The sequence below is a fragment of the Bacillus rossius genome, chromosome 15 (assembly GCF_032445375.1).
Source record: "Bacillus rossius redtenbacheri isolate Brsri chromosome 15, Brsri_v3, whole genome shotgun sequence".
Classification (NCBI taxonomy): domain Eukaryota; kingdom Metazoa; phylum Arthropoda; class Insecta; order Phasmatodea; family Bacillidae; genus Bacillus; species Bacillus rossius.
This window is the reverse complement of record NC_086342.1, coordinates 1790579-1862667: the sequence shown is the minus strand read 5'-3', so window position 1 is coordinate 1862667 and position 72089 is coordinate 1790579. Positions and strand designations below refer to the sequence as shown.

The following is a 72089-nucleotide window of genomic DNA, read 5'->3' as shown; positions in this document are numbered from 1 at the left end:
ATGTTATGCGAGAAAAAAAATTGCCGTGAATCAATACAATTTTGCACTGTTTGTCATGGAAAAATATAAATGAAAACGAACCATCAAAGAACAAGTTTAAATCAGCTGATGTCAAACTGTAATCAGACAGCGGAGATATTAATATTTTGAATAGAATAAAATCGTAGTATTTACTTTGTTCGTAAGAAGTTTGGCCCAGGGGGGAGGGGGAGTTATTTGAAGACACTTAACATTTCAAAATGAAATTTCGATCCAAAGGTAAAAATATAAAATATTCTGGAAAATCAGGGAAGTTGGAATAGGTCAGGAAAAACCAAACTTGAAATTAAATCCTGGTATATTCATGGAACTTCCTTAGTGATAGTAATTGGGGGAAATTTGACAATCTGCCACCACCATGGTAGGAAAGGCTTTTTTTTTTTTTTTTTTTTTTTTAATGGTATATACATTATAATAGTTCGTGTGCGAAGTTTTATTCAACTGTTTAATTTTTTACCATATCGTATTTATTATGACAGGTGGTGGAAGGTGGCTTATCTTAATTTATTTAAATACGTAAGACATATACATTTGAAATTTTAGTCAGGAAAATTTTAATACAGAATCGCGTGGAGACACTGATAATGTTTGTGTATAAAATAAAATTACACATGTAAGCATATTTTTGAACTTAAATGTTGTCTATCCTGTGCTCTACGGTATATGTGCTCGTGAAACATCCAGTGGTAAATTTAAGACTCGTATATTATTTTTTATTGAATTTATTCTTCTTTAGGCGCGTTATAAAAAAATGAGAGGGAATTTTTACGATGCGCGCGCACCATGCAACGAAATTTTCACAGGATGAAAAAAAAAAAGTGTACATAGCCTTCAAATAAAATTTTTAAATATTCTTTTAAATCTTGAACTCATTGATTGATATTCAATACTGGTACATATAATAAAAAAAACATTTATTTATTGTGAATATTAGTGATGGAAATTCTGTTAAAAATTATTTCAAATTCAGTTATATAAGTGAGGTTGTGTTACCGTATGTATAATTTGTTTGCATTAAAAATTATTACATTATTTTTTTACTAAATAGTTAAAATTAATATAAACGTTCAGAATATTTAGTGATTTTCACTATTAATTAAAATGTATCTCTATTTTACTAAATTAAATAATCACTTTAATACACACGTTAATATTATTACTGAATACTTAGTATTTTTTTTTAATTTGATTGAAATTATACTTTTCAAATCGTATTTATATCACTCCAGGTCTTTTACTATTTTATATATGAATTATTTCATGCGCAATGAAAGTTAGTTTCTTATTACGCCAAGGAAGTATAACTTTTAATGCGTGTAATGAAGTACAAGCACCCAGTTTTTGACGTGACAACGTCTAATAAATCGATGAACGCCGGCTGCACGCACAAAAAAGTGTCCCATAACGCACATTGTCCCGTTACGTTGTGTCCCGTTACGCTTATTGTACGCTTGCGCCGCATCTCTCTCTCTTCCACTCGATTAGAACAACCATCGATTTGACTTTTTCGAGGCACATTAAACTTGAAACACTCCCATTCGTTTCCTACTTTTCCTATCATCTTCCTATCCTTAACAGAATAACACAGATTGGAAGAAGTTAAATAGCAAACATGTATAAAAGTCATAGTTGAAATAATCTCTTCGTTAAAGTAATAAACATATTTGAATTAATGAGTGCAAATACATAAAAGTAAATTTATCAATTAAATTGTAGATTTCATTTCATTGTTCACTCCTTCTTTGTATCTATACAAAATAGTGATAATTCAATAAAAATGATTTAATTTTTATTCATAAAAGTATGAAATCATTTCATCAATTTTTTTATGACCTTGTCACGTTAAACTATCGTCCGTAAACCGACTTTACTGACAACCAATTTTTTTTTAATTTTAAGTTTATTAAGGTAAGGTAGTGAAATACAGCGTGGTCCTTGGTCAACGGTGCTAAGAGTTTCCGAACGGTGCGGTGACGTCACGGCTGGCTGGCTGTTGTCACGTGACACGTGGCCCGCACACGGGAGAGGGGGGTGACTCATCGCCCGGCCGCAGAGGTGACGCAACCTTCCTCCCCCCCTCCTCTTTTACCTTTTACCTTTACCGGCTCGTGCTAGAATATCAATAGAGGGTAGCGGCGCGGCCGCCATCTTGTCTAGCCGTGACGTCGCGGTGCCACCGTGTCCCTCCTCCCCCGACACTCATTCCCACCAGCAAATGGAAAGGATTTGAAAGCAATCATCGGACAAAGTGGTTCTTCCCCCTCCCCCATTTTCCCCCAAAAGGTCGTAGCCAGGATTTTTTGAAGGAGGGTGTCCAGTACAACCATCATACATGTAAGTAGTGATTTTGCTTGAAGAAACTGAACATTTCATAATTTTGTTTTTATTTAATTAAATCTTAATACTTTGTTCCTAAAATAATTATTTGATGGTTTCTTTAAAACAAGTCAAATGCACGTGTGATAATGTTATAAATACATGAAACGCACATGTGAATGTAACAAAGACATGCCAACAGCAACGGGAAAAATAATTCCTTTTGCTTTTGTGTACGAGGCATGCTGGGCTGTAATTGGGAGGAAATCATTATTGTGGCCCATTTAGTATTACAAAAATCCTTATGAAATAATATTTAAGTAGCTAATTTGCTATGATTTTTTTTTATTCTGTCTTCCCTTTTTATTTAAACGCTTGAACCGCATGAAATCCCCCCCCCCACAATTATTTGTGAAATTCCTGAATATTTCTACGTAGTATTCTGTAAGTAAAGATAAAGACATTGCATAATCATCTTTTTTAATATTCTTATGCTGTGATAGATGTTTATAAAATGATTTGTTTACTATGGATTACTTTCTGTGTACATATATGTTTTTTTTTATTAACACATTTTAAGTGAAGATACATCCTTTTTACACTGACTGTGCTGAGGTTGCTGGCACGTCAGTTCTCAGCAACTCTCTCCTCCGCCAGCAACACTCAGCTCAGTTGCTAGGAACTTGAAAAAGCACTCGCAAGCAGTGGCGGTCCCATGTGTGGGGCAACACCCATAACCTTCCTCCCCCCTTATAATTTATTTTTATTTAAAATAATCTGTAGAGAGAAAAATATTCTCCATAGTTTTAGTAAACACTTTTTAAGACATCAGGAATGCATTAAAAAAACTTTTTGAAGGTTAGTGTTTTTTTTTAATTTCATTATTTGGGACTCACACATTTAACTGGAAGGATTTCAATGCACCTAAAACCAGCGCCATAAAAAAAAAAAACTAAGAACCAGGGGGCCAATAATTTTATCGGACTTCTTCCCTTCTATTTAATGTGAGACATTTAAAACCCACAATAAGGAAAACAAAAATTCTAAAGAAGGAATCGTTACTTTAGCCATAACTGTGAACGTGATGTGCTCGGACCCTGGAACATACCCCCTTCTCCCCTCTCCCAACCTTGTCGAACCCTCTTGTACTACCGCAGCTGCAAACATGCGCTCTCGCGCAGCACGGCGGACGTATTTGCGCGCGGGCCAGACTCGTGTTCGGGAGAAGGTCGCGAGGCGAGAGTAGCCATGACGCATCGCGAGTCCCGCTGTTGACACATCACGTCACGTAGACTGGGTGGATCTTGCAAGAGCGATGCTCGCTGGTGCTTCTAGCGCGGTGTCGCCTCTATGCGCGGGGCGCGCAGTCTTCTCGTCGTGCGTACCACAACTGTGAGATCTGAGCGGTAACGGTAACGACTATATTATATGACGGAGAAATAAACACAAATGTGTAATGCAAGTCCCCTAAGTGCTTATAAGAATCTGTACAGGATGTTTCATTAAAAAAAAAAAAAAAAAAAAAATCTGAAAACGAGCGTTTTAGTCATTTGAACTCTAAAATATATTAAAAAAAGGTTTAAAAATGAAATACTAGAACAGAACTACTCATCCATCCTCAGTGTATACTTAAATGGTATTCGTAAAGAGACGTCACTCAGCTATCTCGAGCAGTTTTTTGTGAGGCTCTGCACGCCGTGTCTGTGTGTGTGTGGAGAAGCCTAAGATGTCCATCAAGTTCTGCCATTCCCGATTACACCCGAACAATTCACCTTCGGTCAACTTCGGGATTTGTTTTATTTTTGCGCAGGAAAAATGAATTCAAATATTATAAGTAGTCGGTTAGGTTAGCTACATTAAAACACTTTAAAACACTATGGACGGTTAGTTAGGTTAGTATAGCTACATTGAAATAAACAGAGAAATATAAATATATATATATAAATAAACCCGAGGCTGGCCGAAGGTGAATTGTTCGGGTGTAATCGGGCAAGGAACAGAACTTGATGTACAATTTAGGCTTCCCGTGTGTGTGTCCGGGCAGGCGGTGGCCTCGGTGGTTGATCGGTTTAGCCATGACAGCGATCCACGCCGAGACGTGACGCCCCTATCTCGGCTAAGTGGAGGCGCGGCCTGGCGCGCGGTGACGTGTGGAAGGCCACGCCCCGCGCTGTCACGTGACTGAGGTCGAGTCGCGGCGCCGTGTGAGCTCACAGGCCCGTCTGCGATTGCAGTGTTCTGAACGAAAAAATCTAAGATGTACATCAAGCTCTGTCCCTGCCCGAATATTCACCTTCGGCCAACCTCGCGATTTGTTTTATTTTTGCGCAGGAAAAATGAATTCAAATATTAAAAGTGGTCGGTTAGGTTACGGTTAGTTAGGTTAGTATATATAGCTACATTAAAATAAACAGAGAAGTATAAATATATAAATGAACCCGAGGTAGGCCGAAGGTGGTTATTCGGGCGTGTTCGGGCAGGGACAGAACTTGATGTACATCTTAGGCTTCCCGTTCTGAACTGTGTCCCACGGACACTGAGCTCTGATTGGCCCACGCGATCCTCTCACGTCATGCGTGGTGTGGATGATGGTCCGACTGGATTGGTGAACTTGAACTTTTTGTCACAATCTGTGTCCGTTGTTAGCACAGAAGAATGAACACTCGTGATATTTGCCGTTTCCCGTTTCCGTTTCAAAAGGTAAACAGAAAATAACGGACATTTATTAGTTTACTTCTGCCTTACAGAATAAATAAATACTATCGAACCTACCACAAATTTTACATGTTAACTAAATATTCAAAACTTAGCTGCGCCCACATTTACAAAGCATGAAAATAGTAAGCAAAAACAACTGGGAAACAATTATTTTGCCGCTCTATATTTACTGCGCTCTGGTGACTACTTTATAAATCAGTGGATCCGGACATCGGGACATCGCAATTGTAGACAGGGCAGTTTCCCGAGCGACATTACGATAAGGACTCTGACTGCCTACAGGTTAGGACTGCTGTAGACGGGCCCCAAGAGACACAGCGCAGTGGCGAACCATTGTTGACGAACTTACAATAAACTACACGCGACCAACGCCCGGTTCACTCTTGGGCGCGGGGGATAACAGAAATGTGAACATTAGTTTCAATCACAGCTAGACAACACACACCGTAAAAGTTTCGGCGGGGTTCCCATTTTTCCTTCTAGCATTTAATTTATACGTGTGTATAAAATATTCACGGTATATTTTTTTAACCCTGCTACGAATAATTTTAACGTTATAAGATAACAATCAATATCTGCTGACATTTAAGAAAAAAACGCAGATTGAAAGAGAACTATCGCGATAAATTTACATTATCAACCATTAAAAAAAAAAAATAGTAATGACTAGAAAACCAAATAATCCGCTCGGCGAGGTATTCAGGATTCTGCAATAAGACGCACAAACAGCAGAACGGTTGGCTTCCACTTGCAAAACAAAACCAAGGGTAACTTTGAAACGCAGAAATTGCCACCCAAATCTTTAACCATATGCGTGAGGGTAAGTCACACAGTGGCCTAGCCAGGATTTGTGTATGGGGGGTGTTAAGAAACATGCCCCCCCCCCCCGTATTAAAGCGGGGGGTCCGGGGGTCCTGCTTGGGAAAATTTGGATTTTAAGGTGTAAAATAGTGATATTTTAGCAGTTTTCGGTGCTTAAATTTAAATATTGTAATGGTAAAATTGTTATTAATTTTAATATGAAATTTGTTTAAGTGATGAATAAGAAATTAATTAAAGATTTGGTGCTAAAAAGGGGGGGGGGGGGGTGTTCGAACCCCTAACCTCCCCCCCCCCTGGCTACGCCCCTGAAGTCACATTTCCGAATTTCCTAATTTGTAACGTAGTTGCCAGGAAGAAGGTCTCGGCGAGAGTCGAGACACGGTACCTCAGACACGCTCCCGTCAGGGTCCGAGGACTAGTGTAACCATGACCACGTCGCCGGCGTGAAGCAATTAGCTCCTTCCTGCCGGCAACTGCCATGCAGAAGTGCGACTCTTACAGTGGAAGCTGAAACCACGGTTTGCGCTATCTGTTGGGTGGGTCCACAACTACTAGCAAATATAAACTCGAACGGGAGGGTCACATCCAGTGTTAGCTCTATAAAGTTAATTTAACGGTGCCAGAAACTGATAATGGTGTTTTGTGATAAAAAAATAATTTTCTATATAAATGAGTAGGAGTTACTGTATTTCTGTCCGGTATGACACCTGACACCACAAAATAAGGAGAATTAATTTTCACAGGTTTGTTAGCCCGATAATAGCTTATGTATTACTTCTCACAATCAATATGGCTGTGTCAGTAATATGTTATGAAAGCTACTATCTAGCGGGTGGACCCGAAACTACTTCAGAAAACCAGGTTTTAGTCTCGGCAATCAGAGTTTCTCCCCCGTGGTAGCTGCAGTCATGCCGCAACATTCACACGAGCCGTTAGGGAGGTTTAGATTTATTTCTATTTTTTTTCTTCTGGCCACGCCACGCGAAGTCTCCACAGTTCCGTGGTTCCGGCATGCATGCAGTAGCTAAGCCCGGCTGTAGTATGGATGCGTTTCAGGGCCAGCCCTATACGCTCATGCATCGCGGCTGTAGCAGGGTTGCCCGGTGTCATGGCTGCACTTACGGCCGTGGGCACACCCCGAAGTGAGAACAGTCGGATTGGAGGGCACAGGAAAACCAACAGAAACAGAGAGAGTGGTGGGGAAACGTGTGCGAGAGTCGCGAGGGAAATATTACCATTGTTGGAGCAGGGTTTGGAAACGGAGTTTTCGTTTATGCCCTGTTGGACCAAGGACAGCGCGAACGCGCGCAGTCATCAGGGTCAACGTTAAAATAAAACATTTTTTTTTTGCGCAGTCCTACTTCAAGTTAAAACAAACACTGAAAATACCAGAACCCAACAGAAAAGAATTCTGCCCACATGTTTAACGAAATTTACGTGTACTTTCTTTTATTTTAACTAAATAACTAATTTAGTCTATGAACGAGCATCAAATTATTGAATCTGGTAGTTCCTACTGTAGCAGATGCAGGTGTATAGGTTCCTCTGAGACTATGACCTTTACAGCAGACAATCAGGGAGTCGTGTTCATGCGAATCCTCGGACACACTGGTTCCGATCGTCCTTATATTGTGTCATAACAAACGGCTAATTTAATCAAACCTGAAATCACTGCAAAATAAAAAAATGGGTAAGTGGCCGCCATGCGCGATGGAAGTGAAACTTCACAGACAAACTGCGAGTGTGATATAATACAAACATGCCATTGAGTGCCCCACTCCTGAGTCGTCCCAATGGGGCCGTTGGGAGGTAGGTTTTGAATACTTCCCAATAGAATTGGGGGAGTCAGAAATTTCTAAAAGCAATGGCCTTTAAGGCTATTTGAACGTATTTCTGACGTCTTTAATAGTATTTGTATATCTGAAGTTATTTTCAGTCACGGGGTTACGGAGAGGACATCGACGCCCCACTCCTGTCGCCCCGCCGGCTGCGATGGGCGAGGGGAACCGGGCGTGTGTTGGGACTTGCCGCACGACCCTGCGAGTGACGTCACCCGTGCGCCGATAGCCGCGACGTGCTGGCATCCAGGGTCCGCATGAAGGGACTGTCGCAAGGCTTCCTTCATCCGCCATTTTGGGGAGTTCGGAGTGTCACGTTGTCATTCCTGTTGGGTTGCGATCGCACGGGTGTTTCACCACGGCCATCAACAATGCCCATTACTTCTGACTGCGTCTATTCGTCCAGAATTTTTTTTTTTTTTTTTTTTTAAGTAATTTCCATGTACAGTTAGTTCATTATATAATGTCCCAGTTTTAAATTTTAATAGTATCAACTGTAAGTGTTGTAAAGAGTTGGTTAAACGTCACAATTGAAGAGTAATTCAAACAGTTTTATATAAGCGCATTCGCGAGTACTGCTTTGTTTAGGCGGCAATGCTCTTTCTCGCTGGCTTCTCAGTTCATTTGATATAACGCCATGGAAATTTTTACTCCTCGGGGCTTTATACGTTCTGCCTCTATCAAATATATTTGGAAAGATTACCTCACATATGTTTTAAATCATGTCACAATATCAAAGTTCTTTTTTGGTCTGAGCTATCTCAAAAATTTTAATATTAATGTCAATTTTGAAATTAAACAATGCTGGAGAGAATTCATTAACTTATTATATTTGTACATTTTTTAAATTTTTGTACGTGTATAAATTTAAATCACAGTAATATTCGTTACATAATGAAATAAATGATCAGTGGTTTTTTTAAAGATATAAACATAATTTCATTTTTACTTGTAAATTGGTTTTGCATACGACATTCATATTAGTTATTTAACTTTTATAACCTCTTTAATTGTCCATGTGTTCTTCGCCATTTTAAAGAATCGTTCGCTAGGCATGATTTTGATTGTCCGATTCAACATATTTTAGAAAAAGTCCTATATGCCAAATGTTTGATGGAAAATTAAATCATCCAACTTGTCGAATTAACATGGTTGTGCTTGTGACGTCATGACCATTCAACTTTATTTGACACAAGGTATTGGGAGGCGTTGGAAGCGAACATTTGACACTGTGCCAGGGCCTCAAGTATATTCCTCGGGCCACCAGTAGCAACTCTTGCTGCGTGCGCTGTGTGTTCACGCGAGACGGCGAAAAGCTGTCATGCGACGTGAACGCGCGCAGGCAGCGCTGCGTGCTGGCTGCGGCAGACACGCTAACCATCTGCCCCCTCCACCTCCCGCGCGCGTATTGACCGGGCTGCCTACCCGCCAGGCGCCATAGCCTTATATGGGCAACTGTGCGCGCGGGCAGCTACAGGGCGCCCCGCAACGATGTATCCTCAACAGCTGCACAGGCAGCTCTGGACTCTCGTTGAAGCGAACATCCGTAGTTAAGTGTAACTTCTTTTGCCATCTGCAGTCGCTTACGTGACATAAAACCGGTATTAGGCCTACTATAGCAATATACATCATACAGCCCGTTGGCTACGGTATGCAACACCGTTAACGACTGGAAAATATTACTTTGTGCCACTTGAAGTGATAGGCTACATATTGAAAAATAGAAATCTCAATAAAAATAATTAAATATCAGATAGGTGGATATATTCCCCCTTAACTCTGTTTCGCATGATGAAATCAATTGTTGTAATTATTACATTGGACGTTTAAGTACACGAAAGCAATAACTTAATCACATATTTCTTTGTCAACTACTGCAGTCTAGTGGCCCGAGGCCAGCGGCGCACGAATGGGAGGGGGGGGGGGGGGTATACGAGGAATGCGCGCTCCGTCCTGAAGCTTCGTGGGATCTATTGAAGGTAGTATGTCATTTTGGTTCGTGCGAGATGAGTTGTTACAACTACTGTGATCACAAATCACAAAGGCAGTGACGCATGTCGAGAATGATAATGCAACTGTCCAAACAAACCCCTCATTGCTGACGTAAGATTTTTGAATACAACATTTTTTATTATTTTTTCTCTCAAGTTCCCTCCCTAAATAAATTGCTGTATCCGCCACTGGTCCGTCAGTGTAGACGGCTCGAAGTGATGCCGTAAATATAAATAAACACTCAGGATGAGTAAGACTTCGACGCACAGACTTCATCAATAAAAAATAAGTTGCAAACATACGCACGACTAAAGTCTAAAGTCCTTCCCAAGGCTTTGAAGTTTCAGCTGACACTTTGTTTATTGTATATAATACAGAAAGCATTTAAGATGGAATGCTAAGAGTCTGGATGACATTTAATTGAACATACTGTTACGAACGTGAGCAAGGCCGCGACACGTGCAGGTGCGCAGCTGGATGACATCATGCGGCCGCCGCAACATGAGACCTTTGAATATATATACTGTATAGAAGTCGCGAGTGGATAGGATTTACTCTACGTTTTTCATAAGCTTATGATGAGCAGCTTGGGAACTTCACCGCTGCAGTGCGCTGCCGTAACGCCCTGTATCGTCTTAGTTGTTATTTACACGTTAGAGCGCAGTGCTGTCGCCCGCTGTCATTCCCCGCTCCCCTCATCCATCATTCACTGCAGCTCAACGTCGTTCAACGGGAGGGGGAAGGGGTGTTTGAAGAGTTCGACACTTGTCCGCTAGGGACCACCACAAGTCGATGCCCTAGAGATGGTGGCGATTGCGGCGGTGAATTAACCAACTACCTCAAAACCGTATTAGAAATTTTAACCTGGGCTGGCGACTTCTATACAGTATATATATTCAAAGATGAGACGTTCCGCGCGCACCTGGGTCGCTGCTTCCCCTCCCTCCAGCCCTCAAATTCCCGCGCGGCGCTGTTAGTTTGACATCCGAAACCTGACAGCTGCGGAGTTGCGCGAGCCGCCGACACGTGTTTCGAGAGATTTCTGCCGTCGGGTCGGCGCGGAATGACGCGACTGGCCCCAGCTGCTCTGGGGAGTTCTGGAAGGTGTCTGGGCCTATATATGTGGCCGGGACGCCGGCCTTAGAGTCGGGCAGAGTCCATGCCAAAGTGCGAGGTGAAGAACTAAACTCACAACTAACTGTAGATTGCGTGCCATGACTGGAGGCGCCTGCCTGGGCAATCAGTGCAAATAAACACCGATCGAGTTGGGGATACCGATACGAGTGGAATGCTATATGCTAATGGGCGACGTCCTTCGAAAGTGGCACGCATATATATCCTCAATTAATAAAAATAAAATACGAATGCTCTTTCAACATTCGCCTTAAACCCATACGCCGACAGTTCTTCCACTATATCTAGTGAATAGACGTTAGTATAATAATATTAGCCTATATTATGTTATATAATATATATTTATAAAAAAATAAAAAAAATATAAATAAATAAAAAAACAAACAAAAAAAAACTAAAAACCAAAAACATAGTTTTAGTTATGATTAATTAAAGTACTATTAAGGCATGTTCGCCCGCGCAACATGCATTTACTAAATTAGTCTAGTCTGTAGGATGTTTAATTTTCTTTCTTTTAGTTATAGGTGCTGCTGTCTGGAGCGGATGTGAGTGGTTCGTGTTACCCTCACCGCCAGGGGCGCCTCCGTCCCTGGCCAGAGAATTCCAGTCCTGGACAAAATCAAACATCAAGGCGGACCTCGAGTCCAAGTACCCAACCCCCGCATGGTAGACTCTTTCTACTCTGGCCAACTCTTCATCCAGACCATCCTCTGTCTCCTGTACTCTCCTACACTAATGCATGCAAACTTGCATCCCGCATGAAAGTGCCCAGGGTTTTCCCTGTGTCTATGCAGGTTTTACCTGGGCCCAACTTAACTAGTAGTTTAGACTAGAGATAAGAGTGAGGGGAGTTAGTAATGGCAACAATCGCTGCCATGGCTGGCCAATCCCCTCCTAGCACACGATGCATGTGACCTTCTCCCTGCATGGCTAATCCCAGCATGACTAAGGCGTGATAGGCTTCGGCCTGAGACGCACTTAGGTCCCTCCCTAACCCGGACCCCTCCAAAATACACTTAGTTTTAGTTAGGTTTGGAAAAAAAAATCGCCTTATAGTCAGTTCAGTGTTCAGTCGGGAGTTCTCCCGCGGCGGAGTTTGCGGGGCGATAGTGCCGCGGGTGCGGCAGAGTGGCAAAGTCCCTGGACGAAGGTTCCAGGACATAGAGTTCAGTTCCGGGCGATAGTGTCGCGGGCGCGGCGGAGTCCCGAGCGAAGTTCCGAGCAAGGCGTCGAGCGGATCCTCGGCGAAGGGGAAGTGCGACGGCGACGGCGTAGTTCGGCGACGGAGGTCCACGAGGGGTGCTGCGGCGAGAGTTGCGCCAGAGGTGCGGCCCAGCGAGGTGTGCGGTGTGTGAGAACGAGTGACTGGGGAAGCAACATTATGTTTAAGTGCAATTGATTATTTGCCATTTTAGAAGATTATTTGTAAGTGACATAAGTAGTGGCAATCAATAAAACTGTGTGTGCAGTAAAATCTATTAATTGGGCTATCCTGTACGAACCCGCGGTAAATAGTAACAATACATATTTACATAGCAGCTGCAAAACTTGTTCACTGTCGTAATTTCATCGAACACAAATATTATAACTTTAATTATTTCAATTAAATAATTTTACGACATCGAATACTTTTGGGGCTGTTGAATGAATATGTATGTTCAATTAAATATTATTCACACACACATATAGGTACTTTGTTTATTATTTGCAGTACGAAAGTTGTTCAGCCCCAACCTCAAATGAGGATACCAGCTTTGAGAAGTATGTACTTTAGACCATCAGTCGTAATATATACGTTTACAACGTGTATCACACTTATCGTGATGAAGCTCCTGTCGAGGTTTATCGGCCTAGTTCCGGCCCAGCCTGTACCCTGCATCTCGTTCGTGTAAGTCCGGAAACTGCCCACAGCGCAGCGCTGGTAGCAGCGGACCCCGGTTCATTCACCGGCCACCTGCCGGAACTAACAAGCCTGTGGACCAGTGTTGCCAGCCTTAGCAGATTAGCACACACTGTGGGTGCACTCGCCTCCACACTCGGGTATTTCTGGAGACCAGAAATCTCAATTGGTGTGTCGTTCAGGTATATATACAAAAAAAAAGAAAAACGAAAACAAAATATTGCTGTATTTTTAAATACAAATATCATATACACAGTTCTGTTAAATCTCATAATAGTGTGGCAACATAAATTTTATAGTTTAAATTCAATATTGGCTCTACTGCTAAGACCCGTGCGTAAAATGTTGAAATACGTCGTTTGGTGGTTGTGAGAAAAAGTGGTTGGGGGGGGGGGGGGATATTAACATTAACATATTTTCTAGCTACATGTAATTATTATTTTTTTCAGTGTAAAATTATTGTAAATATTACCTGTAGCATAAATATGGCGTTTTAAATTTATAATTTGTTTTAATTAGCACATACTATTTTCAGTGAGAGATATTCCTAATTATGTCGCCGCCGCCATACTTGATCCTGTTGTGTTCCAGAGATCCTTAGGAATATAGCGTAGACGAGGCTGTTTTCAAAAAAGGCAGGGATGTTTAATGTCAGTACGTTAACACCAGGGCAAATATTGTTTTCCATTCCAAGTGACTATTAATTATCTCTTTTTCTCTGAACTCGTGTGCATTGGCGTGGCGGGTGCCGGGTACGTCTGGCAACACTGCCGTGGACTAGGGTCTCGCCGTGTGACGACCCCGCAGCGAGCCCTAGTTGGCCAGCTGCCAGCGAGGGGTCGCACACGGCCCGGTTGCAGGGTGGAGGGTGTGTGTGTGTGTGTGTGGGGGGGGGGGGGGCACTATAAATAACCTTTCCCGAAGCTTTCTCCGACGGGGTTTTCCTGAAAATAAGTCTTCAAGGGTGCATCCAAGGGGGTCAGCTGCACCCCTTCCTTTTCTGAGTTAAAAAAAAAAAATTAAATTAAAAACCACGATCAATAAGTTGCCCCCTCCCCCTTCTGAAGTAACAAAAACAAAAACAAAAAAAAATTAAAATTAAAACCACAAACAATAAACTGTATTTAGGTATTTAGAGAACATTTCTAAATAAACCTGACAAACTATTGTTGAAAATTAAGTTTTAATAATTGATGTTATATTGTTATTGTTTATTATTGAATGGCACCATATACCCTCCTCCCCACAAAAGAGATATAATTGTGAAAAATGCCCCCTTCAGTGGGAGGGGTGGTTGGGGTGGTCACACCCCCCCTCCCCTTAGCCCCCTGAAACTAGATTAAAAAAAACCTTGGGGATAAAAACAAGAAATCCACATACTTCAGTTCACACATCACCTTGACTGTCAGATACATAAACATTTTTTTCAAAAGCAATATTTCACAATTTTTGTGCTAATGTGCATGTATAATTTTTTAAAACTTTGAAAACGCTAATAAAAAAATCAGATGAAACCACTGATTTGAGTGAGAAATTTGAATGAGTCAGAAACATGTTGAATTAGCCTATTAAGGGGTTAACATTTATTTCCAAATATCGGACTCATTCTGGTGGGAGGTACTCCGCACCCTCCCGCTACAGTGCGCTACTGGGTCTAGGGAGAGCCCCTGTCGCAACATATGTACTTGACGGCCGGAAGGCTGCAGCGAGGAGGCCAATAGTCCCCCCCCCCCCAACCCGCCACTCAAACCCTCTGAAATTACAAGTGGTACTCTGATGTTTACGTATAGTGCTTAAATTTGTATTATAGTTTATTGAATGTAACTGGGTGTGTACTACTGCTTGTTGATAATGATAGATGTGAAGGACACTTGAGCTCGAAGAATTGTGAAACTGTATTGAGAACGATATGTACAGTACTAAGAGTTGTACTGATGTTGGTGTGTTGAGCACAGTGTATTTAAAGGTATTTGTTTTGTTTGTTGAAGGGAGATGTAAGGGAAACTACAAGATGTAAGGTACAGTACATGTGGTATATATTAACATAACACACTTTAGTACTCCGTTTACTCACAGAATTTTTAAGTAATAATTTTGCTTAAGAAAAGAAAACTGGACACTTTATATTTTGTGTATTTTTATCTAATTGTTTTAACACTTTTTTCGTAAGTTCGTTGTTTGATTCTGTTAAGACAAGTCATAAATACATGAATATAAATGTTAATAAATACATATGTCAAGTTAGTGTGAAAGACATGCTTATTATGTGAAAACACATTTACTGCTGTTTCTGTGGACGAGAGCTGTAATATGGAGGAAATACACACACTAATGTTAGACCAACAAGAATTACAATAATATTCCCGAAATGATATCTTTGTAACGTTGTGTAGCTAAATTACTGTTATTTTCTAATTCTGTTTGCACATTTGTTAAATCCTGGACCTTCCCCCTTGCTACGGACTTGCGTTAGACGGCTGGAGGTGATGAAGTGAGAATGAAGCTCGGACAGAATGGACATGTGGGATTTAATGGGACCGCCCCTGTTGAAACCCACACAGATTCGCTGCAAAGTCCGCCACGCTTTACGCTTGCGAAAAACACGGGCGGGAGGTAGAGTCATACATGGGCGTCGCAACCGGGGGGGGGACGGATGAACACCCCCCCCCCCCTCCCAATAATAAAAGTCTTAAATTTCGTCCCCTCCAATAATGTTTTTAGTTTCGTAGTTTCGTAGTTTCTCCTGATGTTTAAATTAATGATTTTGTGTGGATATATTACCAGCAGATATGTTAACTGTGTTTTTACAAATTTGTTCTCTGAAAATATTTTTTATAAAAAATAAATTATATATTGCAACCAACTATAATTAGAATATTTAGGAAAGAAAAATGCCTAAAATCCACTTTTTTGCACCTTCAAACCCCAAATTTTCCCGAGGGGGGGGGGGGGACCCCCGGACCCCCGCCTTTTTTTTTCTTTTCCAGGGGATGGATATTCCTCAAACAACTAAATCAATTGAAGTCCCCCCCAAAAAATATATCCTTGCGACGCCCATGGAGTCAAATGATCTAACCTCCCAACCATATTGGCCCCGCCCCGGGTTTTTGAGAACCACTTATCCAGTGTAGGTTGCAATTGGAACAGGAAGGCGGTGAGGTTCCGGCCCTTAAAGGTGGATTCACAATTGTTAAAAATAACAGTAACATACAACACGAGTAGTGTGCGCAAGATCTGACCGCCAAGTTTTCGAATCCTGATTCACGACCACTCACAGCGTGGTCGTGTGTAAGGGAGAGAGATTGTGCACGTCGGAGGCAAAGAAATAAATTTTTATTCCTCACACACACACACACACATACACAGCCAGTGAGAGTAGAGTAGCGAGGCATCTTTCGTATGGTTGCAAGAAATGGTCAAAATATTAAGTTGCTCAGATAATTTCTGCTTTTTAAAAAATAAATACTATAATATGTTTGGAGGTATTTACATAACCTTTCACATCCTAAATTAATTTATATGTTGAAACACTGTTTTCTTGTGCTGCTGGTCAGTTGTTGTGGAATAGTTACATACCATACACAAAAAAACATTTATTTACTAACATTACCAATATTTATGTTGGATAAATCATGAATTTTCATATATGCATAATGCATAATAATTCAGCAGTGAACAAAATTTGCACAGGTGTGCATGCCTGCTATGCTTCACTTTATGTTTTTTTAATTGGCTTTACAGGTTTCTCTTTCCCCTGATAGCACTAGGCAGTATACGAACATCAGCAGATGCTACTGCCACACTCGTAGTGACGTAGGAATAGGAATGGGGGGTATAGGGGTACAATGTACCCTCATAAATGTTCAATGAGTACAGCACATCATTTGCACCATCCCAAAATTGGACCTTTCATTAATAAATACTACATTAATTTCTGCTCCCGTGAGCCTGTTGATCTTCTGAGCAGGTGTATAATGATGGTGCTGATGGAAAAAGCTTAACAATGTTAACTTTGACTAGGAAACCCATGGAGTTAGGTATTGTCAGGAGACAGCATGCTTCGACGTGGTTGAAGTCACTTTTTTTACCTGAGCGAACACAGAATTTCAATTCAGGGGCGGGTGTTACATATCTCCCCATATTTTTTTTGGTGTACTTCTCTAGTGTTAAAGATTCTTGACTACATATGATGATAGTTCGTGAGTATGAATTAGAATTATAGAATTAAAAACAGTCATGTCCACAAAATGCATCAATTTAAAACTGTTTACACAATGAAGCCAATTTTTTTCGGGTGTCTAACCAACATGGCATAGACCAGCATTTTCAAATTTTTTTTTGACCAGGGAACCCTATGGTCTACTTTCTTTCAGGTTCTGCGCACGCTCACACTTGCACAATGGACTCAAGGAAGCCCTGTGACACTGCCATGGAAACCCAGAATTCCGTGAAAAAAACACATTTCAGAAACCGCTGGCATAGACCAAGGGCTGAAAAAATAAAAGGCTTCACACAGTTACCATGTGAATATGCAGACATGGAAAACAGCTGTTTAAAACTAATAATAAAGGGTTTTTATTGGTGCAAATTGAGGATACTAAAGAAACGAAAAGAAGAAAAAACAAAAAAAAAAAAGTTGTGTGAACTTATGTCCGCATGTTAGAAGTCATACTTCTTTTTGATTTAAGACATTGAATTTTGAACCACGTTTCTTTAACTTAGTAACAGTGCTCTATAACCACTGCAGTACGAATCCTGACAGAGAATTATAAGGAGAAATTGTATTATAATTGTTGTAATACCTGTATCCTTAGTTTTTTTTTTTAAAAACTCTAGATTACTCTTTATTATGACTGTTTTAGTTTACCATATATATTCCAGGGGAGGTTCACTATCGTAAATTTTTTTTTGGCACCCCTATACGTTTGGTATTTCCCCTAATTTTTGTGAAAGTGACTGTATATGGATTAATGTTCATACATGTGGGTCCGCCATCTTTTTGAGAAATAATTGTTGCATGGTGTGTGCGCTTCGTAAAAATTCACCGCCATCATTTTTCCATAAAGCACCTCAAGAAGTATAACTGTAAAATGTCTTCAACCTGAACTTGTACTGTCCCAGCACCCCAGCGGGGCAGAGAAGTCAGTTAGTTACTGTATGTGATCCAAACATGTCATGTGTGAGGGAAACAATTCACCATCAGCAACTGTAATTACAACAATAAAGTCTCTTGCAAAAACACTTTTATTGTGATGAATAACCAAGTCACACAGATCTATCACAGAGTTGACAAGTACAACGCTACGCAGCAGCTAACTTAGTAGCAACTACCGTGCGTTCTTCGTAAACCCACATCTTACTCTTACTTCACACAACACGTGAAACAACATAAAGGTATCAAAGTAGTAATACTGTAACGTGATAACAAACAATACAATATGCACAACCAACAGTACGGTAGATAATCTCTCAACATCTCAACGTGGTAACAATAGTTTTGTACACGTACACAGCCCTTTCTTGAAACATCACCTGAGAATAAACACTCCTGGAAACTTACAATTGCACGGTGAATATTGATAAAACTGAAATAATGCCAAAAAGCAAGTTAATACACCATAAAGAAATGAAATCCAACTAAATTCATGAAATTAATGAGCATTTATAACACAAAAATTAACTCAAATCACAAAAACCTGATTTTTAAATACATTAAATTCAATAAATATAATTTATTTTGCAGGAAATTTGTACCAAAATGTGTGTACTAAAACGATTGAAAATTTTTTTTTTTTACTCTTTTTATCTTGCAACTGTTTTATTAGTAAGTCAGTTTTACATTATGATGGTACATTTTCCAAACAAAAATACTTACTAATTTATTTTTATTGTATAAGTTCAATATATTAGACAAAATAATTTAAGTGTCATATTATTTTAACAATATGCTATAGTCATGAATAAACAGAATTCATAAAAATTAAAAAAAAAAAAATCAGAAATATCTTGTTTTTAAAAACGAAATTAGCCTAAAAACAAAACCATATAATCTTGTTCCTAATTATTTGATACAATTGTAAATAAAGTACCTGACTTACTTTTTAATTGTTCAGGGAAAGGCCATTAATGCAACACCTTCAATATAATATCCATGCCGGATTAGTGATTCTGCAGGATTATTGAAACTCTTTATAGTTTCAATAGGAACTAACTTTTAATTGTGAATGTCAAAAATCTAAACAAAAAATAGAAAAAAATTTAAATTTTGTATTGATTTGTATTGAAAATATAACAAAAAAAAAAGTGTTGATCCGATCACTACCAAACTTCACAGAATCACCCGTTGAACTAATCTGAAGATTGCCTGAAAATTTCATCAAAATAGTACCAGCCGTTTTGGAGTCCATAGGGAACATACATACACACGTCGATTTTTATATATATTGATACAGGTGAAAATAGTAGATGTGAAATGTAAGCTGCTGGAAAACTGGCAGTAGTGATAAACTCAGAGTGAACTGAAACGGAGTCAGCGCAGTAATGCCAAGATCAACAGTCAGCATCCAGCCAAAAGTGGTACCTGAACACGAGTGGCAGAACTGGGGTTGGACCACAGAATGTGCCGAGCCACGGATGCCGGATTAAAGACCTTCCACTGTACTGTTCAACTGATACCTGGATTCCAGTGCCCACCCATGTCGTGAAGAATGTATCAACAGATATAGAACTATCTACTGCTCATTTACTTCCAACAGGAACATCAAAATTGGTTTACCGATAGTTAAGGCCACTCCGAATTCAGTTAGCAGATGGTAAATGCCTTTCCAGATTCAATGTTAGAAACTTTAAATTGCTAAAATAATATTCACCAGTGTAAGTACGTATAGTTTCATTACCTATTAATATTGGTGAATTAGCTGCTGAAACTTTCGAACATATTGTTTTCATGTACAATGATTATTAGCTGCCAAATATTAGCAACCTCACAAATTAGGGACACACTTTGTACAGAACAGGTAAAGCTTTTTTGTGACGTTACTTGCCTTGAAATTCATAGTTGAATCCTAACTTTAAGAAGTCACATTTTAAATTATGACGGATAGTCAAAATGTTAATCTTTTTAATGAAAGTGATAACGTATGATACTTTTGCTCAGCTATAATTGTTTGCATGACACACACTGAGATACTCCTTTAAGTATGTTACTTTACTGACCCTGTTCTTACCAAGCACGGCTCCAACAGAATGTATGTTTATCTTTACTTAAATAGTTAAATACTTAAAATCACGTGTTAGATTTGTCTTCCATCAAAAATTGTATGAAAGTACCTGCTATAAAGTTCAGTATTTGAGACCATAAATTTTGTTAATTTTCCAAAGCAAATCTCTGGCTCATTTAGAGTTGTGCCTTGCAACTTCATCCTTCTTTATGCGACAGCCCCCCCCTCCCCCTCCCGGGAAGTCTTCACGGAGCCGTCTCTGGTTCAGACGATCTGTTACTTCACACACATCTTCCTTCTCTGCTCTGTCGTTACTGACGAGCTAGTCTAGTTCCCGAGCTTCAAATGCCATACAAATACCAGCAGTCACCAGGGGCATACGCAGGTGGGGAGGGTATGGGGGATATACCCCCTCCCCTCACCAATCCTAACCAACCTAACATTCCCACCAACAAAACAAAATAAACTGAAAGCAAACAGCAGGCCACGTGTAGCGCTGCAGGTTCTGCTGTCAGAAATTATTTAATGACAGATATTTGAGGTATTTTCAGTTGATAGTTCCTTCGCCATCCGTTTCGTAGCGCTAACGCGCTAGTGAGTTTTGTTTCATCTCGTGCGTTATGGTTGCTGAATTACCTATGGTTGAAACTACGACTGTGCAGGTATTACGATCTTGAAATCCAAAACGTTCTCCAGGGACGACCTCCCGAATGAAATCCTGCATACACCCCTGGCAGTCACTTGCTTATTTTACTACTTAAGTGTAAGGATGACTTTACCAGACAGTTGTACGTGCTTTCACATTGTTTAGTTCACCAGTTAATTGACTCTCGTTGAGTCTAGCCCTTCGTCCGAGAAGGAAGAGGCGGGGGGGATCACCGGACGGCAGAAACCGCGAGCATGCAGCACCAATCAGTAGCTGGGAAGACCCACTGCACGATGTTTACTGGACCACGAAAGTCATTTTGGTTCCAAGTCATGGAAGAGGGCTATAAAAATTCCCCTCTAAAAAAAAAGTTGCAAATTTTAAATGTTAGTATAAGTCATAGAAAAGTTTTCATTCATTTGAAATTTCTTGCTTATGTTTTAATCCTTTTCTGTTTTTATGAAATGAAAATGGGGGTATTTCTCCCGTCATATCTTGTGGGTGCCACAAAAACATGTACTGAATGTAAAAAATTAAGAAATGGGCATCCATCAATACACTGAGAAGTTTTCCTCGCATAGGTAACGAGTTAAATGATTGCAAGGCTTACAAAAGCATTTTAGGAGTTTCTGATCTCATTCAGATAACAAAAGTCACTAAACAAATAATTAAAAATTTTCAAATTCCTCAATCTTTGCTTTTGTGTTCTCTCCTTTTTGCTACCAGTTATTGACATGAAGTTTAATCCCACAGGAAAACTTAACAAAAATGAGTAAATATAAGAAGTAACATCAAGTATTGTTACTAACAAATAATTTCAAATAAGCCTCTTTTAAATTATTTTTGTAACTACATAAGCATTAGTGGAATATTTGCCTTGGAGCATAGTACTTTAATATATTTCCCTTAAGGCAATAATTTCAACCTTACGTTTGCTTGCTAATTGTATTACTTTAAATTCATTATATTTTGAAAATATTCTTAAGTGCATCATGATTTAAACATTATTGTACATTTCCAAAATAAATGTTTAGTTTGCAGCACCCAACCAATAAAACAATTGTGAAATCATTAAAAATATTTTTCAAAGTTAAATATTTTAGACAAAATTTGTTTTTCAGACAGACTGCACATGTTCTTGTACATGCATGATCACTTTTCATTTCAGAGTGAAAATTTAATATCCGAATGTGAGATGAACTAAAATGTGAAACCAGGCACACTCAAAATACAATGTCGTCATCTTGTCTGGACAAGTGTCTGCAGCGTCAAGGACGAGGTATCGGAGAACAGGGCATGTCACGGCCTGTGTCACAATCGGTAAGGGCGTGACCACTCACGAGCAATCACTACTGTCACAATCTGCCACTTCAGCCGCCAGCCTGTGATTCAGCAGTACAAAAAAAGAAAGAAAATACAGTTGTTTATTAATTTTTCACAAAGATAAGACAAAAAAATGAAACTAGAACAAATTCTATCAAATCAACATAAATCTGGCGGAATTTAATTTTAAATTTTCGTGCTAAGCATGGAATAAAAGCGTGTGCTACTTACACGTAAATGAAATCATGATTTTTTTTGTACTTGCAGTGGAAGCCCTTAAATTTTAAAGCGCACTTTTTTTAACACGGATCATGCTAAAGCTGAATTTCATAAAGTTCACATTAGCACATAAAGTGATTGCTTGAAATAACCATTCACCTTCAGAAGACACACAAAAAAATGTATGGAGACAAATACCTCAAGTCATGCAATGCCTGTCCGGTAAGAACGTGGGCGGACGTATTCCTTATTGCTACGTTATGCCATTGCTATAAAAAATAGGAATGATGCTCTGAACCACCTTCAAAGCCAAAAATGCGCTCAATTTTTTTCGTTGCAAACCTGTCCGCGCGGGACTTTCGCTCCGTGCGGGGGCCAAGTACAAACGAACGCAAAACTCTCTTTTATTCGTGTCCGGTCCACAGAGTCGACTACGGAGCGGACAGAGACAACGAGCAGCAAGCGGAGCGGACTAGCAGCTAGCCCGGTGCGCGCCATGCAAGCGTGCCGTCGGCGCCAGCGTGCGTGCAGGCGGGGTGAGGTGAGGGGGGCGGGGACGGCGAGGCCTAGAGCCTCATGCTGTTTGCGCACCCGTGGGACATCCGGAACTCGACGTACATGATGCCCGTGTTGTGCCAGTAGTAGAGGGCCAGCACCACGAACAGGTGCCACCACTGGTGCGACGAGCCTATGTAGTCCACGCGGCCTGCGCAACACACACGCACACGCTCGCTCACGCACACTCAGGGGGGGAACCCTCAAGAACCCTCAAGAAAACATAAAATTGCAAAGATGGTCAAAATTATTAAAATGAAATAAAAATAAAAATATTCGGGTTAGTTTCTGAGCATTTGTGATTTATTTTGTGTCCAGCAACTATCTTAGCACAAAAAATAAAATGATCTACAGCTCAAGTCTCTGCTCCGTTGGCGACCGTGGGCACGTAGTGAGCATTGTACATCACCAGTTTGCATTTTGATGGCACCTCCCTCGTTCCATGCAAAAATCTCACACACACACACCCGTAGAAGCGTGACGGCCAAATAGTGAAATCCAGCGTAATTGGTCCAGATGTATTAAAAGGATGCCACAGTAGTTGTCGTTGGATCACTCACCTCCAGTGCCATGGGTTCCTTCAATGTGTTCTTTCAATGCCCTGATCTTATCTCTTTACCCTCGTAACTCCGAATGAACCTGATGTGACGAGACGTCCAGCCCAACGTTCATTCATCCAACCATCAAGGCAGGGTCCACTTAAAAGAACCTTTTCAACTAAATAATTACGAGAACCGAGCCAGTCCCTGCCGGAGGCCTGGCTTCATTATGACCTTTCTGTAAAACGTAACAGCAGTTTACTTATTCACAGATTACATCACCCAACAAGTGTTACTTCGCTATCCTTACAGATCTGAGAATTCCAATATCATGCCATTTTTTTTCCGAGCGTAGAGCTCTTCAGTGCGGAGGTAGTAGTACAATCAGCCAAACTTGATTCTCTCTTCATTAAAATTTGTCATAACTCTAAAATAGATTGTAAATATATTCTCGACAACACTGTATTCAGAGTTCCACAAATTCTCCGTCGCCTAAAGTCTACCTTTTGTACTCTTTACAAACAAAATGTTGTTATCTATAAAATAATTTCTGATTATAACAAGCTTGATAACTCTGTTTAACTAACCAGTTATGACCACACTTCACATATAATTTCTTTGTTAACTATTAACTTCTAAATTTCTAACTTAACATTCCAGTGGTATGTTTGTGTTGTTTTAGTATTGTGTCTAATTATGTTATGTGAAATGTTTTTAGATTGTCTGTTTTGTTCTTTGTGATTTGCATTCCTTATTGTAATTATGATTTATGTATTATTGTTTGTTTTATTTTTATATTATATTTTTTGTTTATTTTTGGTTGTGCATATCCTTGCAGCTCTTTACTGAGTGCTGGTCTACATGTGACATTCTGTAAATAAATAAATAAATAAATAAATAAATTAATGACACCAAAAATGTACTGAGCACTTGTAAGCACTGTCAACTCTTATACTGAATTATGTACATACTGAAGGCATACATAATTGCAACTATTGAAGTGGACTGCGGCAACTTCGGAGAAGCAAAATCACAAATAGAATAAGAAAATCGTAGTGGTTTTTAATTGGCCCAGTGGTATTTTTTTTCAGGGTGATGTTTTGTCAGCTTCTTACCTATAGATTCTTTCACGTTACTCCATGTTGCCCAACCAGTAAATGGTAATTTTGAGATTAGAATCTACAGGATTTAAACAACAGTTAAATCATTTTCTAAGTCTTCAAGAAAATGTTTCAACAGTCTCTACTGGTAATGACACTTTAGTTCGGCTTGGATAATACGGAAACTCAGTGAGAGAAGGGAAGGACTGCGACTCAAACTGCGAGTGTAACAAATCAATCAGTCAATCAAAGACTTTGCTGTATGTAAATGTGTTTCAGTTATCAAATTTCATGAATGTAGTTTGATTTTTTCCCACAAAGAGATTGTTTTTTTTTGTTACTTGCTACAGTACAGTAAGTCCTCGATTAATGGACAGGTTACGTTCCCGGAAGTTGTAAGCTGAGCAAAATGTCGATTAATTAAATCACGCTTCCCCATAAAGAACATTGTTAAATGTCCTGAGTTATGTTCCTAGATCTTCCAAAAAATGCCTAACACGCAATGTATAAAACTTTACGGGCAGTGCGGCGCGGAATGATGTGTCCTAGCTCAGCCAAAATATCAAAACCTTGTCAGCTCGGATAAAGCAAGAGGGCAGGTTGTTGTGACTTCGTCAAGAGTGAGGGCGAGAGAAAGGAGAACTCTTGGAAAGGCCAGTTTTCACACACCAGAGATGTGACAGTGCCATGTGGCCTGTCCGTAACTTCACAGACTGTGGTCTCATATTGATTTATATTCACAATGGCTCAATGGACCCTGTTTCATCTGTCTTTCTGGCAACTACGCTCATGGATATGCACTAGATGTACGGCCTAGAAATGAGAACATATCTTCTGCAGTCATTCGGCGGTCACTGTACGGTGATGGCGACAGTACGGCTTGCAGCAGCACGCATACACTCCGGGTGAGTGGAAACAAACCCTTCAAATTCCTAGAAGAATATTTACAACCTCATTGGTTGATTCACGGGCCGGCCATCGCATGTGGGGAAACTCTAATTGCTGAGCCTGAGACCTAGTTTATAGAAGTTGTTTTGGGCCTGTCAGCGAGATAGTAGCTTTCATAGTACAGTAAAAGTCCGTTATAACGTAAATTTATAACGGCGCCAAAAGTTTATGTTATAGCGAATTTTCATTATAGCCGAAATTTAAAATTTTTAATTTATTTTTGTAGCATTTTAAAAATATATTATTTTCTCGCTTGTTTTTACTATGGAAATTCACAACAAAAGTAAAGGAAATATACATAAAACTAACTAAAATAACATTTTTAATCTATATCAGCACTTTCCGACTGCGAAATATGAGACCGCGTGGCCGTGATAAGGCCGTCACGCACATCGTGGCTAAGCGCACAGCTGTTTGTTTACATGGATGGGCGGGCGGGTCACGCAAGGTCATGCCGGCCGCTTCCTGTCACTTTGACCGCAGCTGGTTTTCTGGAGACGTGCGCTAAGCTGATGATATCGGGTGCATATTTACGGAGTTTTGAATACAAAAAAAATTAAAAAATCTCTAATTACGTTGGACAACCATACAAATTATATAAAATAATTTTTCTGACAATTGGTCAGTAACACAAAAATAATCACTCGTACAGACCCTTGAAAAATAACACACAATTAAAAATCACTTTTTAAAAAACGAATAAATTTTTGTTTGCCTTGATTTCACTAGACTTTCGGACAAAATAAATGACTGGACCTCTTGGAAGTTCATCAAATCTTTCGTCGTAGCATTTGTATGCTGATAAAAACGAGTGATTGTCTCATCATTGACGTTTTCAACGGAACAGATACGTCACTTGGTTCGTCGTCATTATTGTTATCATCTTCAGATGCCGCTTCGTTTTGTTTAGAAAAGACGAGCTCGACAAGTTCCGTGTTCGTCAACTCCCCGCACGCTTACGATGCAAGTGTGAGACGAGTTATGCTCATTTACAGGCTACAATCGGCGTGATTCTAAATAAGTAATGCTCGCAGCGGGCCCTGTCTTGCTTTCGTTGCCGCGAGGCAAGCTATGCTCGCTGTGGGGCCCCACCTTGTGCGGTGTTGCCAAGACGGCCACGTCATGCGCGTTTCATTTGCCAGACGCGTGGAATTGTGCGAAGCTGTTTTTCATTTATTAAGGAAATTGTAGATGTTTTCTCATTGTTTTTGACCAAAATTACAGGTGTGTAATCTATCGCTATAGAGAGCCCACGCTGCATTCGTTATTTCCGAAATTTTTATCCTACGCAGCATATAGAAAACTGACGGTGCCGATGGCAATTATCGTTATAGCGGACTTTACGTTATAGACCGTATTCGCTACAACGGACTTTCACTGTATATTGGTAACATAGCCACATTGATTGTGAGAAGTAATAAATAAGCTATTATCAGACTAACAAACCAGTGAAAATTATTTCACTTTATTTTGGTAGCCACAAATCTTGTGGTGTGGAAAACCAGAAATTTTTGCATGTCCTACTCATTTATATATAACATGACTTTTTTTTATTACAAAACAGCATTAAGTGTTTTTTACACATTTGAGATTTACTAAACAATTAGCTGCCAAGTAAATAAATCAACACTATTAACCTAAAACTTTGTACTAGAACCTCTATTCCGAGATTTTTTTTTGCTAGTAGTTAAGGGCCCATCCAACAGATAGCGTCACATGTCGCGTGAAACAAGGTTTCAGTTTCCACTGAAAGAGTTGCACTTCTGTATCTCCCTCCTTGTTCTGGGGCCACAGTACTGTCACGACACTGGTGTGCGTACATCGGCTTGGCTTGAAGTGAGAAAGCACTCGCGACAAGTGGTTGATCCCCTTCCGTCGTTTTGTTGGGAGGGTTGGTTAAACAATGGAGGGGGGAAAGCTCACAGCAAAACTTTCCTCTTCCCGTAACTAGAGGCAGATTTATTATGTTAGTTTTTCATCCATATGGCTACGTAGAATTAAACATGTACATAATAAGATTTCATTTCGGGTAAACACACCGCGAATGCACAGTGCCTGTACGACAAAGGACTAACTGTTTGGAATAGAATGGCTTGAGTACGTCACTTCTGGCAAGTTGGTGAACGACCTGTACAGATATCCTGGTTCATAACGGGACGCACAGGCCAGTGGAAAGGATGAGTTTGGCCATTGTTTTCTTTGCCAAGCGCACCGTAAGTATTAGCGCGGTGTCTTACCATCCATTTTATATAGGCACAGGAGAGAAGATACGCAGACATTCTTTTAAAACAGTAGCGTCATTACTCGATAATCACTATGTATACGTGCAAGAATTATTTATGTGTATAAGAAGTGTACATACTATACAGGTTATTCAAGAAGTACCAACCTCGCCCGTTGTAATTTGCGACGCGGAAATCTCAGCAGTAACTAGTTTGACGCCCATTTACTAAATTTAAGGCAAAAATATAAAGCATACGTTATGAGAAATGTCTGTTAAACAAGTATCCATTAATCAAGGCCAGGACTTACTGTACCTACTTGGTATCTCTGACAGATAACAATTTTAAATTTATAAAAATACCAAATATCTATTAATAAAATCAGCACTACGTTAATTGTACACAATGTAGGCCTACCTAACTTCATCTTCAGATGTTGAAATTTAAGTGATACCAATTAATTTTTTTTTTTCCAAACATTATTTTTGCCATAATTAAATTTTTTCGATACACTTCAATAGAACTAGGGGATGTTTAAGATATAATTATTTATAAATAGAGACCAGAAAAAAATTCGCGAATTCATTTCGCGATAGGCTAAAATACAAATAGTTATACCTCAGTGCTGCCTCTGCTATTGGCTCACAACTCACCTGGATGACTCTGGGCCAGTGAGATACACCCCAACCAACAACGCTTTATCGAATCACAGGCTGCTACGTTGGGGCGTCTCACAAGACAGCAGCCAATGGGTGGGTGACATTTGACCGAGAGTACGTATGTCTATGGAGTTCATCCTACACAGTGGCGTAGCCAGGATTTGTGTATGGGGGATGTTAAGATGCATGCCCCCCCCCCCCCCCCACCGTATTAAAGCGGGGGGTCCGGGGGTCTTCCCCCGGGAAAAATTGGATTTTAAGGTGGAAAATAGTGGTATTTTAGCAGTTTTCGGTTCTTAAATTTAAATATTGTAATGGTAAAATTTTTATTAATTTTAATATGAAATTTGTTTGAGTGATGAATAATAAATTAATTAAAGATTTGGTGCTAAGGGGGAGGGGGGGGATTTGAACCCCTAAAACCCCCCCCTGGCTACATCCCTGGTCCTACAGGTCATTGAACCCGCCAATTTTTCCGGTCCCTATTTGTAAAACGTAGAGTGAATGTGTGTAGTATGTTGAGCAAGGCTTGTTACCTGAGAAAAACCTCTCAGGGAACTTGGAGATGTAGATGAGGAACGCGAGGCCGCTGATGGCGTACATGCCCAGCACCCTCGGCAACAGGAGCTGCAACACACACGGCACGGCGCGCTACAGGCACAGCACACGGCAACAGCTCCGACGGTCCACTGCATGCTTCACCGTCTGTCGCAGTTTGAAACAGATGGCACGTTAAATTATAGCCCGGCAAAGTTCACAGCTTGTATGTATCATCTGGTGGTATGGAGTTTTCCCAAAGATCTAGTAACGTTTATCTATCTGACTCTTCTGTAATCATTTCTGACCACTTCTCTCAAATTAAAATTGAGTTTTTGAATTTTACTGTAATTATATATTAAAGTTTCCTCCGACCCCCTCACCCCACTTCCACCACACTATGCAGCCAGGGCCATCGAGGACAAGTGGAAATTGCAGGGAGGCCGGGGAAAATCCCTGAGGCCCAGGTACCAGGGGCGGTCCGATTGTATTTAAAGATTTTTTTTATGCTTGGGTTTACCCTGACATTCGGACAAAAATTACAAGTCTATTGCTAACAGAATTAATGGGAAACCTTACAAGTTATGTGATATGCATAGATCACATTTACAGTGATATATAGTAGGGCCTTAACTGCACGTCGATGTTTTATGCATGGGCTCCACCGTATGTTCATGGGGCACACGGACCCAGGGGAGACTAACAGGACTACGATGTCGCCCTCGAGTGGAACAACACTTGAGTTATCTGCCGTGAACCTCAACCCCCCCCCCCCCCCCCTCCCAGACCTGGTCCGCTCCGGGCTTCGGACACACTTGCACGAGGATCCTAGGCTCTTAGAGGCGTCCCACACGCCTGGTACCAGGGGTGAAGAATGATACACGCCTCACGTTTATCAAAATTTATTCGACATAGTCTATGCGCTCCTTACACATCTGGCTAAATCACTACAAAAAGCCTCAAGGCACGAATGTGTATAAGTAGCAGTCTGTCACCTCGTGACCGTCAAGTTTCTCACGCGTTATTTTCAAACTACCATAAAAGGGTTAAAATGTATCAACTATGTCAAGTGCTTATTCTCTGTCCTTTCCGTGTTGGAAAAGTTTCACAACTGTGTTTCACGAAAACGTTGCATTAAAATTCTGCTTTGAAATTTCACTCTCATCACGCCCAAAGAAGTATCGCTTCAACAACCGACATCATTTCAAAGGTAAGCACCAACAAATAAATATTAATGTGGTAAACCGTTCATGACACTCATCACAGCGGAACTTCACGCGAGAAGGACTCTTCGCATGTTTACTCCTCTCATGTCTCCGTACATCATGAGCAAAAGTCATATCGCAGTAGCTGCATGGGCGTCGCAAGGATATATTTTTTGGGGGGGACTGCAATTGATTTAGTTGTTGAGGAATATCCATCCCCTGGGAAAAAAAAGCGGGGTGTCCGGGGGTCCTCCCCCGGGAAAATTTGGGGTTTCAAGGTGCAAAAAGGTGGGTTTTAGGCATTTTTCTTTCCTAAATATTCTAATTATAGTTGGTTACAATGTATAATTTATTTTTTCTAAAAAAATATTTTCAGTGCACAAATTTGTAAAAACACAGTTAACATATCTGCACATTCGGTATTGGACCTGATTTTGATTTTACACAAAGATTGAATTAAAAAAGTGCTCACGTTACCACGATTGGACTAAATGCACCATGCACAAAATATGGGTTGTATCACGGAAATCATATTTTTAACATGACTACGAAACTAAATATATGTATATTATTGGAGGGGACGAAATTGAAGACTTTTATTATTGGGGGGGGACGTGTCCCCCCCGGTTGCGAAGCCCATGGTAGCTAGCTGCGAGGTCACGTTGCAGTGAGAGGCGGGGAGGGTACCTGCACGACGGGGTTGGCGAGCCCGCCCATCACGACGGTCCAGTGCAGGGTGGGCACCACGCCGTAGGCCGCCCACGCCACGAACACCAGCAGCTTGCTGCTGGCGTCCACCTGCAGGCGGGGGATCTGCAGCACCATGGCCAGCGAGAAGATGAGGCCCACCGTCACCAGGTAGAACGTCTGCCAGTGCTGCAACACGAGCCGGCTCGCGTCAGCGCATCGGGCCGTGTCGGTCCCTGCCTCGCCGGCGCTGCCAGCGGCTTGCAGGAGTGACGGTCCGTGTCCAGGGGCGCAACAACAGAGGGAGGGGGGCAAGGGTATTTTGCCCCTCCCCTCTGAAACCTTGAAGTGGGGGCAAACGAGGGCAAAGAAAGTGCTGTGTAATCAATTTTTAGATAATAAAACTGCTCAAATAGCACCATTTTCCACCAAGAAATACAAAATTTTCCCGGGGGAGGACCCCCCGGACCTGCCGCTTCAATAGGGGGGGATAGATGATTCTTTATAAAAAGGTATATTTCCCCCCCCCCCCCCCCCTTCCTTTGGAAATTTAGTTGTTGCACCCCTGTCCGTGTCGCAGCGAGAAACCACCCGCCCTCGCCGTGCTTCACAGGAGCGAGTGTCGGATGTCGACTCCGAGATGCTCCCGCTACCCGGACTGCATTGTGCTCATGCAGCGACAGCACACGAGAGAGAGAGAGAGAGGGGGGGACAAGTAGAGAGTAAGAGAAAAAACAATGGAGGAAATAAAATTATCGAAAGAGAGTTAGATGGGAAGAGGAAGAGAAAGTAAATTGTGAAAGAAAGAGAGAGAGAGAGACAGAAAAAAAAAAGAGTCAGGGAAGAACATAATGAGAATCTCCATTGCTTTAATTTCAAAAACATTTTTTTATATATAGGTAGACAAGATTTTATGGTTTTATTTTTAGTCCAATTTCGTTTTCAAACCAAAGAATTTCAGTGTGATTGATTTTGTTTTTATATAAGCTGTTTTGTAATGAATGCTTACTCCACCAAAATAGTGGTAAAATTTATATGCCACATTTTTACGATAAACTAATTCGTAATAATTGGATCTAAAACAGATACATTCAGAAAAATAAAAATAAATTACTGAGTTTTAGTGGTTTGGAAGTGATTCAATAAGAGATGCACAATAAAACAGATTAAATTAATGTTTCTTATCCATGCACTTTTGTACAATTTTTTTTTCTGGAAATAACTAAATTTCCTTGAATTTCAAACATTAAATAATTTTATTTTTATGATTTGAATTAAGTTTTCGTTAACAACTGTACTTTCGGTGCTTTGGTGCAATTTGGTGTTATTTCGGTTCCATCGCAATTCATCTTATAACATTGTCTCTATTTCTAAAGTCTGATGTCAGTGACAGAGTTATGTATCATTCCGGGACTCCAACATGACAGCACGCATCATACAGGGACCACAAACCAGATGATGATGACCACAGAATAAACAGGAGAAACAGATTGACCACTACGAAAAAAATCAAATAAATATATTTGGATTAAAACTCTGTTTCTTGTTGGTTTTTTACAAGTAAATGTTTTATGATTAAATCTAAAAAAAAAAAAGGGGGGGAAGGGGAAATTGTGTCAGAATTAATAGTGTGAAAATTGATTTACTTAATTAGGGCTAATGTTATATGGAAAATAATATACAATAAATTAAAAATATTAACTGTGGTGTTTAACATTTAACCCCTTCAAAAGTTTATTTCACTAACTAAGTCTCCAGAATCAATACATATTGTAATTTCATCCATATAAATACATGTTAAAAGTACAATATTTTGGGGAATAGTAACAGGATAGGTATGAAGAAAAAAATTTACCTAGTAAAATTTATCAGTGTTTAATTGTTTCTTCGAATATTTTTCCTTTGAATATTGAATCCTTCGAATACCGGTACTAAGGATTTGATGGTATTTGAGGATTTGATTAGCCCATTCCTAAAAATAATCTATAAACCTAATTTTTTGCAAAACCACTTTTGTCACTGAGATGGAAACGGTTTTGGGCAGAGGGCACACACATCAGTGTCAGTCAGAACTTACACATGAAGCCATAATTGGAAACTACACTCATGGCTTCAATAAGTCGTTAAGTAGTGTAACTGCTTTTTCTACAGTTCTGCCAACATGACAAGTGTGTAGGCCATCTTAAGAAGTGTTATTGAACTGCTATCTGGAATTTTCCAAATATACCGCCTCAGTTTGAAGTACACACTTTCACACTTCAATTCAGGGTTTGTGGTCTGGTGTAGTTATTATGACACTCATAGTTGTCCACGTGAACAAACCAGGCATTTATTACCAGCAATTACAAAATGGCAAAGCTAGGGATGTTATTATTTAAAAAAATAATTTGCAAAAATATTTCAGAACTGGGGGTAAATAAAATAATAATTCAAAATAGTAGGAAACCAAGCAACAAGCAGGGGTTGTAGTTAGAGGCTCTGGGTGTTTAGAACCAGAGGGTGCAGGGGTGTCTCCATGAAGTAAAAAAAAATTGGCTGTCTGTAAAGTCGGTTTACGGACGATAGTTTAACGTGAAAACGTCACAAAACATTGATGAAATGATTGCATACTTTTAGGAATAAAAATTGAATCATTTTTATTCAATTACTATCACTATTTTGTATGGATACGAAGAAGGAGTGAAATGAAATCTACAATTTAATTGATAAATTTACTTTTATTTGCACTCATTAATTCAAATATGTTTATTACTTTAACAAACAGATTATTTTAACTATAACTTTTATACATGTTTGCTATTTAACTACTTCCAATCTGTGTCATTCTGTTAAGGATAGGACGATGATAGGAAAAGTAGGAAACGAATGGGAGTGTTTCAGATTTAATGTGCCTCGAAAAAGTCAAATCGATGGTTGTTCCAATCGAGTGGAAGAGAGATAGATGCGGCGCAATCATACAATGAGCGTAACGGGACACAGCATAACGGGACAATGTGCGCAACAGGACGCTTTTTCGTGCGTGCAGCCGGCATTCATCGATTTATTAGACGTTGTCACGTCATTAAAAATAAATGATGCTGGAAGAAACAAGAATTTAATTACCAGCTATCTTTTGCTGACTTGCATTTGGTTTTTGATAATTCACTTCAGTTTCCAGTCGAACATTAAATATAAATAGTTGGAGACAGCTTGCTTGAATCATGTAGGAAATATCTTTGAAAATGTTTCAACTTTACAGAGTAAAAAAAATCAGCATGCTACTGTGAATAGTAGATATATTTCGCATTGTATTTATTTTTGCTTAATTTATTATAAAAATGATTCTGTGATATAAAAAAAAAGCTGTAAGAATATCTTTAACTACTCGAATGCACAAAATATTGCTCACATGCAGCATGCGACTTTTGTGGAATGGGGTGTAGGTATTCCCGTGCTGCGATGCCCTGATGGTGCTGCCATTTTTAAAATGGATAACTGGAAGTGGCGTGTGTTTTTTTTATTTCCTCCATAGAAACAACACTCATTTACAGGTTGTGTGCTGTTTCTCTGTGTTGATATTTTTTTCCAACAACTCTTGACTGACTTGATGTAAGTTTTTGGACATATGCCATTGCTAAGAACTTTTTCTGTTGAAGAAAAACTAAAAATTAAATAAATAAATAAATAAATAAATAAAAATACCCAAAAAAAAAGACAAAAAAACACACAAAATTAAGCAAACAATTGCTGTTGTCAACAAGGATATGAACACCACCAAATATTCCATAACAGGAATACGGTATGGTTATTTTTAGTTTTTCTTCAACAGAAAAAGTTCTCAGCAATGGCGTATGTCCAAAAACTTACATCAAGTCATGCACTCCCATTGCACAAATCTTTTAAAGATAACAACCCTTGACTGCTACACTTTCCGGGCAAAAATATTGCAATTCCTTTTTTCCTGCAGAGAAGAAAGAGTTGAGGTTTGGTTCGCCAGGCACCTGTAGACCTCACCTTGTGGCACCAGAAGGCATAGTAGACGCCCGACATGTAGATGGCCAGCAGGCTGAGCGCGATGCCGAACAGGTCGAAGGACAGGAAGCAGACGTAGTCCCTCTCGGAGCGGCACGAGAACGTGTGGTACAGCGACGACAGGATCATGCATATCTGCACGGGCACACACACACACACACACGTCGTTCGTCACCTGCACGCAGTACAGAGCTCACAGCGAGGTCTCATTCATCTAGTGGCCAAGGGCGTCGCAAGGATATATTTTTTTGGGGGGGACTTCAATTGATTTAGTTGTTGAGGAATATCCATCCCCTGGGAAAAAAAAAGGGGGGGGGGGGGGGTCCGGGGGTCCTCCCCCGGGAAAATTTGGGGTTTGAGATGTAGAAAGGTGGTTTTTAGGCATTTTTCTTTCCTAAATATTCTTATTATAGTTGGTTGCAATATATAATTTATTTTTTCTAAAAAATATTTTCAGTAAACAAATTTGTAAAAACACAGTTAACATACCTGTATTCGGTATCGAACCTATTTTGATTTTACACGAAGACCGAATTAAAAAGTGCTCACATTGCCACGATTGGACTAAATGCACCATGCGCAACTTATGGGTTATATCACAGAAATCATTTTTTTAATATAACTATGAAACTAAATATATTATTGGAGGGAACAAAATAGAAGACTTGTATTATTGGGGGGGACGTGTCCCCCCCGTCCCCCCCGGTTGCGACGCCCATGTAGTGGCAGACACAAGGAGGAGGGGCACAACCCAAACCCAGAGAGGAAGTAAATTTTGTTCTACATTTATATAATATACTTATCAAGGCTGGATGTATAACTATTAATAACTAAGCCTGGATCTAATATCTAGACTAAGTTATTAGTATCTAAAATTTAAGTCTCATTTCCCTGATTTTATTGGGGAGGAGGTATTCAGATGTCTGGTTCCTCCCCCCCTCCCCCCCACCCAAAGAAGTCAATCCTGTATCCGACCCTGCATTTATTAATCTCTTATTAACATTATTGAAGTTCTGTCCAGACGGTTTAAAGTGTCCAATCCCGGCATGTATTAACACAACAAATAGTAAAACACATGCAGTACATATACAAACATAAGAAGAACCCACAAAACTATATATACAATGTATTACAAACCTACAAGAAATTCAAAATAATAAGGCTGTTGGTAGTTTCTGTGTATTAATTATTGGTAAATAATATATTTTTGATTGTTAATTAGATTATTATATAATTATTTATATTAAAAACATATTTATCCCTTTATCACCTGTTAGACGTTGAATTTTACAAAATGGTACTAATTTAGTTGGTAGTTTTCGTATGTTACTTATTAGTACAAAATATATATTATTATGCTTGATTAGATTCAGAGATATAATATTTTATATAAAATCCTACTTTCCCCTTTTTTTTTTAACTTTTAGGGGTTGAAATTTATAAAATTGTAAAATAGAACTGCCAATAGAACATCTTGTATCACTTCACGTTTTTGTCATCTGTGTTTCTAAATCACCGGCCTAACAACAATAACCTAACAGAGCAGCACTAACGACAATCAGTTCACCAAAAGGCTAGCGTAATAGCAGAAACAAGAATGCGAAGTACAATCACGATAGGTCTGCTTGGAATCATTATAAGACCGGAAAATGTACATCTGAGCTTGGAAAATTATTAAGTGATTTAATTACAGATAATAGTTTGAGAATATATATTTTTTATTTATATATCAATAATAAAAATTAAAATAAATTTTCCTTTTCAGTATTAGTGAAACAGTGCAGTGAGTTAAGACATATATTTTTGTGTGAGTAGGAAATGTTTTAGATGTGTTCAAAGGAATGATGCGGTGTTACAGCGTCCTTCACAGCGGCCCTGGATGAGCCACATCTCAGGTCAGGCGGAGAGGGGGTGGGGGAGGGAGGAAGTACGTCACCTGAAAGCAGACGAGCAGGATGGCGACGATGAACTTGTCGGTGAACGAGGCGTGGATGTTCAGGAGCACCAGGTCGTACAGCGTCAGCCCCATGAACAGCATCCAGCCAAAGATGTGGCTCCAGATGTTCACCGTCTCGTTCGTCCACCAGAACACGCTGCGCACACACGCACACGTCCCGCTCTGTCTCCGGAGATGCTCGCCGCACAGCGCGGAGGGGACCAGAGGGGCAGCAACTGGCCTTCGAGGTCGGTTTGGTTCTTGTTTTGTTTTAGTGCTACTGTACTGAGTGTGAAATTTTTACAGAATGTTAATTACTTTCAAAAAATCTGATAAAACTAAAGTTTTGATAAAGCTTTTCAAATCATAATTAACCTTTAAAGTATGTGTGTGTGTATATATATAGGGAGAGAAAGAGAGACATCTTGGAAACAGCTCAAATGATTTAAATGAAAAAGGTGCTACATATTATTGAAAACTATTCTTGTAAATTCATCACGGTAGTGCTTTTACATTATATTTATATAATAATTACTAAACACATATACATATAATTACTAAACATTATCCAACAACAGTAAAATGTCATGCAAATGTTCATTATTACGTATGATTTCATGCAAGACCTATTTCACTCTGAAGCAAAGTTTATAAAACACCTGCTCAGAAACCTTTTGACCAAACGATAAATGCAAGTGAGCTATTGAAGTAAATTCAAAGGAGAAACGCCACAATTAACAGTAATGACAAGAAAATGCAGTAACCAACTCGGCGGGCGAGACTGGGCCTTAAGAGCAAAACCTACTCCTGAACCGTCTTGCAACATTCTCGCAAGAGTAGCTGCCGAGTCACTGTCACTACATTCTTTAAACCATCGTTGAGGAGTACAGGCCACGGTGTGAAGGAGAACAAGAGGACAAATTGCCCAACCAACGTGCGCTGTGAAGAGGAGGGACAAAGCAGTCAAGTTTCTTGTTAACTGCAACACTGCGCCCATGTTGTGATGGAATGTATCTTTATATGCACAGCCTTACTCAGTTGGTAAAAATATGGCTTTTTCATTGTGTCCGAGTTAAATATTAATTCCAATATTTACCATAAAATAGGTAGGTACACATATAACTTTAATTTTTTTTTTTATGATTAGTCAGGAATGATCTGTGTGCAATAACATAGTCCTAACTGAAGTTTGTCTTCCTAAATACCAACCAAAAAAAAAAAGGCCAATTTAAAAGCTGCAAGTTACCTAAACATTAAAAATGATAATAAATACGAAAAAATTATTCAAAAATTTTTATTGGTAGCTTCACCCCCCCCCCCCCCCCCCCGGCGCAAATTACTTAATGTACAACTTTTCAAACCCAATTTAAAAACTCTAAAGACAGTAAATGTTACAGTAGCCATTACTGTGTGACCTGCACATACTGCTTTAACTTGTAAGGTTTCCTTCCAAATAAATTCTATAAGCAATAGACTAGTATTTTCATCCCACTCTCAGGGTAGAATAATTATGCATTGAAATAATCTCTGAACTTAAACTGGCCCCCCTGGTTGCCCTCTCTCCAAACCCTGGTTGAGAAACAAAAAAAAAAATTTTGTAGTCAAAAACATACAAACTTCCTTTTTTGACACAGTCGATCTTAGAACAGCATTTTTACTGGGGGAAGAAGAAGAAGAAGAAGAAGAAGAAGAAGAAGAAGAAGAAGAAGAAGAAGAAGAACCCTCTTTTGTGTGAAATACCTGACTTTTCATAAAGCTCCCAGCTCTCACAGTTTTCCAAACTCCTGACAGAGGGTGGTCGCACGGGCTCCGAGCGTCGTGAGACGTACCCTGAGGTGCGGGCAGGGCTACCACCCCCGCACGGCGCACTCCCATTCCTCACTTTTGTACTAAGAAATGTAAACCAAAAATAAAACTGCAGTCTCTCTGGGATTGGTCAAAATGATCAAATTGGTTACTACATTTCCTTGTCGTTACTGTTATTGATGCACTGATGATGTAAATTTAGCAAGATAGCTTTTTTCACATCACCAGACATTTCATTAAACATTATTTGCAAAGATGCAAAATGCCACGCAAATAATCCTAGCTATGGAAACTTGGTGACTTAACACAGCTCTGTGGTAACTCTTGGTAAAAATCTAGTTTTCAAAATTTGTAATGGAGATAAATTTACAGGTACATAGCCCGTAAGTAATAGAAATGTTTGAAGGAGGGGGAACCTTCGCGTGAAGGATGGAGCATTAAAAAACAGGTTTCCCACACCATGTCGGTTAGTTCTTGTTATTGCTATTTATGTTTTGTATACTTTTCTTGTAAATTTATCAAAATAGCTCTCTCGCATGTATTTTGATTAAAATTTTCTTTAAACATATTATTAACTAATCTAAGAGCAGGTTAATCTAAGAGCTGTAAAACATCACACAACTATTTGTGTCACCATCAATTGCAAGACAGTTTACAACTTGAAAATAAAGTTAAGTAAATATCTAACGAGCAAAACTGGCCAACAATAAATGCAAGAGAGGATTGATAGAAAAATATAGTAATAAATAGTAAAGATGGGTGAAATACCGATTTTATCGAAATCAAAAACTCAAATTTGAATTCCTGGGAGTACCACAAATATACACCTTGAATTTGAATATGGGTGTCAAGTGTTAAAAATAAAATTATGTACAGTAAATAGAGACAAGAATTTATGGTTTTGTTTAAAGCCCGATTTTGTTTCTTAAACAGAAGAATTTGGTGCTATTGATTTTATATTTTATAAAAGCTGTTTTGTAATACTTACGTCACCAAAATAATGATAAAAATTATATACTGCATTTTTACGATAAAATAATTTGTAATAAATTGGTCTAAAACATATACATTCAGAACAATAAAAATAAATTATCGAACATTTGTGGTTTAAAAGTAATCCAATAAAATATGCACAATAAAACAAATTGAATAAATTTTTCACATCCATGCACTTTGGTACAATTGTGTGTCCGAAAAAAAAAAATGACATTCCTTGAATTTCAAAAATTAAAATGTTTAAATGACACTTGATTCCTTGCTATAACTTGCATTTTGGTGCTACATGTGTGTTGACTTGCAATTCGGTGTTATGCTTTAATTGACATGTATTTCAATGTTATTTCGGTTTTATCGCAATTCACCATATAATCTTATTCCTTAACAATAAATGAAAAATTATAACTATGGCGTTAAAACATTCTACCCTTTAAATGGTTGTAACAAAACCTAAGTTTCCAGAATCAATACATACTGTAATTTTCATATAATTACATGTTAAAATAACAATATCTTGGGGAATAATAACAGGATATGCATGAAGTAAAAAACTGTAGTTGAAATATTTCGGAAGGATGAGGATCTCGCTAGTGACATAGCCAAGATTATGTGGAGGGCGGGGGGTCCATATATCCATTAGGCCCAAAAATTTTTTTTTATGAGTGGGTTTTATTTTAGATTGAATTTCAAAATAAAATTTATTGTACCACTACAATCTCGAGGAATAAGAGTTTTCGAACTCCAACGTTAACACACGGATATATAAGTAATGATTAGGCTTGAGATCAGAAAAACAAACATTTTATAGTCATTATCTAATTAATTTTTAGTTTGTTCTTACATCAAAAGTTTATAATTTTGTTTGAACCAGTCAAATACATGTAGATAAATGTTATTAAATAAATGAAAACATTGTCAAGTGTGTAAGAAGACATTCTTAACAGTAACACGCGAACATACACACCAATTACAAACATCACTCCTGCAGCGTCTGTGTATGAAGTATGTCGGGCTGAAATGGAGAAGAAATACGTTGTTGTATAGCCCACTAAGGATTACGGTATCCAGGGGCGTAGCCAGGGGGGGGGGGGGTTAGGTGTTCACCCCCCCCTAGCTACAAATCATTAATTAATTTCTTATTAATCACTCAAATTTCATATTAAAATTAATAAAATTTTTACCATTACAATATTTAAATTTAAGTGCCGAAAACTGCTAAAATAGCACTATTTTACACCTTAAAATCCAAATTTTCCCGGGGGGGGAGGAGGGGGGGACCCCCGGACCACCTACTTTAATCTGGGGGGTGGGGGGGGGGGGAAATGCTTCTTAACACCCCCCATACACAAATCCTGGCTACGCCACTGACGGTATCCTCCTAAAACAATCTCCATGTAACCTTCGGTAGCTAATTGTGTTGTTCTGTCTTCGCTGGTGCTGTGTGCCCCCCCCCCCCCCCTCCCTTGGCCCGGCGGTGCGCTCACCTCTCCAGGCACATCTTGGTGGTGAGCAGCCCGCGGTAGCCGGAGCGGATGTAGGGGTTGAACTGGAGGTAGGAGGGGGCCTCGTTGAAGTCCAGGAGCGGCCCGCCGAGGGGCGTCTTGCCCGTCGCCGCTGCCGCCCCGTTCCAGAGGTCGCACGCCTCATCCTTCTGCAACAAGCGCCCGCCGCTGGTCCTCACCAACATCTCGGGGGGAGGGGCGGACAAACTCACACTCCAGTCTGAACCTGTCCTTTAAATTCAGTTCATTTTTTTTATAATAATGTATTACCTGCCGCTAGTCCTGACCAACATCTTGGGAAAGGGTGGGGGGGGGGGGGGGAGAGAAAAAAACTGGAGGGGTAACAAAAAATTATATTCCAGTCTGAACCTGTCCTTTAAATTCAGATAATTTTTTTGTAACAATGTATTATTTAACATTTTTGGTGCTACTCTACGTCTGTATAAGTTTAAGCTTTAATATCTAAAATCAGGTAAAAAAAAACATAGTTTTTACAACGACTTCTTTTGAAGATTGTCGAAAAAGCATTAAAATAGAGGCTATTATAATTTTTTTTTCTTTTTTTGAAAATTTCGGACTCTACAATTTTAAGTTTTCCGTACCGCACCCGAAACCTCCGGTACAGTTTGCCCTCGCGATTGGTAGCTGGGTCCGTCACTGTTCCAGCTGCCTCACTGCTTTCTGCGGGCGCTTACAAGGCACTGAGGGGAGGGAAAATACACTTAGATGATTTCTTTTTATACAAACACAATTATAATTGTTAAATATGTAAATAAATTTGCTATTCATGTCAAACTACTGATGCAGCCACAATGGCATCTTGCTCACACCGCTCACTCACCACCAAGAAGTTCAGTTTAAATCCTGTTGAACCCTACATTTTTTTTTTCTTTGCCGTTAGTAGATGTTGCAGAGAATTGTTGGGGTTTCACTCAGTAATGCAAAATTTGCCCTAAGAATTAATATTACTTATTTTATTCTGCCAGTGTTTTTTCATAGCAATTTAATTGGCATGGAAACCTAATTACGTGTATGTACTGCATAGCTATATTGTTGCTCTAACTAAATAAATAAACCAATCAAAAATGTTGAATCTTGTATGCATTCCAGTGACCTTCCCCTCCCACCAGTAGCGGATCCAGAGGCGGGGCTAAGGGGCTCAAGCCCCCTCCAAAAGCATCTGGGTCCACTATTTTAGTGTTTGCCTTGATAAAGCCTAGCCTAGCTGGGTCAAGCCCCTCCCAAACCAAAATCCTGGATCTGCCACTGCCTCCCACCCCTTGCGTTGACTTGTGAACCACATACGCACCTACTTAGAGGATACTAAAACAAGTGTTAGACCTGATATCACTTTGAATTTTACATTTTAAATTAGCTTGTAGTCAATGGTGGACACAAGGGGAGTGGGGTAGGTGGTTATATATAAACTCCCTCCCCCCCCCCCATTTTGAAGTGAGGAAAACATTAGCAAAATATCAGTGAAGGCAGTATGTTGTTTTGGGCTATGCAAGGTGGGCTGTTACAACACCTGCAATTTCAACTGCGTGTCGCCTACGACCACTACTGTAGGCCCATGTGTCACTGTGTTATGGTCAATAGTAATGTAAGGTATTTTGTATACACATGTTGAAATTTTTTTTTTTTTAACCCCTCCTTTCCAACCCCCCGAAAAATATTTCTGTATCCACCACTGCTTGCATTTTTCAAGATATAAAACAATCTCTTGTTAATGATGTATTTAATTAATTCCATGAAGAGCTAAGCAGCTTGAGGCAGGATTAATTTTTCAAAGGTTGAATACACAATGTGAATGTATCTACGTACCTACTACCCTCCCCACAAAATTAATCAATAAGAATTAACCAACATGTTAATTTTTTTACATTATGGACTGAACAGGCACAATACTTAAAAGGGGAAAATTTTTATTTGTGATTTGGCCATATTATTGTTTGGCAAATACACCAGGAAATTTTGGTAAAGTATTAAGTAGGACAATATTTACGTAATTGAATATAAAAAAGTTTTTTTTTCCAATAAATTTTATGGTAATCATGCACAATCAAACTTATTAAAATTTGTTACAGCCAACCATATATTTAACATAATTATATTAGTCACACAGATTTTTCCTTATACATTTTTACTATAAAAATGTTTTAAATTTTTTTTATGCTTATATAAAAATAAACGTGTAATGCATAAAAATTAATAATGCCTTAAAATTTGAAAATTATTTTTTGTACTTTCTTGGATTATATTTTAAATTTAATATTATGGTGAGGAGGTGGAGGGAGTGGAATAGGATTGAGGGAAAGACACTGTATGTGAGAAGGGTAAAGATATGAGGAAGAGGCATCAGAAATTGGGCTAATTAAGGAAGGGGGGGGGGGGGAAACTCCTTGCCCGGGCAGAAGCCCAATTGCAAGTGTAACAATCAATCAATAAAATAAAATTAAAATAAATGAATGCTGTACAAGAGCATTTTACTGAATGAAAATTTGTCATGAAACAATATATTTTTACAGAAAAACTTGCAAAAATTACAACGTATCTAATTAATAATTTTCACAAGTCGTAACAAAAATTTTAATTCCTTTTATTTGCTATTCTACATAATCATGCAAATCGCAGCTTTCGCTACACATGATAATTTTATTTGATAGCTACTATTTATTATAATTACTTAAAAATAAAATATATCTATTATTTATTGACACAATAATGAAAATTTCGAACCCTTTCAAACCTGGAGCGCAGAACCTTATGTAATTTGCTCATTTTATGCCAAACAATGTATTCCGCTCGGAAACCTCATCGCCGGAAAGTAAGACGTTTAGTCGACGCAATGAAGTGAATAGTTCCGAGGCGGTTTCAGCAGTGGACATGTCGTCAGGGCGGTTGCGAACTTTGAAAATAGCCGGGTCATTGTTTGTTGACACGCTACATCCCACTGCGTCCTAATTGCATCGCTTCCCGTCTCGGACAAACCTGCGCAGAAGCGGTGCGCACGAGGTGACCTTGCCTGCCTCTCTGAATAATCGATCGTGCAACTACTCTTTATTCTATGACAAGCGCATAGAGTAGACAACTCCCTGTCCTCTGGTTGGTGGACTGCTCAGCGGTTCAGCGAATCACAGTATGCGACATTTGCAGCCTACATTGTCACTAAAGAATATATATATATTTAATGAAAATAAACACAAATATTAAACTTTGTAACAATGCATAAAAAGCTAATAGGCATGCTAGTCAACTTTTAATGATAACGTAAACATAAGCATTATATTGATTATTTATATTTCTTTTCCCCACACTTTGTTGATAGTTCATAATCTCAGTGAATTCAGAAATATATTCAGACCCAGTGTGTAACTCTATTTTTTTTTTTTTTTTTTTTTTTTTTTTTTTTTTTTTTTTTTTTTTTTTTTAGCGAGAAACTAGTTTGAACAAGCACGGGCAACTATTTTGTGAAGTGTAGTTTTCTGTGTTTTTTTTTTTTTTAAATTTATTCAGCACGATTGTTATTATTTAATTTTTACTTTATTTATCTTTAATTTTGTGCCTGTCCTGCGCATATTCTACATTTTAATAAACTGCGGGGATTTCTGTCATTTCAAGTTGGTGCGCCCCGCTATATATAAAAAAAAGTACGGAAAACACCTCGTGACGTGTGCAGACTGAACTTGTTGGATTCTTATGCGTCAGACTTGTGTTTGTTGTGCAAGGAAACCCTGAACTTTAATCCGCTTACGTTATGCAACGACTGCCGGGGCAAATGCTTCGCGCTTAGCCTCTTATTACGCCCCTGAGGCGACTTTAAGGGAAGACGCCATCAACGGGCTGACAAGCCTCAGCACACCGCGATATACCACGGAGAAAACGTAGATCCGGAACAGAGCATCAACAATGGTACGCATGCTAGACAACTACTATCTCTTTCTTTTAAGTTACTCCGTGCGAACAAATGATCTTAGTATTTAGCCACGGTATGATGGCAATTATTTATTAGGTTTTAAATACGTGAAAATTGTGAAGTTCAAAAATACCCGGATAAGAACAGTGTTCTATCATTAATTCGTGGTTTAATTTTTTTTATATAATTCCGAATGTTTTATGTTTTCGTATCTATTTTTTTTTCCAATTAAATAAATGTTTCCTAACAGTGATTTTCAATCTCATTGGTTGTCATCTGCTACGATTCCGTGCACTGTGGAAGCGGCAGACGGTTAGCGAAACGTAAATATCTTGCACTGCCGTGATCCGTTTCCGTTTTTACATTTACGCGTTATTTTGGAACGGGTATAATGGCAGCATCAGTAAGTTGTTGAGGATCAAGGGCGTACGCAGGAAAGTGAGGAGGGAGTAAGTATAAACCACCCCCCCCCCCCCCCCACAACCGAAAATAAATCTCGCGTACAACCTCTATAAACATTTTAAGATTTTAATGTAGCCTACATATAACATACTATATGTTCGCCAATATAAAAAAAAATCTATTTAAAATTTTTTCATATTCCATGCAAAATATTTTAAATGTTTTTAACTTAACGCATCCAGCATTTAATGTCTTAAAGAATTTCACATTATGCCTACTAAGGTAGTTATGCAATTATTTTTTAATCTTCAAACACTATTTTTCATCCCTTGCATTAATACATGGTCATATTTTGGACAAATGTTGAAGGTCACATTGAGATGGTTATTAATAAATTCCGACGTATTTGATACTAAGAAAGTTATATTATATATATATATATATATATATATATATATATATATATATATAATTACAGCCTATTGTCGCTATTGAATTTCTAGTCAGTATTATATATATGTAGTTTTGTACTGCTTTTTTAAAAACTAATTAATGTTTTTGTGATTTACGTCTATTGCGTTAAGCAATGGAAAACATATTTTGATACTAATATATTAATAGTGATCTTTGTTTAATGTAGTTTAAAGCGTAACATTTTAATGTTTACATATTATGTTCTACAGTTAGTGTAGGCTGCTTTCACAAAGCGCCGGATGTAGGTGGCCGTAAGTGGCACTCACAGCATGACAGATGGTTTTTTTGTGAGGAGTGAAACCGAAGTCATTACTTTCTAGCAACGCTTTATTTTTATTTTCTAACAGAATGGCACTTGCGAGGAGAAAGCGCGCGGCAGAGATTCGCAAAGGCAGAGGAGGTAGAAGGACAAGATACAGCGGACACTGTTTCCTCGCTGGTATGGTGGCGCTAAGCTATAGTATAGTGGCTCTAGGCTCTAGTATAGTGGTGATAGTACGGTGGCACTGGTAAGGAGGCCTTGGTATAGTGGTACTGGTAAGGTGGCGTTCTATGGCGGAGCTGGTATGAAGGCCAGTGCTTCTTCGAGTAGCTGACGTTAGTAGTATACATCAGTCGATCCGGGCACAGGAAACAGGTTGTAGAGTCGTGGAGCCGGCCGCCATCTTGGATTCTGACTTCACTGCGGTGTCATCTTGTGTGATCTTGACAGTGACATTCAACCTTGACCATTAAATTCTAAAACCACTCAAGATGTGGATAGTTCGATCGAAATTTAAAATAATTTATCTCTTTCTTTACCTGAAAAGCAAGAAGTTTCACCTCTGTCGTACGTGGACTCCACACGCACAATGTTTTTATAAGACCAAAAACAGTGTCTATTGTCAGTATTATTACAGTTGTAATCTTTTTTTGGGGTGGGGGAAATTCAATGCTATACACCAATAATTATTTAACAGAAGGAACTATTTGTAGTAGTCGGTCAATGTTGGTAATAAAGGCATCCCATAAAATTATGTACCATGCTCAAACAGACAATTTTTTTTTTAAAATATTTATTGGTATAAGTTTTTTTTAGTATAAACGGTTGAAACCATTATGGCGTCTTTCAGTTATGTCTCTTTAGAAGTAAAAATGGAATATAACTAGAAAATTTATTTGCAAAATTATTATTGGAAAGTTTTCTTTACGAATTAGAATAATTTAGATAGGTACATCAAAAACGTGTGTCGTTTACGGCGTGTGTTTCGCACCGGAGCACGCCGGAACACGACCAGCGCTCGTGACAGGTATCGGCCAATCAGGAAGCGAGGGCGGGACGCCACAGCACGCCGAGGTCACGTGACCACCCCTGCCCCCTGCCCCCTGCCCCCTGCCCACGGCGGCCATTGTTCCGCGCGGCTGTCGGCCGTCGTTGGCGGGCGCTTATCTCGGATCGCCAACAATCGGCGGGAAAAAATAACTGGCTATGTTATCGAAAACATTTTTTTTGTCATACGTTTATTCGCACTTGGTGCGTGAACTCCCAAGGCCGGCGATACACTGCCGTCGAACTGCCGGCCTCTAACTCGGTGTTTTCTTCGCGATCGTACAGGGACCCGAAAAATTCTCGGATTCAGTGACCTCTAGGATAGCCTTCATTATCCTCTGCACATCTCAAGTAAACAAACGTGTTCATTGGTAGAGACCTGAAAAATTCGCGGGTTCATTTCGTGTTATGTTAAAATGCAAATAATTGTACTTTAGTGCGGCTTCTGCCATTGGTTCACTGTTAATCTGGAGGACTGAGGGGCCAATTAGAGACCCTCACTCATGGAAGTGTCGAATCACAGGCCACCCAGTTGAGACGACTCACAAGTCAGCAGCCGATGTACATCAGTTGGCATTCGCCCGAATGTGTAGAGGATATTGGAGTCCATCCTGAAGTTCATTGAACCCGCGAATTTTTCCGGTCTCTAATCATTGGGTACTAAATTGTGAGTCGTCTCCACTGGGTAGCTTGTGATTCGACGCTTCTTTGGTCGATAGTCTCTCATTGGCCCAGAGAGCTCCAGTTAAACTGCGAGCCAATAGCAGAACCAGCAGAACTGTACACATGTTTGAATTTCAGCCTATCGCGAAATGAATCCTCGAATTTTTTCGGTCTCTATAGATCGATTGTTTACATTTATATTATGATACATTTATTTACACGCACACACACACGGATATGCATACGATCGAATCAAGCGGTTCCGCCATCTTGTCGAAGTTTCTGAGACTTCCACGCAGCACAATGGTTACGCATTTCCGTTCCACGTTCCCGAACTCACTCGCATGTACCAAGAACTAGGGACCGGGAAAATTTGCGGGTTCAATGACCTGTAGGATGAACTGAGGTATAACTATTTGTATTTTAGCCTATCGCGAAATGAATTAGCGAAATTTTCCGGTCTCTACCGCTCTCTGGGACGTGTCCACCCGGGCGGCGAGGTGCGTCACGTGACGCGAGAGCTGCTCGGAGGACGTGGCAACAGCGCGGCCGGCGGAGCGGGCCAGTAATAGCCGCGGACGGCGTGGGCCGGAGGGACGAGGCCTTGAGGCGCAGTTGATGACCCCCCAGCGCCCGGCGCCAGGACGTCCAAGCGTCGACCTACGAGGCCACGCTCAACTCGCGACCCGAGAGTTCTGCTCTCGGGCTTAAACGACGCAAGTCATCTCTGGCCAGGGGCGTAGCCAGGAGGGGTTTTAAGGGGTTCAATTACCCCCCCCCCCCCTTTTTAGCACCAAATCTTTAATTAAATTTCTTATTTATCACTCAAACAAATGTCATATTAAAAATTAATAAAATTTTTTACCAATACAATATTTAAATTTAAGTACCGAAAACTGATAAAATAGCACTATTTTACACCTTAAAATCCAAATTTTCGCGGGACCCCCGGACCCCCCGCTTTAATACGGGGGGGGGGGGGCATGCTTCTTAACACCCCCCATACACAAATCCTGGCTACGTCACTGACCTCTGGACACGGTGCTTGTCAGTTGCATTCTGCCCATATGTGTAGAGACCGGAAAAAATTCGCGAATTCATTTCGCGATAGGCTAAAATACAAATAGTTATACCTCAGTGCTGCCTCTGCTATTGGCTCACAACTCACCTGGATGACTCCGGGCCAGTGAGAAACACTCTACCAACGCTGTATCGAATCACAGGCTGCTACGTTGGGGACGTCTCACAAGACAGCAGCCAATGGGTGGGTGACATTTGACCGAGGGTACGTAGAACTATGGAGTTCATCCTACAGGTCATTGAACCCGCGAATTTTTCCTGTCCCTACTAATAGGTAGGGACTGGAAAAATTTGCGCATTCAACGACCTCCAGGATAGACTCCACGATCCTGTGCATACTCGGGCAAACGTCACCTGTTCATTGGCTACTGACTCGTGAGGCGTCTCAATTGGGAGACTCGTGATTCGATACTGCTTTGACTGAAAGGCCTATAATTGGCCCACAGTCCTCCAGGTTAACAGTAAACCAATAGCAGAAGTTGGATAAAGGTACAATTTGTTTGCATTCCAGCATATCGCGAAATGAATCCGCGAATTTTTCCGGTCTCTATGTATAGGGCCATGCACATTTCGCATAAAAGATTCCGAGACTTGGTGAAAGTTAAAAACAATGTAGCATAATCTGTGTTCCGTGATTGGTGTGAGTTTCTTTCAGGTACATGTCCACCGTTAGTTCAACAATCACAGTGATTCAGTGCGGATTCAAACGCGTCCTGAGTGGCTCGGTCAAACAAGGCAACACGCCGTCTCTCGCAGACGACCGCCAATCACAAGGAAGAAACCACTGGTGCGGGTATACCTTGTTGCTTTCTAATAGGCGTTCAAATCTTTTCGCGAAAATTGCCCGCCGCCTACCAATGTATTCCGTAGAGACCGGAAAAATTCGCGGATTAATTTCGCGGTAGGCTAGACAACAAACTCCAAACACCTTCATTCTGAGTCAGTGATTGGACCACCGTTTACCTGAAGGACTCTAAGCCATTGAAAAAACCTTCAACAAAAGAAGTATCAAATTACAAGCATCCCAGGTAACACCTGTCAAGAGTCATTATTAGAGATCGGAAAAATTCCCGGATTCATTTCGTGATAGGCTGAAATTCAAACTTGTGTATAATTCTGCTGGTTCTGTTATTGGCTCGCGGTTTAACTGGAGCTCTCTGGGCCAATGAGAGACTATCGACCAAAGACGCGTCGGATCACAAGCTACCCAGTGGAGACGCCTCACAATTTAGTACCCAATGAACACGCGTGTTTACTTGAGAAATGCAGAGGATAATGGAGGCTATCCTAGAGGTCATTGAATCCGCGAATTTTTCCGGTCCCTAGTCATTATCAAATGAGCAGGTGCAATTTGTCCTAGTACATAGAGGATCTTGGAGTCTATCCCAGAGGTCATTGAAATCGTGAATTTTTCCAGTCTCTACGTATTCGGACCAGCGACCACGTCGGAGGATGGATCAGTGATCAGAGTCCGTAGGGCACAGTTCAGGACGTTGCAGTTGCAGACGGGCCCTGCTGGGCTCCCGTGTCGCCGGCCCGGCACCTGGTGAGGCTCCAGCACCCACCTGGTGAGGCTCCAGCACCGGCGAGTCCTCCTCGGCGTCGCTGTCTTCCCGCGGCGCCTGCACACCCTCGCACATCCCTGACAGCCGTCGACTGCGGAGCCACTGACGCGCCGCGCCTCGGGAGAAAGTAGGTCCCTCGTGAAGCAACCCCCCCTCACCGCTTCCTACCTTTCCCCACCTGTCCAACCCGCAGGCTGCTACACAGGGGGAAAGTCCCGAAAAATATTGCCCGTCCGGACGGACTGGAAAAAAAAAAAACGCGTTTACCATTGACCTCCAGGATAGATTACACTGTCCCGTGGTGGTTTCTGACTCGCGAGACACGTTTCAACTGGGCTGTCCGTGTGACTCGGAACTTCCTCGGTTGAGGGTTTCTCATTGGCTGCTCGCAGGCCTCCATATATAAAAAAAAAGTGGACCAATCGCAACAACGAACGGTGCTAACGGTATAACGGCTTGTATTTTAACATAACGCGAAATTAAGTCCCCACGGAGTTTTGTTTTCCCGGTCCCTGGTCGTCGCCCGCAGCTGCTCCGTTCCCTAGGCCGTGCGCATCGTGCCGCACAGGAGCTGTTCCGCTACCTAGACCTCGCGCACCAGCGGCGCGGATCCGCACATTGGTTCAGGCCTGCCGCGCCGAGCTGACGTCTCTGCCAATTTGTAGGGACCGGAAAAATTCGCGGGTTCAATGACCTGTAGGATGAACTCCATAGTTCTACATACACTCGGTCAAATGTCACCCACCCATTGGCTGCTGTCTTGTGAGACGCCCCAACGTAGCAGCCTGTGATTCGATAAAGCGTTGGTTGGGTGTTTCTCATTGGCCCAGAGTCATCCAGGTGAGTTGTGAGCCGATAGCAGAGGCAGCACTGAGGTATAACTATTTGTATTTTAGCCTATCGTGAAATGAATTCGCGAATTTTCCCGGTCTCTGCCCATTGGTCCAGGCCTGAGTGCTGCTGGATCTCAACTGCAGCGAGAAGCCGCACTAACAATTAAAGATGATTTTTATAATGAACTAGTTAATGCCCGACAGGCGTTGCTATGCCTCTTTTAATTTCTTTTTTTTTTTGTATTTTGTTTGAAGTCGGTATATATATACAAAGCAACTCTCTATATCCAACTCTATCTATATATATATATATATACATCTCTATAAATCTCACTATATTTTTCTGTATCTATATAAATCTCTCGGTCTCTCAATATATCTATCCATATCTCTCCATATAATTTCTATACCTCTTTACAACTCTCTCTATAACTCTATATCTCTATATTTATATTTCCTATCTGTATCTTTATCTTTAAAAATCAGAACACACAAAAATTCATTTACATATATTTTTACATAAATCTATTATTTTATCTATCGTTTTACCTGTCACATGTGTAACATGGATATATAAAAACACGCACGTATTCGAATGCAACGTTTTGTCAAAATTTCAAAGCAATCGGTGGAGAACATTTGGAGATTTAAGATTTTGAACGATCATTTACATTTTTCTTAATAGGCTATAGAAATTGGCATTTTTCCAAGATGGCAGCCAAAATGGGGGATGCTACGGTGATAATTACTACCGCTCTCTAGCGGGTAAACACTAAACTAACATGGCGGCAGTGCCCTCTGGCAACCGAAAAACAAGACAGCGGATCCAAGATGGCCGCCGTGACGTCTACTAGCTGCTGTAACCTCTTAATTGGTATCGAGTTATCGTGAAATATTACTTGTAAAGCGTTTCTTGCCATTACGTACGAGAGAGAAAATGTTTTATTAAAAACTTACATTCAAATTGGAAATGTAAAAAAAAAAAAAAAAATGCACGATTCTGCCAAAATTGAAAATAATTTCTAAACTGGAAGTCTGTCGCCTCCGCCATTTTATGCTGCGCTGGCGTCACGGACGAGTCGCGCGTGGTTGGTCATAGCTAGAGACTGGAAAAAATTCGCACTTTGGATTACCTCCAGGATAGACTCCACCATCCCCTACATACTCGGGCAAATGCCACCTGCTCATTGGCTTACTGACTCGTGTCACCTGTCAACTGGGACGTTTGCGATTCGATACAATTATTTTTGGTTGAAGGTTTTTTCGTAGGCTCAAACGTCCTTCAGATAAACTGTGAGCCAATCAGAGAAGCTATTTAAAGCAGGGGCGCAACAACAGGGGGGGGGGCAAGGGTATTTTGCCCCCCTCCCCCTCAGAAACCTTGAAGTGGGGGCAAACGGGGGCAAAGAAAGTGCTGTGTAATCAATTTTTAGATGATAAAACTGCTCTAATATCACCATTTCCCACCTTGAAATACAAATTTTCCCGGGGGAGGACCCCCGGACCCCCCGCTTCAATAGGGGGGATCGATGATTCTTTATAAAAATGTATATTGCCCCTCCCCCCACCCCTTTTGGAAATTTAGCTGTTGCGCCCCTGATTTAAAGGTACAGTTGTTTGGATTCTATCATATCGTGAAATGAATCTGCGAATTTTTCCGGTCCCTAGTCATAGCAGAGCTGCTGGGGCTCCATCCGGCACGGCGGGTCGGAAGGCAAGGACGAGCCATGGATGGATCACATCTCGGTCACCCGGGCCGACCCCAACGAGTGTCCGAGCCGTCGCCACTTCGCGCCGTTTGGCTCGGTGACGTCGGAGCGGCGGCGAACTTTCAAACCAACACTTGACCTGATATCACTGTTTGAAAAACGAAAAGGTTTTGTGTGCTCATGTGAGCGCGTTAGAAAGAAGCTTGGCTTCTGGGTTGTAGCCGTGTCCTTGGCTAATAATTCACCGACGTTTCGGTCGACATACCTACAGTAGGTAACTGCTCCCTGATGATGGCGACTGCAATGTCGTCCGAAACGTCGGTGAATATTTAGCCAAGGACACGGCTACAACCCAGAAGCCAAGCTACTTCAGACAATGGCCTGCGAACATTATCAAGCACGTTAGAAGTTATACTCCTTTTTTTTAAATTTTGAGATATACTATAACACGAACTATTAAAATAATTACTCAGTATTCAATATAATATAAGCTGAGTATTAAATAATATTATAGCAATACGATAAGCAAATAAATATTTATTCATAAATATATTTGTTTAAAGCATATAGTGGAGACGTCATAATTGTATGGAAGCCTTGACAAAGCTATTAATGATACCAACATTTTGCTGATACTTATAAATATACACAAGGTTTTATGTTTTTTTTAAAATTTATTTTGGTTATAAAAATAATTTTTGGTTATATTAGTTTCATTTTTGAAAATATTTTTTTTTAATATTAATATTCTACATAAAGATGTTTAAATGTTACTCTGTACTTTAGTCAACAAAAAAGTGACATTCTGACAGTGGTACAAAACACATTTAACTTAAAAAAGATTTTTAATTGGCTAGTAATATAACAATTGTAAAAATTATATATATACTTATATCAGAAACTGAAAGAAAAAATGAGAGAAGTGTATTACGAATAAGAAATTGATGGATATAATAAAATTTCACTCGCCAATTGTTCTGGATCTTTTTACTAATTATTTTCTATAGAAAAATATTCATTAAATTTTTGATATCGAAACTTAATTTTTAGCGATTAAAATTATATTTTGTACAAATTCTAAATTAGTTTTACGCACTTAACCTTTATTCCGTTTTAACTCATTAGTTTGGAAAAACGCCAATTCTATATTGCACCGCATGTCTTAGAAATACCCCTCCTACCCCCAAAAACGAAAAAGAAAATGAAATACACAAACACATGGAAAGTAAGGCAAAATCAGCCAATCAGTCTCTCCTTTAATTGTATATTTTAATTCACTACTTTGCTGACTGATTACATTTATATTGTTAGAGAACGGAAAAATTCGCGGGTTCAACGACCTCCAGGATAGACTCCAATATCCTCTACACACTCGGGCAAATGCCAACTGTTCATTGACTGCTGACTTGTGAGTCGTCTCGACTGGGTAACCTGTGATTGGACACTTCTATGAGTGAGGGTCTCTAATTGGCCCTCAGTCCTCCAGATTAACAGTGAACCAATGGCAGAAGCCGCACTAAGGTATAATTATTGGAATTTTAGCATAACACGAAATGAACCAGCGAATTTTCCCTGAATAGCTTTCCAGTGTGAAATGCGTGTACATTAATAAGCATGATACAACAACATAAAGTCCAATTGTGTAATCAACCCTTAATAAAGTGCTCATTGGTCGATAGCAATGTCAGATACTTTGGCGGGTCATACGTAGAGACCCGTAAAATTCGCGGGTTCATTTCGTGTTATGCTAAAATTCAAATAATTATACCTTAGTGCTGCTTCTGTCATTGGTTCACTGTTAATCTGGAGGACTGAGGGCCAATTAGAGACCCTCACTCGTGGAAGTGTCGAATCACAGGTTACCCAGTCGAGACGACTCACAAGTCAGCAGCCAATGTATAGTTGGCATTTGCCCGAGTGTGTAGAGGATATTGGAGTCCATCCTGGAGGTCACTGAACCCGCGAATTTTACGGGTCTCTAGTCATACGTGATTGGGAAACCACTCCTTGTTTACAAGTGGATCAAGGTCTTCCACCTACTGGATCCGCGAGGTAGTTGTTAGGCCACTCCGTGGACGGTACAAACATAATCCAGAAGAGTCCAGACCGACGACATGTTAATGAGTTGGTCGCAGTTCTGTCCCCCACCCCCACCCCACTCCTCTTGTGCGAGAGAATGGCCGTCACCAGAGACTAGGAAATGATACAGATGGAGCATTAGCCGTCAGACGTGAAACCGTTTCTTGCCCCCCCCCCCCCACCACCCATTTTTTGAAGTTATACTTCTAATGCGACTTCCAACAAGGTTGCGTTAAACGTTTAACGCTCCTGGGGAGGGGGGAATAGAAAGAGACAGCGAGAGTGAATGCGTGTTTCATAGACACATAAATATATAGTGAGTGTGTGTCATTTCTCTATGTCCACGAGGTCTCGCCGCGTCAATTTTCTCCTTGGAGCGAACAAGTCCGCTTAATTAAATAAACTGTTTTTATCGTTGAATGATTTCATGATTTATTTAGTTTGATTTGATACAATATGATTTCACTAAAAATCTATTTCTACCCCTTACTATTTTCATTTCCACTTTACGAAGTTTCACTTCTTCCGCGCAGAGGGACTCCACGCACTATTTTTTTCTTCTTCTGATTTTCACATACCAATATGGCGGACGTTTGTTTATATTTTTGTATCAGTCTTCATGGCGGTCAGATCTCGTGCTCACGACCTACAGCTACTGTTGCTGTTGTTTGATCAACTGCGCGCCCGGCCTGACTGCCTCACGTGGGGGGAAGCCTTCTTTTCACAGACGAGAGAGCCAAACGCGCGATCGTGCATCTTCGTTTTTTTTTTTGTTTTGCTCATTGTAAAAGGTTAGGTTAGCTACATTAAAAATACTTTAAAACATTGTGGACGGTTGATTTGGTTAGGATAGCTACGTTAAAGAAACTGTGAAAACATGTAAACGGTTTCCTAGCCCTGGATAGCTACATATTAAAAAGTTATTTGCTAAGCAACCATAAAATGATTTCACAGTATTTTTAATGTAGCTATATTTACCTAATATAACCAACCATCCACAATGTTTTAAAGTATTTATAACGTAGGTAACCTATCCTAATCGACCGCAAAATTTAATGCCACACCGGTTTATACAATGAGATAGAACCGGGGGAGGGGGGGGGAAGCGAGCATGAACTTGGGGGCACTTGGGGTGTGGCACTCTCGCCTGTGAAATGAAGGCTTCCCTCACGTGGAGTGAGCCTGCCCGCACCACCCGGGTGCTCGGCTGAGGAGGAGTCGGCGGCCCCGCCGGCCTGTCTCGACGACCCGGTCCCCGGCTGTCCGTCGGTAGAAAGCCGCGGCCAGCCCCGACTCGCCGCGGAGAAAGTACACACTCGTCGACCTTCAGGCGCGGGGGGGACAAGTGTACTTGGGGGGTCGCGTCACTATGTGACCGGCGTGCATTTGGTCACAACACATTTGATGTTTAATTACTGCATTTAAAAAAAAACATTTAAGGTCACACGGGAGCAACACTTAATCTTACCTGTTTACACGGCCGAGGGTATTACATCATATGGCCATCACAAGTCGTATATAAGGTACTACTGTGCATGTGCTAGTCCATCTGGGCACTTTTTTTTTTTTTTTTTTTTTTTTTTTTTTTTTTTAAACTTTGGAATTGTGCGCGTAAACTTGGTAACCAGAGTTGAAGCTTGCATTGAGTGGTGTGTGATTTCCTGGTGGGACCGGCCTCAAAGTCTACACTCTCGTGCGTCCAGGCGCGCAGGTCGACGGGTCAGTTCCGCGACGGACGACAAGTTCAAGTTGACCAATGTACAGGGGGCATGTACATTTCGCAAAAAAGATTCCGAGTGTACCGTTACGGTGCATAGTTATCTTACAAATTGTGCATGTGATTCATTTAATTATTTTTATATGCTACTCCATGGTTGCGGTCAAAGACAACCATGTCTATGTGTACATTATTCTTTGGAAAGGCTGCTTATGAAAAAGGAAGGTGGTTGCTAAGGACGATAAAATGAAAAATGTATGTAATTAATGACGAGAAGATAGAAAAAACTTTATTAATCCTATCTGTTGTGAAATACTAAAGGAATTGTCGTAAATATAATTTAAGAAACAATGTTCGTATAGTAAGTTCATCCTGCTGATGTGGTATGTGTACTTTATTACCTTTTTTTCGTGTTCTACAAGATTTAATAATTATATTCATATAAGTAACATGCTAAAGTGAAATCGGTGATAATTTTAACCATAAAAACTGACAATTAAATATAAGTTAAAATAAACCTAATATTTTCTGGATAATATGTTGTCTGTTGAAAGAAGTCAAGTCATTTTCGGCCCCCAGAAGTCTCGTTAGACAGAACTCAAGAAATGCTACCCTGAGATTAAACTATAGCCGAGGAAATATAATAGATTTACCGTAAAAAGAAATAATAATTTAAATTGATAGATGTCATAATCAAACATAGACATCATAATTAAACATTCATTATATTTAAGAACACTTGAGTGTTATGTGTCCGACCTAATCCGTGTACTTGATCAAAACTCAGTCTGGTACAGGGTAGATCCTATAAATTATAAACTGTAGTGATACAATAATGGTAATTTAAATATTAGCTTTCCTACCTAGTGTAAACATACTAATAATTCTTAAATTTGCATTTATTATTTTATTATAAAATTTGTCTACGGATCTGGATACATAACAGTGTGATGTATATACTCAAGGAACATATACGCACACGAGACCCGGAGATTTTTGCCGATTCATTTGGCGTCTGGCTAAAATACAGTCCTATGTATACTCTACACGCATATGCTTTCCTACTGCGAAACCTTCCCTTCTGTTGAGTCGGTCGATGAGATTCGGTAGTTGAGTATATACGTGTTCATTGAGTTTTGTTACGAAAATTAGCGCATAATTTTATATTTTTTAATTGAGGTTTCATTCAAGCATATATTTTTTTAATGACCCGGTATTACACTGCGAACACTTATTTCTGTAGTGTAAATGTACAAATTTACAAATATCTGTCATTTTAACGTGAATATCTATGTTACATTTACAAAATAATAAAAAATATGGTGTAGGATTTTATGGTATTTTGTGTATTAGTAATACTTATTCGTCTTTTAGCAAAAATACTTCTTGTGTTAATTTACAAACAAATTTACTGTTCCTTGAAAAACACTGCTGTAAACGTGTACATATGTATTTGCGAAATTGTTTTTTTTTTTTGTAAACTTTACACACGCACATATATAAAGTTTACAAAATTAAAAAAAAGAAGTTTCGCAAATACACACACACACACACACACATATATATATAGTAAATGGAATATCATCGTTAGAGACCTGCAAAATTCGCGGTTTCGATGACCTTCAGGATAGACTGCACATACCCCTTTACACTCGGGCAAATAACGCAAGTTCATTGGTTGTTGACTTGCAAGTCGTCTCACCTGGTTAGTCTGTGATTCGATCCTTCTTTGCTTGAGGGTTTATAATTGGTTGAGATTCGCCAAGATGAACAGTAAGCCAATAGCAAAATTATCTAATAGGTATATGTGTTTGAATTCTAGCCTATCACCGAATCAATCCGCGAATTTTGCAGGTCTCTACGTCGTGTTGTTTGAGCTGTTCGTAGAAGCAACAAACAAACAGGAACACGGTAACCGGTCTACAAGCTGGTTTCTGCCGCGGATGTAGTGGATGGCCGTCGGTTGTCGGAAACCACCTCGCGGGCGAAGGAAAACGGGCGCAGTCCGACCTCGTAGCGCCTGTCCTCGGTCACTGACAGTTGTCCAGTTGTCCAGTTGTCCAATTGTCCCTTGTCCGTCCCCGCGGCAATGTTGGGTCTCAGGACATAGCCTCTGCTCAGGACGCAGTTTGTAACACTGCAAGGAACATACTGTTCTGTGGTTACTTTTGCATGCATGAAAGATTTTTTTTTTTTGGATTCAGTACTTTTGGCGCATAAACTAGGCGTAATCATACGTTTGCGTTGTATACATGCATACGTTTTTTTTAATCCCCATGGAAAACGTAATCGAATATTTAAAAAAAAAAATATTGGACACTATTTAGTTTGATTGTGTTAATTTAATGTGCGCTGTTGATGCTGGAAAGTTATTCCGGGAATTGTTTACAAATAGTAGTGTGGTACTGGGACAATATAAATCATAAACGCCCGGGCAAGATTCCGAACCCAGTATTTTTGCGAACATATTTTGTAGCGATGCCGTTTCTTTCGTGCAAATTTACAAAAATATCCGTAATTTTACTTGATTATTTCATTTCCCTATACCAAAAAATAATTACATTGTATTTTTGAGGAAACGGATTTCATTCGAAATTCTTGCATCTTTTAAAACATCTGAAATGTGTGCGAGCATATAATTGTTTACAACTTATTCACAAAAAATGACGCTTTTCATAGACGTGTTTGAAAATAGTTGATACATTTTTTTTAAATGATTCATGCAATTTGTAACGTTTTTGGGACGTAACAATTCGGAAAATTTAATGTATAACAGAACGGAAACATTTCATGTTTAACTGCAGCGCTACTGGCTACTTCATGATATGGTTTGCATTTATATTACAAAAATTCATTTTATGTTGCTTGGCTGTCAAAATTCTCACAAATTTGAGAATTTTGAAATGCCACGTAAAATTAAATAAAATTTTGTAAAATAAATTATAGCCCTTTCTTGAAGCAGGTAGTAGCATTGCAGTTAAACTTAAAAAGTTTTAGCCTTGTTTTCCAGTTGGTTCTCATTATTTTACAACCCAAAAACGTTAAAAATGAAACTTTGGCAGCTAACTATGCAAAAAGCGTGTGCTGCATTAATATAAAATTTTGTGAAAATTAAACCAATTAAAAAGCCTACAAGTTGATCAGTGATTACCGCAAATATAAATTCATAACTTGGAACGGGACATAAACTCTTAAAGCTGTTCCAGTTGGTCTATTCGTTGTTTCTATATTTGCTGTTTGGTATGTTTCATCGTTCTCTAGTTCCTTACGCATATTATTTAAGACATAGTGTTTTATGTTTAGTTTGTTAAAATAATGATTAGGGATCGGGAAAATTCGCGGGGTTATTGACCTCCAGGATAGACTCCACAGTCCTCTGCACTCTCGGGAAAAACGTCGTCTGTTCATTGGCTGCTGACTGGTGAGACGTCTCATCTGGGTTGTCCGTGATTCGGCACTTTCTCGGTCGAGGGTTTCTCATTGGCTCCCAATCCCCCCAGAGAAAATGTAGGCCAGTCGCAACAGTGGCACAAAGGTACATTTGTTTGGATTTTAGCTTATCACGAAATGAATCTGCGAGTTTTTCCCGCTCACTAAGTACCTAGTGGTTTATTATTTTCTGTGGTTAAGCGTAATACAAGGCTTCGTGTAAAACAAGACGAGCTAAGTCCTTCACTTCACTACCACTAGCGCCTTGCGAGGTTTCTGAATCAAGACGCAAACTTTACGAAAATAATTCTGTGCCTTATAATTAGGGACCGGAAAAATTCGCGGATTCAGTGACCTCTAGGATAGCCTCCATTATCCTCTGCATTTCTCAAGTAAACACGCGTGTTCATTGGGTACTAAATTGTGAGGCGTCTCCACTGGGTAGCTTGTGATTCAACGCTTCTTTGGTCGATAGTCTCTCATTGGCCCAGAGAGCTCCAGTTAAACAGCGAGCCAATAGCAGAACCAGCAGAATTGTAACATGTTTGAATTTCAGCCTATCACGAAATGAATCCGCGAATTTTTCCGGTCTCTACTTATATCTATTTTTTTTTCCCACTGTTTATTTTTTGTCTATGTTTTGGATGCAATAATAAAATGGCACGAATCATTAAGTGCTTTCTGGGCAACGTATTGCGTGGGTACTTGTAAAGCGTGAACAAAGAGTGGATTAAATGAACGAATGCTGTAACTGTCTGGTCGCTCTTCTCGACTGGTTCCGTCGCGCCCCGCCAGGAGGTGTTGGCGAGCGCAGCTGCTTGGGCAACATCTGCGGTGGGGCGTGCGGAGTCTGTCGCAACTCCTGTAGCGCCTCAGGCGTCGCGGCGCCAGGCGTCTGCCCCCCCCCCCCGGGTCGGTGTGATCACAGTCACTTCTCCAAGTGTTCTACCTCTCCTGGAATCCCAGGACGCAGGCGGGGGAAGAGTTTGGGAACTTCTGCACGAAAAAATTCAGCAAAAAAAAATTTTAGACGACAGAAAATACCCTTCAAAATATTACACAAAGTGTCAGTTTTGGATATAGAAAAAAAAAAAAGGTAATTTGTAAAGACGTGCAACAAATTCGAGTAATATATTTTTTTTACGTGATAACGTCTTATAAATCGACGAACGCCGGCTGCACGCACGGAAAAAGCATGACTCATTGTCACGTTCCGCCTGAGCCGAGCGTGCGAGAACCGGCCAATCACCGTTGCGAGAAAATCTTCTATAAATGTCAAACAGGTTGAGACGGGCTTTTTAAAAGCAGCAATTAAAAAAATAATTGATTTTTTTTGTCCAATTTCGTCATTTCAAATTAACAATTTATTGACATTGATTTGATTTCAGTTTATTTCTATAACTAATTGTTCGTGATTATATTTAAACAAATTGTTAAAAATTAAATTTGCGAAAACCGTAAATAATATTTGAAAATTAAAAAGTATCTAATTTTTCATAAATGTTTTCTTATGACGTTATCACGTAAAATTATCGTCCGTAAACCGACATTATAGAAAACCCCTTTTTTTTCTTCAGATATCAGGATAGACACCACGTACCTACTTGCACTCAGACAAGTTGGTAACTTCAGTTTATTGGCTGCTTCAATTCACCATCCAGCCGGGTTGCATGTGGTTGGATCATGAACGGGGCCATGCATTTCTCGCGGAAAGAAGATTGCCAGACCTGCTGTGTGCTAAAAACCTTTGAAGCTTTGTCTGTGTTTCGGGACTGGCTGGGTTTATTCCAGATACATGTCTACTGTCGAAGTAACTGCGTCCTGATTGGCCCGGCCAGACAGGGCAATGGCTCCTCTTGCAGACGGCGGCCAATCACAAAGGGAACAATTGCAAGCGCAGGCATATCTTATTTCAGTTTAATACGCTTTCAGATATTTGTCGCAGTTGTAAATTTTAATAGTAGATATCAACTATAAAAACGGACCGGAAAAATTCGCGGGTTCAATGACCTATAGGATGAACTCCATAGTTATACGTACTCTCGGTCAAATGTTACCCACCCATTGGCTGCTGTCTTGTGAGACGCCCCAACGTAGCAGCCTGTGATTCGATAAAGCGTTGGTTGGGTGTTTCTCATTGGCCCAGAGTCATCCAGGTGAGTTGTGAGCCAATAGCAGGGGCAGCACTGAGGTATAACTATTTGTATTTTAGCCTATCGCGAAATGAATTCGCGAATTTTTCCGGTCTCTAACTATAAGTATTGTTGACTGTTGATTCAAGGTCACAATTAAAGAGTAACTCTTAACAGTTTTAGATAAGCAAATGCTCGATAACTGCTTTTTATGTTTTCTCGTTTGCAGCGCCACCTACGCAAAATGGCGACTGCTGAGCGAAAAGCGTTTTTGTGTTCTGCAACTTGCTAAGAGTGAATATATAATTTCAGTTCAACGTGCGTTTCGATTAAAGGTTAATTGTGATCTCCCATGTGGCCTCCACGTTCGCCTGACATAACGCCGTGTGATTTTCTTTTCCTTTGGGGCTTTATAAAAGATCGTGTCTACGTTCCGTCGCTACCTAATTATTTGCCAGAATTGAGACACAGAATTGAAGAAGCGATTTCTTCCATTACTCCGGATGTGTTAAACCAAAGAATGGGAAGAATTGGACCTAACGGTGCACATATTGAACATTTGTAAGAAAAAGACAACTAGGTTAGTTCACTTTCAACTTGATGAATTGTCTAAATCAAACTGTGATAATTAGGGACTGGAAAAATTCGCGTGTTCAATGACCTCCAGGATAGACTCTACGATCCTGTGCATACTCGGGCAAACGTCACCTGTTCATTGGCTACTGACTCGTGAGGCGTCTCAATCGGGAGAATCGTGATTCGATACTGCTTTGACTGAGGGTCTATAATTGGCCCACACTCCTCCAGGTTAACAGTGAACCAATAGCAGAAGTTGCACAAAGGTACAACTATTTGCATTTCGCGATAGGCTAAAATACAAATAGTTATACCTCAGTGCTGTGCTCTGCTATTGGCTCACAACTCACCTGGATGACTCTGGGCCAATGAGAAACACCCAAACAAAGCTGTATCGAATCACAGGCTGCTACGTTGGGGCGTCTCACCAGACAGCAGCCAATGGGTGGGTGGCATTTGACCGAGTGTACGTATAACTATGGAGTTCATCCTACAGGTCATTGAACCCGCGAATTTTTCCCGGTCTCTGGTGATAGTACGCGAGTGAAACTGGGACGTGTGCAGTGGCGCATCGAAGGAGACCTCGTCAGAGCCGACCAACCACGGAGCAGCCGGCAGCTCACCTCGCAGCGCGGAAGGCAGCGGGAGTCCACGGCGAGGTTCTCCCGGGGCGCCTCCCCCAGGTTCTGGTTGACGTCCAGGCGGCCTGGCTTCACCTGGGCGGTCGCCTTCAGCTGCATCTCGCCTGCGACACACCCCGCCGAGCCCACGTGACGCGCATTCGCTCAGCGAGCTTTTCTATACTCACTCCTTGACCAGTACGGGTCGTCACCACAACGCCGAACGTACAATAACGCCGAAATACCATAACGCCGAATGTCAAAATTGACCACAACGCCGACAGCTAGAAAAACTGCTGTGTACCACAACGCCGAAATGACAACTGAATGAATTTGTGTGTTTCTTAAATGTACATTAACGCCGAAATACCACAATCAAACATAACCTAGGCTAGCCTAACATAACCTAGCGTAATATAACCTAACCTAACTTAACCTAGCCTATCCTAGCCTAACCTAACCTAGCCTAACCTACACTAGTCTAACCTAACCTAACCTTTGTGGCAGTCCTGCAATGACATTTTTCGGTGTTAGTGTATTTAGGCGTTTTGGTACACAGCAGTTTTCTAGCTGTCGGCGTTGTGGTCAATTTGGTATTTCGGCGTTGGTGGTGCGTCCCTGACCAGTACGACGGGATACGTACTTCTACAAACCAGCAGCAAGATAGGTTCAGTGGGTGGCTGGGTAGGGGAGATAGCTCGTCTTGTGCCCGAGGGTGGAGGGTGGATTCATGTTTACTTAAGTACTTAAATTAATGTGTTAAACGTTTCCCTCATCAAAAGCTGTATGGAATTTTTAAAGTTCACCACTTGAGACAATGACAATGCAAATATTCTAACTTTTTCAGCTGCATCCTTTATTTGTAAGAAAGCTCCATCAATAGGAGTCTTATTAGTTCCCCCCCCCCCACCCCAAACCGTGATATAGTCTAATATTTTTTATAGGGGCTTCAGGTTGGGGGCTGGGAGTTGTGGGACAGCCTCCAGGGATAAAGGTAGCTCCCCCTGGATAATTTGAAGGAAAAGAAGAAGTGTTTTAAACACATAATTTTTTTTAAGTCAGCCAGTAACTTAAAACTCGTCGATTGGTTTTGATGATTATTTATTTTAATAAATTTTTTATATTATTTCCTAATAAATTATATATTTGGGTTAGTTTTATCAATGCCAGCGATAAATTTCGTGTGCAAGTCGAGTCTTTACATGAGGAATTAAAATCTTTAAAAAAATATTTCCTTGTACGTAATTATATGCAAACTTATTTCGAGGCAAAAGACATGGACCAGCATTTAGAATTATATGCTTCTGATAATTAAATACTTCACATTTTCCCATTATTCTCTTTTTTTTCCGTAGAAAACCAGGGGAAAAAAAGAATGAAAATCGCAAAGGTGTTGCGCGGGATCTGTTTGCTTCCTTAGAAGTCCGAGCGAACTTCTAAGATTCTTCTGCTGTCTGATATCTGAAGTCTGAATGTGTTCATCTGTCTGTCGACGTTCTGTTGTTCATGATAACTGTTTTAGTTTCATCGTCGGGCCCATATGTTCGGCATGAGCTCATTTAGGCTCATTCTCTGTGGGTTTATGTTTTCATTTTTGACGTGAAAACGTCTAATAAATCGATGAAGGCCGGCTGCACGCACGAAAAAGTGTCCCGTTACGCACATTGTTCCGTTACGCTGTGTCCCGTTACGCTCATTGTACGCTTGCGCCACATCTATCTCTCTTCCACTCGACTGTTTATAAAGTGAAGTGAAAAGTTAATGTGGTTTTCATTTCTTATTACAACAACAATTTCGGCAATAAAGGTTAATTATTCTTGCATTTAAAAAATCTGATTACTAGTATAATTTTAAGTATTTATTCTTTTATTATAAAAATAAAAATGATTCAATTTTATTCATTAAGTATGCAATCATTTCATAAATGTTTTGTTATGACGTTGTCACGTTACTATCGTCCGTGAACCGACTTTACGGCCAACCAATTTTTATTTATTATTTTGCATTCTTGCAATTCCCCCCCCCCCTACCACCATGAAAAACAGTGTAAAACTGCAATAGCGTATGTCCAAATATTTGTATTAAATTCATTGTTAACATACTTATCACGATAGTTTTTTTCCCTTCAGTTTTTTGCTGGGTCTCAAATGTTCTCGCCAGATGTTTACTAAACGCTATTTTCGAACTACAGATGGTCACGCGAATAATGTCAAGAAAACACCGTGGCCTAATTCCCCAGCATGTTTCAAATGCATTTCCGTATTTTGAAATCACCATTTATTTTCCATCCGGCATTGACGCGTTCGGCTGTCTCTTCATAGCGCACACGTAGGCGAATAAAGACCCGTCTACAATTGCAGTGTCGAAGTTGTGCCCTACGAACACTGATCGCTGATTGGTCCACGTGATCAATAAGGTGGTGTGGGTAATGGTCCGAATACATTCAACCAGAACATTTTGTCCCAATGTGTGTCCTTTGGTAGCACAGAAGAACATTCGTGATATTTGCTGTTTCCTGTTTCTCGTTTCAAAAAAAGTAAACAGAAAATAACACACATTGATTAGAATTTACTATTGCCTTACCGAATAAATAAATATTAATGAGCTCCTACCACTTTCACAAGTTAACTAAATATTCACAACCTAGTTGCGTACTCATTTACGAAGCATTAAAACAGTAAACAAAAACAATTTTTTTTGGGCGCTGTATATTTACTGCGCTCTTATGACTTCAGTAGATTCTGACGTCGTGCATCGCAATTGTAGACCAGGCTGTTTTCCCCGTGCGACAATGATACGTCGTTCACAATAGGAAAAGGACACGCACAGCTTAAAAGTTCGGACTGCTGCAGACGGGCAGGGTGTCCACAAGGAGAAAAAATATTTCGTACCAACTTAGGCGAGAAAAAAGTACTAGATTTGAAAAAAAAAGTACTAAATTATAATTTGTTATGGTTTTTAACAATTTAGGAAGTTATTATGACATTGCAATGCTCTAACTTAAATATCACACCACACACACACACACACATAGGTACCTACATTCCATAATTTTTAAAAATAATTAATCTTAATAATAAAACATATTGGAGTCACTGTAATCAGGGGCGCAACAACAGGGGGGGGGCAAGAATTTTGCCCCCCCCCCTCTGAAATCTTGAAGTGGGGGCAAACGGGGGCAAAGAAAGTGCTGTGTAATCAATTTTTAGATAATAAAACTGCTCTAATATCACCATTTCCCACCTTGAAATACAAATTTTCCCGGGGGAGGACCCCCGGACCCCCCGCTTCAATAGGGGGGGGGGTCGATGATTATTTATAAAAAGGTATATTGCAACCCCCCCCCCTCTTTGGAATTTTTTTTTGTGGCGCCCCTGACTAATAATATTACATTAAAGAAAAAATTATAGATCTGAGCGTAAATGTACTAGACCACTAAAAAAGTTATAAAAGTACTAGATATAGTAGGAAAGTACTAACTGTGGACACCCTGAGGAGACGGGCCTTAAGAGCCGTAACACTGGAGAACCAGCTCCCCTCACAAACTCCTCAATCAGGGCATAACTGTCCGCCTACTGGACACACGCGGTGTGCAGAGCTTCAGAACTGCTCAACATATCGGAGCGGAGTCTGTTTCTAAAAGCCATAAAGGCTCGTTCTACAATGACACGGGAACTGAGACGGATCACGTAAACGGAGGCAGATATCACGGAACAGGTTTCCACAATGGCACGCAGACGGAGACAGACCCGTACGTATCAGCTCGGCATTGTTGAGCTCTTGCGTTTACGTCGCTCCGTGCGACCGATGTGGCGGCCATGTTTGTTTATGTTCATAGGCGTGCCTACAGGGGGGGCCAGGTGGGCCATGGCCCCCCCTAATGTAATCAATCAGATCGGCATTTTCTCTAATGCGTTCGTTAATATTCGTATATTCCTGGCACTGTGACACTCAATCTGTGTTTCAGTGTTGCAGCATGCTAATTAACAATATTTTTAAACATTTTATCGTTCTGGAAATACGGCCGCCTTAGTTTATTTAAAACACGAAGTCCCTTGCAATGGCCAAGCAAAAAAAAAATATATATATATATATTTTAAGAGGTTTGTTAAAGTTCTGTTGTCTGAATTGCTGTGTTTGCATTCACTAAAAAGAAGTTCATTTCAAGGTAGATCCGGACCAAGCTATTGGAAATTCGAGGGGGGGAAATGTGTAAGTACACTTTAAACATTGTCTATGGGGAAAAAAAAAAAACATATTTTCAAGATTGCTAAAATTATAAGGATATAAATATTAACTAGTAAACATATCTCGTTGATACTGCACAAAAATATAAACAAGTCAATGAGTGAATGTATTTAGGCTATTTGACATTCTAAATTCGGCTTCTGATTTAAAAAATTAGCAGGGCCCCCCCTAATGGAAATGTCTGGGCACACCTATGTTTATGTTTCGAAACACGTTAAAAAAATGTTTTCAAGTTAAAGAATACTAAGTGTTCTATTAATTCTGCCCGTGTTATGATCTCGAAGTACATACAATATATATATATATTTTTTTAATTAAATACATATTTCGTTATCTTGAAATGCAATCTCATTGGTTGCCATTATGTAGTTACGTTTCCGCGCGTTGTGGAAGCAGCAGACGCGATGGTTAAAATGTTCCGTGATATCCGTCTCAATGGCGGCTTCAGGATGACTTTTCGGGAGGGGCTATCGCACAAAGAAAGGTCGTAGTTGCAAAAAATGAAAGTGTTCATATATTGACCTTGGAATATTATTTACAAATTACAGGTTTCAAATACAGAACCTTAGTAGCTCCATGCAACTTTTGTTGAGATAAAAGTTTAACATACGGAATTAAATATTTAAGTGAACATAAATATACGCTGATCAATAAAATTGGTCCCGGGAGGGGCTATCGCCCCCACCGCCCCCCTTCTGGATCCGCGCTTGATCCGTCTGCGTTTACGTGATCCGTCCCCATTTTCCGTGCCACTGTAGAGGCGAGACCGCGCCAGAAGCACCAGCGAGCTTATGGGAGAGGGTGAGAGGGGAAGAGAGCTGCGTGGAACCTCGGGTGTTGAGCTGAAGCTACAGTACGTACCTTTAGAACTAAAGGAGGAAACGCACAAGTGGGTTCGCCTCTAGCGACGCGGTCCTCTCGGAAGGAAGGTTTGAAGCCGCAGGTTCCCTCTCCAGGAGACTGGAATCTGCGCTCTTCAGGAAGCGCGGGACTGTGCACTGTACTCCACGCTCCACGCTCCACGACCGACCGCCAGGCGCTGGACGAACCGACTGTCCGCTGCTAGGCTCTCAGAGAGCCGCCAGCACGGGCCAGCCGGGGCGCGCGAGGTTACGGCACCGTAACTATCGCGCCGTGCCGTAACTCGGGCACGGCGCTCTCCGAGAGCCGCCAGCACGGGCCAGCCGGGGGACGCGAGGTTACGGCACCGTAACTATCGCGCCGTGCCGTAACTCGGGCACGGCGCTCTCAGAGAGCCGCCAGCACGGGCCAGCCGGGGGACGCGAGGTTACGGCACCGTAACTATCGCTCCGTGCCGTAACTCGGGCACGGCGCTCTCAGAGAGCCGCCAGCACGGGCCAGCCGGGGCGCGCGAGGTTACGGCACCGTAACTATCGCGCCGTCCCGTAACTCGGGCACGGAACTCTCCAAGGTGATGTTTGGGGACCCAGGCCGTAGCCCTGGCCCTGGGAATAGTGGACTTTAAGAACGCTAGCATTTACATAGAAAATAAAACTGAAACATTAGTCAATTATTTGAATATTTCGTGAAAACAAGTCATAAATCCATATATAATTAAATATAGGCTACTTGGAATCACAAATGTCTGCCGAATTTTGTGTGCGTAAGGCATATGTGCTGAAATAGGGAGGATATGCATTATTGTAGCTCCCTAAGAATGATTTTTTTTTTTTTTTCAAAATAATATCTCTGTAACCTTACGTAGCTAAATGGCTACAATTGTGATATTCTGTCTTAGCCTTTTTTAACCCACGGAAAGGGGGGTCAGAAAATATTTTTTTATAAATTATTTATATCCATTACAATTTATTCAATGTAATTGAACGTGGTTTTTATGTTTTTTTCGAAGTAATAACTTTTACTATCACTTTACATTATTTTAATAATATTTTCAAATATTAATGTTGAGACTAAATTATTGTTAATACTTATGTATTTTCATAAATTCTCATAAAGTGATGTAATTTCACATTACCGTTTGAAAGTTTTTCTGTTATTTTAGCAATATATATAATAATTTTAATATATATTACAATTATTTTTTTTCCTTTGTAGTGTGATGGGATTAGCTTGCTGCTAGATTGATACCACAAGCTAACATCGAGCTTGAATTAACGTTGCAATGCCAAGTTAAATGGGTGAGTCTAGTTCAAGCTAGTTGCAAGTTTTCCCATGCAAAAATTTGCAATAATCTTGAAAAGCTTAGTTTAAATCAAGCTTGAAATGACTCAGCAAGTCTGATCGAAGTGTCGCGGAAAGCTTACTGCAAGCCAGAATGCTACGTGGGTTAGCTTTCTACCAACGAGAGGTACAGAACCCGTCAAGGCTCATGTTCTTGTTATTACTGTGTTAATCAGAGGATATTCCAGGAAATGTATTCCGTTTGCTCTCTTTGCATTATTTGTTAGGTCACAAATGTTCTCAACGTTATATTCGAGCAGTAAAAGGTCTTGCAAGAAATGATAGTTATGGACACTTGCATGAATTTTTTCCACGATTAGGTCCGTTTTGCAATAGCACGCAGACGGAGACAGACCCGTACGGATTAGCTCGGCATTGTTGAGCTCTTCCGTTTACGTCGCTCCGTGCGACCAATGAGGCGGCCACGTTTGTTTATGTTCTAAATATGTTAAAAAAAATATATCAAGTATAAGAATATCCACTGTTCTATTATTACTTCATGGTTTTTTTTTTTTTTTTTAAATTTTAAATGTAAATTCTGCCCTTGCTCTAATCTGGGAGCATTACAAATTTTATAACGTTGAAATGCAATCACACCGGCTGCATTTTGTGCACGTTTCCGTGCATTGTGGAAGCTGCAGACGCGATAGTGTAATGTTCCGTTTCCGTTTACTTGATCCGTATCCGTTTCCGCGCCATTGTAGAACGGACCTAATCGTGCAAAAGAGTCATCGTGCAAGTGTCCATAACACTGTAGTCTCTTTGCAAGACCCTTTACCGCTCGAAACGAGACGAAGAAAAAAAAAGTGCTATCGGAAAGAATTTGCAGGGGAAACACTAAAACAATGGCGAAGACGAGGAAATTCTGATTACCCGACGTGGTGTCGGACCGAGCCTTAATTACGGAGGAATTTTGAAAGTTGATAAAAAAAATTGGTTGTCTGTAAAGGCGGTTTACGGCCGATAGTTTAACGTGACAACGTCATAACAAAACATTGATGAAATGATTGCATACGTTTATGAATAAAAATGAATCATTTTTATTTTAATAATAAAAGAATAAATACTTGAAATTATACTAGTAATCAGATTTTTTAAAATGCAAGAATAATTAACCTTTATTGCCGAAATTGTTGTTGTAATAAGCAATTAAAACCACATAAACTTTTCACTTCACTTTATAAACAGTCGACGAAACAGTTCACACGTAGATGTAAGTTGTGTGCTGCCGCTGTCTTTCTTCTCCTTGGACGCATAGGCCAATCGAGTGGAAGAGAGATAGATGCGGCGCAAGCGTACAATGTGCGTAACGGGACAGTGTGCGTAACGGGACACTTTTTCGTGCGTGCAGCAGGCGTTCATCGATTTATTAGACGTTGTCACGTCAAAAAAAGTTTATTTGCGCTGGCGCGCGTGTAACCCAGGAGCGCGGTCGAGTTTCCCTCGTCGGACAGGCCGGTCGAGTGGACATGTGTCCGGTCAGCAAGGCCAGCACTCCGCCCCTCGCCGGCAGTCGGACAGCATCTGGGTCAAGGGCGCCGCGGCGGTTAAGGCGCTGCTCCACACCACAAGCCTCGCGTACCAGCAGCCCCGCGCTGACCCTTTCCCTTTTATTATAAAAAAATGTATACATTAACAAAACAAATCGTGCTTGTACTTATATACGCGCATTACTAACTTTAATTTTGCATGCAAATAATTAATATGAATAAAATAATGAAAGTGCTGGAGTGACATAATAAATAAGGTTGGTAAAGTATATATTCAATAGAATTATTATTTTTTTAAAAAATGAATACTCAGTATTCAATATTAATATAAACATGTGTATATAATGGAGATACGTTTAAATAATTAATGGAAATTAAAAAAAAAAAATATTCTGAATATTTATTCTAATTTATAAATTTTAATTATTTATTAAATAATAGCATAGTTTATAATGCAAATAAATGATACATATTGTAACATAACCTCACAAACTCTCCCATGACACAGGTGCCAGGTCAACTAACGTGTTACATGGTTAATGCAAAATGTTCATCTTCCGGCATGGGAGGGAAGAAGAGTTCAATAAAACATTGTCTTGTTCAAATATATGTCAATTTTCTCTTATGTTACTTTAATTAAGTTGTCAAATCAATATATCAGGTTTTCATGTTGCAGCACAGTGGTGACACTTGGCAGAACGGGGTTGTAATTTTGAAGTTTTCCAAGCAGGGAGAACACCCCAGTGGGGTGACATCGCAGCCCGTTTGGGCCAGG

General features: G+C 40.2%; 1 protein-coding gene and 1 long non-coding RNA gene across 4 annotated transcripts; one reads left to right on the top strand and one right to left on the bottom strand.

Moving 5' to 3' along the window:
• Positions 1-17985: 17985 nt before the first annotated feature.
• LOC134539340 (progestin and adipoQ receptor family member 3) lies at positions 17986-68659 on the bottom strand. 3 transcript variants are annotated; one of them, XM_063381284.1, is made up of 9 exons: positions 68484-68659; positions 63378-63499; positions 40853-41019; positions 36567-36723; positions 34613-34765; positions 30620-30808; positions 28727-28817; positions 22759-22873; positions 17986-22007 (listed from the first exon to the last, which is right to left on the bottom strand). In XM_063381284.1, the coding sequence occupies exons 2-9, from the start codon at positions 63492-63494 to the stop codon at positions 21962-21964; spliced, it is 1035 nt and encodes a 344-aa protein (XP_063237354.1). In that variant the 5' UTR covers positions 63495-63499; positions 68484-68659; the 3' UTR covers positions 17986-21961. The 3 variants fall into 3 exon arrangements, with proteins under 3 accessions (XP_063237354.1, XP_063237355.1, XP_063237353.1); XM_063381285.1 differs by lacking the exons at positions 63378-63499; positions 68484-68659 and adding an exon at positions 43610-44218; XM_063381283.1 differs by lacking the exons at positions 63378-63499; positions 68484-68659 and adding an exon at positions 50280-51025 and having other exon boundaries at positions 17986-22873.
• On the top strand, positions 46024-53100 carry LOC134539343 (uncharacterized). The gene is made up of 3 exons (XR_010076293.1): positions 46024-46101; positions 50214-50406; positions 52781-53100. It is a non-coding gene; the product is annotated as an uncharacterized LOC134539343 (long non-coding RNA).
• Positions 68660-72089: the final 3430 nt, after the last annotated feature.

Bases quoted from the DNA above. Each gene is read 5' to 3' on its own strand.
- LOC134539340 (XM_063381283.1), bottom strand. From the start codon at position 50,549: ATGGTAAACGCGTTTTTTTTTTTTCCAGTCCGTCCGGACGGGCAATAT. The intron at 36,724-40,852 runs GTGAGCGCACCG...GTGTGTGCGCAG, and splicing joins ACCAAGATGTGCCTGGAGAG to CGTGTTCTGGTGGACGAACG. The intron at 22,874-28,726 runs GTAACAAGCCTT...TGTGTTGCGCAG, and splicing joins CCCTGAGAGGTTTTTCTCAG to GCCGCGTGGACTACATAGGC.